Below are 57500 nucleotides of genomic sequence, written 5' to 3' on the forward strand. Positions count from 1 at the left end.
GGAAAGTTTTGTTTTGTGTTTACCTCATAGTTAAAGTTGTTGCACGTCCGCCGGTTCCTGCCTCAAAATGAACAAGTTTGAGCCACTTGTACATCCAGGAAGTGTTCAGGAAAAGCAAAACAACAGCGAAAAAACTCGACACAGAGGAACATTAACACCTCACTGCCAACTAGCGTTTCGGAAGTGTTAATGCAGACCAACAGAGACAGCAAGCAGAAGTATAAATGCACAGCTACGCGTGTTGCATGCGTCGTGGGTTACGCCAGTCACTTGACGCAGAAGTATAAACCAGGCTTAAGGCAGTGGTTCTCAATTCCCAGCCCAATTCACCTGTACCACATGTCTTTGTACTTATGGGGGAAACTGGAGCACCTGGAGGAAACCCACACGAACTCAGGGAGAACATGCAAACTCCATACAGAAATGCTGACTGGCCCAGCCAAGGCTCGAACCAGTGACCTTCTTGCTGTACCCACTGCACCACCACATCGCCTCCATTTTATATTTAATATTTTGAATCGTACTATATAGGGACACAGACAGTCCAAATATGATTTCCTTTGAGGTAAATGAAGTCTGCTTTCGCATTAATGTCTCGTGGAAATGGCAGAATTGTGATATAGACTAAATGCGATTGGCAATAGTTTCTGGATGCAGACTTTATGATGCAAGCTGAGATTGCATCACTCAGCAATGCAATGTCAGACACAATGCACTCAAATGGAGCGAGTCACAGTGAGGAGTAGGGTTAGGGGTGGGGTTAGGTGAGCCTATTAAAAAGCATTGGATGCAGCCCTAGATTGCACTGTACCAGGTCTGCATCCAGACCCCATTCGCAATTGGCTGTCTTTGAGACGTAGGAGGAGCTACTCTAATTTCCACCCTGCCTTTCTGTTTTCATTGAGATTAAATCAAACACTGAATTTTAAAAAAGCACTTCACTTTTAATTTTAACTGACCAAAGTACAAATAAAGGATGACTTCACTGACTAAACATATTGGGCAGTATCATACACCCGGCGCAGTGTGGCGCAAGGGGCGGCGCAATGGTCTTTTGGTAGTTTCAGCTTGGCACAAGAGTGGTTTTGAGGCGTTGCGCTACGCTGTTTAAATAGCAAATGCATTAGCGCTCATATGTGCGCCCATAGGCGTTCTGCTCTAAAAAGGAAGGTGTTCTGAGGCGGACCGCTGGCGCGTTGCTATTTTGAGAAACTATAATAGATTTTTCATTAGACCAAAACTAACCAGATCTAAACTCCAGCGCAGAGTTGCGCCTCGCTTACGCACTGCTTAATACACACAAGAGCAATAGGCAAACATCTTTACATATGAAAAAATTTAATATTAAGGATATATATAGGATATAATAAGAATAGATATAGAATATAAATATAAAGGATTAAAATATTACAAAACATATTATTTTATAGCCTACATAAATATAAAAAATCACTGTTTTTATGTCTTCATCTCGGGAGGCTTTTTCTGTTCATTCATAACAATTAACTTTTGTATAATTTTATTATTATTAGCAGTATTATTTATTATATCCATATTTATATTTGTTTTATTAAAAACAAGCTTAGATTTGCCCACCTGTCAGGTTTTAGACCATATGGGGCACAGCATGTGTTTTAGGATATAACTCAGGTTTTTGAACACACTTCGTTATTATTGTTCATTTATTCGTTTGCTGGAAATTAGAACTGATTTTAGAAATAGTTTTGAAACGAATATTTGCGCTTAACAAACAAAATTAATTATTTATAGACTAATTGATGTCTGTGCGTAAAGGTTTCCCTATCCAAGAGCGAAAGTGAAAGTGATCCATTATCTCTCATTCTCACGCAGTAGATGCTCTGTTTAACAGATTTCTGTAAAAAAAAACTGTTAACTGTTTCCTTGTGAAATGCTCATTTTTTCCACTTAGACTTACTTTGTGTCCTGTAAATAGCGAATGCGCTCTTGGCTCGACGCAGCTGGCTCTTAAAGGGAATGGGAGATGAGACTCTAATTGGTTTATTCTCAAAACACACCTATAACTCATTAAGAAATTAAACTCAACCCTTTTAGACCATGCGCCATGGGGCAAAGCAGGTTTTCCCGTACTTAAATTAGCAAAAACGCGTTCTGAAACCTTGAAAGCGTTTGCGCCCTGCGTTTTGCGCTCTGCGCATGGACCGTCAAAATAAAGCCCATTGTATCCCCCCACCCACCCCCCACCAAAAAATAAATAAAAATTGGGACAGACACATTTGAACACTTACACAGGCTACAGTATGCAATGATTTGAATTTGAATTCAAATGTAATGACGTGGCATGCAGAGGTTTAGCTTTCTTTTGACCCCAAACATGAAATATTCAGCCCGTCTTCTTTTCCTTTTTACTGCCACAAAGAAATGTTGCACGCTGTATTCCCTTGTTACAAAAATACAGACTGTTGCTTGGATACAGGGGTCAACTTACCTTCAGGTTCATTATATCTCACTGCTTACAGTCACATAACAAGCACAGTCTCCATTCACAATACCAAAGACTTTTGACGAGTGGGTTATTATTTCACAGCTTGGAAAATCGAGCACATGCATACATCAAAAGTACCAAGACTGTAAGCTATATCTATAAAACGTTGTCATAAAACAAGTGATTATATTGTACTGTTTTGTGGAAAGTACATCGGCAACTACAGTAAATAAAGAGTGGATGACTTGTTAAACCAAAGACAAGATATAAGACTATATGAGATTTCTGAATAATCATAGCCTAGTCATAGCCTAATTATAGTTTGGAAAAGTGTACTTCTTACCACATGTTTGAGGTCTATCTCCTATTTTAAAGAGCCCCTATTATGGGTTTTTGATAATGACCTTCCATGTAGTGTGTAACAGCTCTGAATAAAGTGAAATACCTTGCTTATGCTTAAATATGAAGGTGGACAGTGTTTAAAACTATTGATTCATCTGTAAAAGAGTTTACTCAGAGTGCATCAAATGAATCGTCTTGATAACGAGTCTTTGGCCGTTTCGGCGTGATATAGATATGAAACCTAAGCCTCGCCCAATGGTTGCGTACGCAAACCCGGAAAAATTGAAGCCTGAAACATTGATTTTAACATATAAAGCTGTTCATGGTTCTACTACCGATTACATTTGTGATTTGATCATACCTGTCAACATTTGGATGTGAAAATAAGGGATATGCCCACCATAATAAGGGCCCCCTCCCCCCCAATGAACATTACTAAATAAATTTCATTGTAAATAAACAGTTAAATGGTCAGTAATATGTATTTTTTATTATTATTATTTACAAATTAAAAAATTTATAGTATAGCAGCAAATACATTATCAAACAGTTCAACACAATCTCACGGCAATTTGTAACTTTTTCATTTAGTGGCTAATTCGTACAAATTCGTACGATCTAATTCGTACATTTTAGTACGATTTGCGTATCCCCCAATGACGGTTGGGTTTAGGGGTGGGGTTAGGTGCCACGCCTCCTTTTTAAAATCGTACATTTTCTTACGACTGAACTCGACTGTACGAATTTGTACGAATTAGCCACTAAACGGCCAAAACGTAAAATACTTACGTTTTCTCGTGAGATCAGGCTGAACAGTTCAGCTTCTTAAAATTACTACCTGTTATAATGAAATAGAATCAAGCTATCAAATCTCATTAGCCATTTCTTCATATAACTTACACATTACGTAACACATTACGTATTACGTATAACTTACGTATAACTTACACATTCTGATTAAAGAGCAACAAATGAATCTCTTATTTATTTAGATTTTTTTTGTTTGATTGCATTAAATAACAGGTGTCACTTTAAAAATGCGCACATCTAATATTATAATGAAAGCATTCGACTGCTTTCCTAACTTTTATGCTCATTTAAGATGAAATTAGTTATGTTAAAAAAAAAAAAAAACACCAAGATCGACAACTTTAGATCTTATTATTAGTAATTATGTGTGTATGTCTGTTTAAACACGCACCCAAAACCCAGACTTTGACTCCGCTTCAAATCATGAGTACAGAATCCGTTTGGGAAACAGCGTCTGTTTATCAGTATGGAGCGCGTCAGCTGACAGTCATGCACCATTATATGACTGTTTAAAGGATTGCATAGAAGTGTTACCGGCACCTGTAATAAAAATGAAAGGCAGTCGCACCGTTTTTATATTTATTTCAAAGTGTTTTCGTGCCTAAACAAAGTGAAAGCACAGAACAGACTCACATTTAAGAACAAGTGGTGGCCCCTTGTGGTTCGGCAGTATGGGTTGTGTATAGGGAGGATTGAGTCTTTAATGTTACTTGCCACCCTTAAAAAAAAGACTGAAAATACAGGAGAAATACGGGAAATACCTTTACGTGATGATAGCATGATAGAACTGTAAAATACCAGAGAATTCTGGGAAAAACAGGAGGGTTGACAAGTATAGATTTGATATCCATTTTCTCTGCCTCAATCACTCTCTTCTTCGGGTCTTACACTGTTTCAGCCTCATTGTAAACTCCAGAACCACCATGGGAGGTAGGGCATTCTCTTGCCATGCACCCAAACTATGGAATCGTTTTAGTATGGAGTGAGTGATGTCATTGTGACAGGTCGGGTTAGGGGTGGGGTTAGGTGAGCGCATTAAAAAGCAATGGATGCATCTCAGATTGCTCTGCACCAGACCCCTCTCACTATACTAAACTAAACTAAACAAGTTGACTCTCGATAGGTGATTTTGTATTAGATTTTCATGAACAATTCCAGAATGGAAATCCGAGACCAAACGCCGTTCTTTCAACACCAGCTTTCTGATTTAAATGAATGCATGCTTAAAATCTCAGAAGAAAAAAAAATGTCTATAATTAGCATAAAGGCTTCAAGGATCACTGCGCCACACCACATTGTCAACACATCTGGTCCACAGCTTGGCCGAGAACATGGTTTATGTTGAAAATGCAGTCTGTGTGTATATCTTAGTTGGACGTGTTCATGGAGTAATGACAGATTCTTGCCGGGTGCAGCTTTACTGTGATATAGTGCTTTAAAAGAGATCATTGAATAGAGTCTCTGGATCCGATTATAAATGCCCGTTGTTGATTTGGAGATGCTTGAAAAGCCTAGAAATGTCTCTGCTTCATATATTCACCACAATGTCTCACTTGGTTGTTAAATAGAACCCATTGTAATTGATAAGTCATTCGAAGCTAAAACCCTTCTCCCATTCCCCATTCGGGAGCATATGGAAATAGCTGGGTCTAAACCTTCTGGAAACAGTATTGGAGAATCAAGCAATGGGTCTGCCAAAATTGAATTTCTTCAAATATGGTCAAAAAACCTTAGAGAACAGACTGAAATCTGAGGAAAGGTTTTCGCTTTGCACTTCATTCTTGGCCTAGAATCACATTGCATAAGTCATAAATGATCATTAGATGGAGAGTTTCTCAAGCTCGAGGAGAAACCCAGACAGCCTCTGTGATCCCTTTGGTATCCTCAGCAGAGTTCAGACCTATTTTAAGGACTAGAATGATTCTTATTCGATGTCTGAGTCAGAAATCTGGCAATATTGAATACGCGTTTGGAAACAATGTTCCTCCAAGGGCTTCAAATTCCTGGGATGTGACACTGAGAGGAAGAAGGATGTCTTTCTCAGGCCTCAGTAAATTTAACTGTAGTGACAGGCATTTGGCTGAAGGTTTGTATGAAAGTTGAATGAAACTCTGAATGCAATATATTCCAAAACAATACTTTAAACCAATTGGGTTGGCATAATCGGGACATTTTAACATTGCATGTAGTTCATGTTATATAGTATGGCATTACCTCATGGTTTGGACTATGAAATAAAAGACACTTAGCATTCCTTATGACTGCTGACTGCTAAATATAACAGAAACCAGATATATAAGATAAAAATATAATACTACAGAAAATATATACTACACACATCACCTTTAAAGGCAGAAAAAACAAAGAATGTTTTACCGTACACTGTAAAAAATATGTAAAATTTACAGTAATGTACTGGAAATTTTGGTTGCCGGTAAGACTAAATTTACAAGCGCACTGAAAAGTTTTAATACCAATTTTCTGTAAAATTTACAGTAACTTACTGCCAATTTTGGTTTCCAGTTAGACTAAATTTACAAGCACACTGAAAATTTATAATACCAATTTACTGTAAAATTTACAGTAACTTACTGGCAATTTTGGTTTCCAGTTAGACTAAATTTACAAGCACACTGAAAATTTATAATACCAATTTACTGTAAAATTTACAGTAACTTACTGGCAATTTTGGTTTCCAGTTAGACTAAATTTACAAGCACAGTGGAAATAATAATTTTAATTTACTGTAAAATTTACAGTAACTTACTGGTGATTTTGGTTGCCAGAGTAAATTAGTTACAATGGTCCCTCTTTATATTAAGTGTCCTTAACTACTATGTTCTACCATCAAAAAAATAAATACAATGTACTTACTGTGTTTATAATGTATTTGAGAACACTTGTAGTGTTTTTGAGTTGGGATTGGGGTTGGGTTATGGACAGGTTTGGTGGCATGTGTAGGTTTAAGGGTGGGTTAAGGTGTAAGGGAGTGTCAACAGTGTATTTACAAATGCAATTACAAAAGTTAGTTACAGATGTAATTACATTCATGTATTTAATCAAGCATGTGCACAGTAAATAGATGTATTTACACAATAAGTACATTGTAACAAACTATTAATTCCTGTGTAAGTACGTATTCATTAAGGCCACAATATAAAGTGGGACCGTTACAAATTGTGGTAAAATGTACTGTAACTTACAGTCATTTTTGGTTGCCAGTAAGATCTTAAATTTACAAGCACACTGTAATTTAATCAATACAATTTACTGTAATATTTATAGTAACTCACTGGAGATTTTGTTTTCCAGTAAGTCTGTAAATTTACAAGCACAGTGTAAATTAATAATTGCAATTTACAGTAAAATGTTAAGTAACTTCCTGGTCATTTGGATTTCAGTAAGACTGTAAATTTGGATGCACAGTGTAAATTACAGTTACAATTTAAAATACATTTACAGTAACTTACTGGCAATTTTGGTTGCCAGTAAGATTTTAAATTTACAAGCACACTGTAATTTAATTATTACAATTTACTGTCAAATTTAGTGTAACTTGCAGGCAATTTCGGTTGCCAGCTTGGGTAAATGTGCAGGCACAGTGTAAATTAATCAATACAATTTACTGTAAAATTTACAGTAACTTACTGGAAATTTAGGTTTCCAGTAAGACTGTACATTTGGAAGCACGGTGTAAATTACAGTTACAATTTATGATAAAATTTACAATAACTTACTGGCAACCAAAATTGCCAGTAAGACTGTACATTTACAAGTGCACCATAAATTAATAATTATAATTACTGCAAAAGTTACAGTAACTTGCAGGCAATTTTGGTTGCCAGTAAGACTTTTACAAGCGCACAATAAATTAATTGTTACTATTGTAATGTGAAAATACAGCACAATTATAATTATTTACTTACAGTGCGCTTGACTTACTGGCAACCAAAACTGACATTACAGTAAGTTACTGTCAATTTTACAGTATTTTTTTCACAGTGTATAATTGCAGTACCTATTAAATACCTTCATATCAACAAATATTTAAGGAAGTGCAATTTTTATTTAATTGCTCAGTGGCATACATGTGAATGTGTTAAACAAAATGATAATATCTTACAATAAAAAAAAACAGTTTTAAAACCTTGTCAGTACAGTTATTAAAATGATGAACAATTTCACTTTAACATAAGCTTCACTGAGTAAAGGTTACATATATTAGGTGCTCAGCACCTAGTTTGCATGTAAAAAAAAAAATACAAAAGCGCACACAAAAGAAGATAATAAATGGACAATTTGTAAGAAATAAAAAAGAAAATTTAACCCTAAACTACCAGATTTGTCATGACTGTTAGCGATATTTGCAAATTAAACAGTATTTAACTGTTTTATGCACTGTATTTTACCGTAGGACAATTATGCAGTGTGTTGCTGTATTTTAAAATTGCATTGGGAAAGTTAGAAAGTAAAGACATACAAAACTGTAAATACATACAGTATACAGCAAGATAAATGGAGCTGTAAATGTAAATACAGTATTTTTTCAGTAATTGATTTATAGTAAGTTACTAGAGAATTGCTGCCAGTGAGTTACTGTATATTCTACAGGAAATTGTTACTCTATGGTCAAATAAACCTCTCTATGAGGATCCACTTTAATAAGAAATCTCAAAACTACAGATTTAGATCTATCTTATACTAGAAATCTGATGTTTCTAGGGGGTTTGACTGAAAGACTTCTGTCATGGGAAAAGGGTGACTTTTAGTGGACTGAAATGGAAAGGTCACTAAACAATGCCAACATTTATTTCTATACAAACAGCTGGCCAAAAAAGTACGACACTGATCTTATCATGATCCGTCTGATTAGCATGTTTTCTGCTTCTATAGGCAGAAATAAAAATCATTACAATAAAATATCCCTGCAAAATATTGATTTTAATATTGATTAATGATAATTTGATTTTCAAAACATCCTCTAGTGGTTTAAACGTGTAATGTAACGTTTTCACATTTTTGATAGTAGTGGTATTTTGCATTTTGATGATATTGTTGACCTCATTCTTCATGTCTTTTTGGCTCAAGACTTTGGTCTCATTCGGTCGCTCTGATTTTTGACGTTAAAATTAGCTTGTTATATTGCTTGATGTTGAGATGCATGTCTTTTCTTATTATATTATCCTTCTTTTAATGTCTAGTCATGAACACACTTGTTTGTAAAGCAAGCAGTTAGACTGTTTTCAGCCATTTCTTATTCCTAGTCATTTCTTCCATAGGTGACTGAATCGGACGTTTTAAAACAATCGCGAAAACGAGATCACTTCCACATTGAAGAATAAGGTCAACACACTCAAATGAAAATACTGTTTGTCTACACCGTCTGAACAATATAATTAGTCGTATGACCATTGTAACTTGTATACCTTTGTCCCTCAGCTTCATTGTACATGAGAAATGTTTTTGAAGAATATGCCGTCTTCTCTAGATTCCTGCATGACCTTTCTGTGTCAGTCTAGACCCGCCAACACATTATAATTTCAACCAGCTCTTAGTTCTTAAGCGTTTTGGGGATGATTTTCCTGAGGGTGGGCTTCTGCTCCTGGGTGGTGTCCTGTTGTGGATGGGGCAACACTGGCTCAGTTTCATGGAGCTGTTTGAAGCTCTGAACGGGCTCTTTGGTCTCTCGTTTGGCCTGCCTCAAGAGACGCTTCATATTCTTGACTTTGTCCCTCAGGTGGTTGTTGGCCTTCTCCAGGATCTTCACCTTCTGAGAAAGGTTTTTGACTTTCTCTTCCTCCTCAAACAAGGCCTTCTGTATGTTGGAGCACCATAGCTGAAGGAATTGAATTGGAACAGGAAGTCAGTAGATGTTAGCACATCATAAATAACGCAACTTATAAAAACAGTCTAAGGGTGCTTTCACACCAGCCTTATTTAGTTCGATTGAATCGCACTAGAGTTTGTTTCCCCTTTTGGTACGGTTCGTTTGGGCAGGTGAGAAAGCAGCAATCGTACTGGAGAGCGCACCAAAAGCGGACCAACTAAGCATACCGAGACCTGCTTGAAGAGGTGGTCTCGGTACGCTTTTAAACGAACCCTGGAGCGGTTCGTTTGTGGTGAGAATATGATCCGTACTAAAACAGATCCAACCGCAAAAAGTACTGCGCGTTTTGGACTAATTCAGCTGCCTTAGGCTGATGCGCTGTGCATTATGGGATATGGAGGAAAAATATTCGTTGACAGCGCTTTACCAACAGAGAGAGAGAGGGGAAAACATTACCTGATGGATCGTTGGTAATTTTCCACAAGATGACCATGTCGCAGTTTAGCTAAATTAATTAATGCCTCCTCCTGAAGTGATGAGCGATGCATTAAACCCTGTTTTCCAGCCGCGGCCGCGCTTCATTCTCGTAATGTATAGTTTGTCTAAAGCAGGGATACAATCAGCCAGCGCAGTCGTCCCTCCAGAGAAAAAGGTTTTGTTTACCTGCGGGAGTTCACTGACATTTTCCCACACGTGAATTCTGACCAATCAATAAGCAGTTTAGGAAATATGTTCAACAACATCTGGCCAATGAGAGATGTGGATTCTGTCAGATGACTGCATTTTGGTTCGTTTCAACTGGTTCGGACCAAAGCCAGCAGTGTGGTGTTAAAACGACCCAAAGACGGCAGAAAATGCAACAATGTATCATTTACTGCGCTTGGTCCGGACCAAATTAAGCGAACTACAGATGTGAAAGCACCCTAAGGCACGCCTCGGAAGAAGATGGAGTAACAGTTTTGTGGCCTCATAATCCTTTTTAGACTTTCAAGTTCCATAAAGTTGGTCACAAATGTACCAAAATGAGTTCTCTATTTGAGCAACCCCTGTTTCTGATATTTCAGCCCTTTTATACAGTATATTCTGTCATTTGTTTGTAGGGAACTATCTATTTAAATCTGGGATTTTGTGACATGCATGTTCCCCAAACAAACTACAGAATATACTGTACGCCTAAAATATATTTAAGGCCTAAAATATGGGCTTAAATATCCGAGTTCAGAGACAGAGGTTACTCAAATAGAGAAGAGCTGATTTTGGTACATTTCTAACCAACATCATGGAACATTAATGTGTAAAAAGAATTATAGGACTCCTTTAAATTGCCACAAAATGACCAAAAAGTTAACATTTTCTTTTAATTTCACTTATAGGTCGTTCAAAATATAGGCGCCTTTCTGTTTTCAGTATAACATTAAAGAAGATGTTTAGCTTAATCTGTGGTCTATGGGGATTGTTATTATGGAATTATTATTATGGTCTTTTGAGATTAAACATAAAGGCATACAAACAAATCCAAATCAATCCCCATGGCTCCTGATTGACAGACTGAGGTCCTGTGAACTAAAACAAGCACTATGTGAACCAAACTATATATCCCATCATCTCCTGCAGTTACACACCGGTTTCAGGTCACCTCTTGATTGTACACACATAAGCCACTAGGACTCATTACATGAAAAAAACACTCCACTTACACAGACGTTTTGGGCAGGGAGTGTTCTCTAACAACCCCACTGAGCTGGATTAAGAGGTATCAGAATTGTGACAAAAATGTCACTTAAATTAATCGAAATGTCATCATAATTCAAAATCTGATTGCAAAAAGCACTTGTATGAGATCCTGGTTTTTATGTAACATATTAACGCAAGTATCATAAGCGAATTATTTTCATAAATTCAATGTTATGTAATATGTTGATATTAAGTGACTAGCATTATAAATATTATTTTAAAGAAATGTTTCATTACTGATTGATGACTGAACTACAAACAATTCAATGATTCATTATGTAATTTGGTTGCAGTTTCATATTAAAATCCATCCATCCATCCATCCTTTACTATCTATCTATCTATCTATCTATCTATCTATCTATCTATCTATCTATCTATCTATCTATCTATCTATCTATCTATCTATCTATCTATCTATCTATCTGGTTTGTTAGTGGATTACCCAAGGCACAAGTTGTAAAGGCTCCAACCTTTTGCATTTGCATTTTAAGACACTCATTTGCATTTAACGTGACTTTTACCCAAAATAAAAGTCATTTATACTAAGGTATTATAAATGATCTGTGGGGTATTTTGAGCTGACACATTCCGGGGACCCATGAGATTTACATGTAAAAAGTGAAAGGACCTTAAAGTTAAATAAGTATGACGTAGTTAGAAAACTTGATTAATCCGGCTGCGTTTTAATCAAGCTCTGATTAACAAGTGGAAATCGAAGCAGCTGAAACTCATCAGATAGCATTTGTTGTTCTTGTTACGTAATGGCAAGTTCACAATCCTTTAGAAAGCGAAGAATTTACTGCTCGCCTCTCACATGTGTTCCTCGAGTCCTGAATGTATATCGGCAAATGAATCACAGCTGTAAGTGTGTTTTCCGTAAGGCTGGATTTCCCGAGTAGCTCTAATCATCATGCTTGCACCTGAACCCATGTGTAGGTCAGATGGGATTGAAGAGTTATGAGATGTGTAAACATGTTAAGACTGGCATCAATGTGCAATATATTTAGGAAACTATAGCCTGAGGTCATTCAAATGTAAAGCTTGCATTTGAGGCGATACAATTTATAAGTAGACATGATGGGCTGTATAATCATTTGTTTAAACAATCTTTTCTCTACTTGATTGTTAATTGACGAAGACAGGGTTGATTTCCATTGGCTGCTACTTTCAATTGCTTAATGATGATTTTGAGGACTTATAGATGAAGAAGTTTGTATTGTATGGAGTCAGATTAGTCTCAAAAATAATATATTTACGAAAAAAAATCATTCATGCAGAGCACAATTCAGTTTAAGAATCCAATTTGTAAATTCAAAACACAATTCATAAATAGAACACCTAACTCACAACTAAAAATCGTAAATTTTTCACCAAATTAATTGGATTTGTGTATATTAGAATTGGATTTGAGTATTTTTTAATTGTTTTTGTAACATCAAAGGTTCTGGCAACCAAGTTGAGGATCCATTAATTAATTAATTAATTCATTCATTCATTCATTTTCTTTTCGGCTTAGTCCCTTTAATAATCTAGGGTTGCCACAGCGGAATGAACCGCCAACCGATCTAGCATATGTTTTACATAGCAGATGCCCTTCCAGCTGCAACCCAGAGGAAACCCACGCCAACACAGGGAGAACATGCAAACTCCACACAAAAATGCCAACTGACACAGCCGAGTCTTGAACCAGCGACCTTCTTGCGGTGACCTTCACTGCGCCACTGCGCTGCTCATCAGCTCTGAATTAATAAATTGGAATTGTGTATTTTTCTGTATTGTGTTTTGAACTTATGAATTGGTTTTGTAAATGTGAAAAGTGATCTAGCTCCACATGGGAAGGTTATATTTGATTAAAGTGTGTTAGGGCAAATACATTTTTTACATAATAACAAATTGAACAGATACATTGTTTATATCAAGAACTATTATATTCTAACACTTTAGATTAGGTTACAATTCATGCTATTAACTACTGGCTTATTACCTGTCTATTATTAGTATATTAACTGTTCATTAGTAGTTATAAAGTATGATCTTATCGTGCAACCCCAATCCTACCCAAAACCTAAACCCAACTTCTACCTTACTCACAATTAATAAACAGATAATTAGTAGCTTAATAACCCAGTAGTGTTAGTTAATGATTTGTTAATAGCTTGAATTGTGACCTGAGTGCATTTTGATTTAATGGCAAATTTAACTAGTTAAACTCTGCTGTTATTTTGGGATTTCCACCTGGATTTTGCCTACCAAAATTTAAAAGCTTCCCAAATCCACATGCAGAGGTGTAAATGCAAGAATTTGGTATCATTATAAAGAAAACTCTTTGAATTTTCATAAAACCCTATTGAAAGTGTTTAAAATAACTGTATTTGATGTCTGTTTTATAATAAACACCTTAAAAAAGAGGCGCTTTTTGTATTTTTTTTTATTTTTATAAACTTAAATTTGAAAGTGCACCTTTTAGGTTGTGTGTGGTCTAGGGTGCTGTAATTAATTTTGATGGTTCCTGCACATGTCTGTAATCATAAGAAAAAAAAAATGTCTCCACCATAATCTATGCAAAAGTTATTGTATTCCAACTGATGAGAGGTGCTGTAGAAGCCACAGGGATCGATCATTGTTTTCATATTTCACTATTCTTTTGTTTGATCAAACATAATTCACTGTGTTTGGACCACGTCAGACATATAAAAGGATTACTTATGCACATCACCTCAAAAACAGAGGAGAAATGGCCCTGAAGCACACAGCATAAGGTAAGAGATGACAGCTGTCTGTGCTATCTGGGGCTGCTTATTGATCATAAATGTATTGTTTTCACTTCTGCGCCATGGAAACACCGCGATTCATTCAGCAACTGTTTGATATGTGAATATAATTCAGTAAAAAGAATGATAGAACCGTATGAGCACCGCCCAGAGCTTTCATTTGAGCTATAACTTGTACATGTGTCATATGAAAAATATGATACCAATGTAAAATACCTATAGCTCGGGTATCCAAAATACTGTGCATTTAAATGTAAATAACCTTTTTACAGTAAAACAAAAACCAAAGTGATGCATATATGCATAAAATATAGCTTCTACACTTTCAAACGAAACCACTTATGGGGGTCGGGTGCAGTGCTAGCTCTTTAAATCTTAAAGCGAAAGTCGATGACGTCCCGGACCCGGTACCATGGTTAAACTTCATGAAAAATATAATCAGTTGCAGTATAAACAGCGGTTTTGCATCTCTGTTTTGTGTCTTTTGGTTTTAGTTATGGCATCAGAAAAACACTTGCAAGTATGCGTCAGTTATATAACTCAAATCAATATTTGGTCCTAATGCAAATAAGAACATCGAATCCTGCTTAGTACTTTCAAATAGGCACTAAACTAGTTGTCTTTAAAGATTAAGGTCAATTAACTTCTTAAGTAAATATAAAATATGAAGTCACCCACAATCCCAATGTGGAGTTGCAACTTAGGTCTGAGAGCCTATGATTTTGAGCTGAAACGTACCGCCAGCATTCATAAGAAGCATGTCCTAGATGAAGACTAAAGAAGAGGAATGTTAATATCCCAGCAGTCGTTTCTCTTAATTCTCTCGAGACTTGAACCAAGACATAAACCGCACTTAATAGGGAACACCAACTCACAGCAAAATATAGGCTTGAAAATAGCAGCTGGTTTGGACTCTCTTAAGAAGCCGTCTACTTATTCGAGCAGGATTTCTGAGGCAGAGGATGTTTAGGCCCTGAAATGTTGATTTTTTTGTGTGTGTTCAGCATGTGATAGCCACAAAAGCTTCTGCTAGAGCGTCTCATCCATTTTCAGAAGCCAAGACAACCACAAGCAGGCATGCAAAAGACTCGAACAAGCAATACTGCAATTCCTCTATGCCGCGTCTGCCTCCCTGAAATAGTTTCCATCAGCATGCATACACACAAACACACGACAGGCAATTGTGGGGATGGATTGGAAACGAGTCTCTCTAATGAACACTACATTATTTAATTCAACAATAAAAAGCGAACACTTACAAAAACGCATCAAAAACTAGTAAAAATGGAGACTGGCTATTATAAGCAATGGTGTAAAGCACAGGTGTCAAACTCAGTTCCAAAAGGGAACTTGAGTTCCCACAGTTTAGCTCTGCACAGTTTAGTTCCAACCCTAATTAAATACACCTGATCAAACTAATTAAATACACCTGATCAAACTAATTGAGTCCTTCAGGCTTGTTTGAAACCTACAGGTAAGTGTGTTGGAGCAGGGTTGGAACTAAACTGTGCAGGGCTTCGGCCCTCCAGGAATTGAGTTTGACACCCCTGGTGTAAAGCAAGGGTCTCAAACTCAAAATGGCGAGGGGCCATTTTAGTAGTGATGGGAAGTTCGGATCATTTTACTGACTCAGATCTTTGAGTCTCGTTCTTCAAGATGAACGAATCTTTTTTCGAGTCATTTTGTTCACTTGGTTCAATTTGCCAAAATATTATTAAAATGTTACGAATTGCTTCCAAACACATCTACAACTAGCCCAAAAGGTTGATTGCACGACAAATAAGTCATAAGTAGAATATAACAAGGAGAAAATACTGATTCAATGTTTACCTTTTGTCTATGAAGGCATTTTGTCTCTTTGCTCAGCTCAACTCTTCATGTCTTCAAATATCAGGGGTTAATTCACGTTACACTGACAGTCACATATAATCTTAATCAATGCACAGTCTAAGCCGATAGGAGACATGATCGTTAGTTCATCACATGACAGAATGACTCAAACCCGAGGACTCAAGAGATGAATGGATCAATTCTTTTTCCGGCTCTAAACGCGTATGATTGGCCAGTGAGGAACGAGTGACTCAGACCCGATAGAGGACTCAAGAGATGAACGAATCAATTCTTTTTCCGGCTCTAACTGCATATGATTGGCTCGTGGTGAACGAGTGACTCAGACCCGATAGAGGACTTGAGAGGTGAGTGGATCAATTTTTTTTCCGGCTCTAAACCAATGACTGTAAAAAATATGGACGACGCGACAGCCCCTTTTCCCATTGAACGCCTTGAGGACAAAACGCCTGCTTGACGGGCACAAACTGTCGCAAAAGACTGCTGAAATTGGAGCCTTGACATGCGCAGAAGGACTGTCTGATGGAGCCAGAGGAGGAGCCGCGAAAATGAGCAGAGTCGAGCTTCCAATCAAACGCTTTATGTAAAATCAACCACGCCCCCCGAACTTCTCAGCATGCGTTTGCTGTCATATCAACACAAATGGATGTAATAACGTTAACAAATATGAGGGTTTTATATATTTAATCGCGCCAGCTCCGGGCCGCAGCGCACATATCCATGCGGCAGCGCCGGCTCGCTCGGCCGCCGCGTCTGGCTCGATTGACTCGGGCTGGAATCGGACGGGCAGTGAGTTCAGGCATCCGGAGTAGGTCCAGCAGAGGTAGTCAGTCTGAGCTCTGAGGGGTAAGTCTCCGGCAGGCGAGAATCTAGCCGGAACTGGCCCGAGTGTATTTTGCTATCTGGGTGGTTAGGCGTGTATCAGCAAACTAATAACTCCCGAAAAAAGCCCTGACCTTAGGGAATAAACAGTGTTCCACCAGATCATGTATGTCAGAAACTATAGTTTACTGCTGAACTCATTTTGTCATGGTAAAATAACACAGAAATCGAAAAATAACACTTCAGTCTCCTGCCGAAGCTCAGACGCACTGCTTTGAGAAACTGTCAATCACAGCTGTCAATTACGATGACACGCCCAGCATTAAATTACTGATAAAAACAAACTGTTTACAAAAATGAAGATCTGCACCTATTTCAGCACAATACTCAGTGCCTTAATCCACCAGAACCATCTTTCGGGACATTTTATTGCAAGTGTTATACATTTTTTTATTTGGGCTCAAGTCTCCTTCATTAACACGGAGGAGGCGGGCTTTATGACTTGTACTGCAGCCAGCCCCCAGGGGGCGATCTAACGGCCGAGACCTTCACTCAAACGCAGGCTTGCGGCACACTTGCTCTAAACGCATATGATTGGCTTCTGTCAATGTGATAAAGACTTGAAATTAACGATATCACCTGCACAAATGTGCGCACGCGCGAATGAACGAATCACTCCCTGAGAGGACTCGCAGTTCCCGAGTCATATTGAAGATTCGTTCAAAAAGTACGAATCGTTCATGAACGACCCATCACTACATTTTAGTGACTGACAATTGATAGGAGGGCCGTTTTAACATTTAAGCACAAGAAAAAAGGGGAAACCTGACATAATTAATGCATGTTAGTACAACAGACATGATGTTTATATTTCAAGCATTACCTGACACCAGTGATAATGCAAATCAGTGTGTTTATCGTGTCAAAATGCAACGTATGTCCGATGCTGGACATTGATGTCGGCCTGACGTTGGGTTCTGACATTAATCGATTTTCATTTACAAACAAAATGCAACTTCCCACAACGTTGGGGTACAACGTCAATCTGATGTCCTGTGCCTGTTGGGACACATTAAAGAAAAGACTACTAATTTCTGTGAACTACATGACTCTCTCACACGCACACAGACACACACACTAACCCCCATAGGTCACGTTAACCAAATATTTTCCGTCATTGAAGGATTTTTTTCAGCAGTGACTGAAAAATCAGAAGGTGATCCATCATTTTGATGGATTATGCTCATAGATATATACACTAGATATCGCATAGGGACCCTAAGTATGCGTCAATAGCGCCGCCACATTGGTACAGTGCTCCGAGTACAAATGTCATTCAACCGCACTAGTCAAGACAGTGTTATTACGTGAAGATGCGGGACTTTATTGCTGTCTACGGGTGTTGTAACGAGCAAACAAAGAAAACAAAGCACAAAGGCAGAACATTTCATAGGTAATATTAAGTTTTTTTTCTGTTTTTGGATGTTCTAAACTTTTGTGCTAATCAGGTAACGTTATTGATAAAAATACAGTCACTTACTGCATTCACCAAACGGCAAAGCAGCTCCAACTCGCACTAAACACTCGGCTTATGCTAGTTTTGTTGAATAAAATCAGCAAACAATGCAAAAGAAATATGACAACGAGATGCTGCGCTGCCAGAAACTTTTTTGTCGGCCATGAACGAGTCATTCATAACGGGGATTCATTCACAAACGAGTCGCTCACTCCGTCAGAATGAGAAGTGAAAGCAGGAGAGGAGCTGTGTTTCAGGACATGATTAGATTAAATTTAACAGGGAGGGTGAATCGTACATTTCTGTACACACAAACACAAGCTTTGTCAGGAATCCCTGTGCGATCACTGATCCATCAATGTAGAAAAGTTATGTAAAATTATAATTTTCGTAATTAGAAAAAAAAATTACATAATAACATCCAGGAAAACTCCCGATCATAGATATATGTGTATATCTCTGGCTTTGGATGGCCACAGTCCTCCACTGTACCTTGGTCCCGCATTCATTTCAAAGGAGCGCTACCCTGTAGCAAGATGGCGGCGATATTGATGCATTCCGTCCAATAGTAAACAATAGGCCAGGCAACATCTAAAGTATATATCTATGGATTATGCTGAGGGTGATCTATTGTAATTTGTAGCTAATTGTAATTCCCACTCTTGTCCAGCTGATGGCGATTGTCCTTGTTTTGTCTACTCTTTGTCACCACTACGTATTGCAAAAATGTCACAGCAGCTGTGAGAAGTTTCTTTAAACGGCCAAATACTTGTGATAATAATAATGGTGAAAGTTTGGTACGAGCCAACCAAGCGGCAGCAGGCAGGTCAGGTGCTTTTGAGTATGTTGTGAGCACTACCGAATGCAGAGGGGTGCAGAAGCAGCGCGTGCTGTAGTATTTTTTCCCGGTGAAACAAGTGCTTGCAGGAACGGGAAATCCCACATTAAGAGAATCCAGCAAACTTAGTTCTGATCACGACCTTAGGAGAAATGTTTCCTAACTACAAAACGCTGGCTGAAGTGGCGCTAGACTAGTTCCGATCTTTTGTCACGAGAAATTGACTTTCCGAGGCAAAGACACAGAATTTAATGACAACTGCCTCTGCATCTGTCTCCCTTGATGAGTTTGATTAAGCACAGGTAAGCACCCAGTTCAGGTCGACGCAGGCGGAAGATGGGAGTTAAGGTAGATAGGAGTTATTGTTCATTTGTCAAATAAATAAATAAATGAGTAATTTAGCCTTTATGCTCGTCGTGCAAGTTCATTATTAAAATATGAATTAAAAAAAAAACTATTAGAAAATATGCTAATTAAATAACAATCAGTAATAGGTTATGACGGAATTTTTACAACCCTCTCCATCAAAATGACGGACAATGAGAAAGTCTAACGCGACCTCTGCTAACCCCTAACCCCTAATCAATTAAACAGCTATCGTTATGGGGATTTCCAATTGACATAATGATTTTATACTGTAAAAACTGTATATTGTATCCCCCCCAAACCTCAGCCCTCACAGGAAACAATTTCACATTTTCAAAATACTTCATTCTGGGGGATTTTTGAGCTTTTTTTCCGAATGGGGATCAATTAATGTCCACACAAGGTCAAAAGATACTGGTGTTGCTATACTTATGGGGTCATTTGTTCCCCACAGAGCAAGGGATGCAAAACACACACACACCCACACCAAACTATGGCATAGAAAAGGTGTATTAGTCAAAATGTTGATCCCAATCTGAATTTTTTTTTTCAATCGAAAGCTTTGGAGGCAGGTTGTAAATATGATCGACACAGAGTGAAGTCAGGTATTTTTTTTTATTTCAGACACAAATTTCAGACTCCTATGCAAGGACCTTTATTCAATTATTTTCTAACGATGAACGCAGTATGGTTTAGAGTGAAGATTAAATCGCTTCACAGCCTTAAAACTAACTATTATTACTATTGTTGGAATTCATTAAAAGTAGCTCACCCGATTATCCTCCTGGAGCTCCCAGTCTGGGGTGTAAGTGTGAACCTGCGTGCCCGCTGTGCAGTTAGAAAACTGGAATAAGCTGGCAAACATGCGATGGTTCTCCGGCGTGTCAGGAAATATGGGGTCCTGGAAGTTAACTCCGTGAGGTATGATGCTGTAGTTTTCATCCATCCTGAGGAGAAATGAAACATTACTATGACAAGTAATCATTGTACTATATGTGGATGCTCTTGCATCTGGGAAAATACAAACTCTTGGAGTTACACTTAATTTAACCATGTCCTTGTTGCAGCGTAAATATACACTTTTGTGCTTATCCCTGGACGCTCCTAAACTGTTTTTGTTTAAGAAATCTGTGAAATTGTTACCAATATTGCTTAATCATCTACAGTTTCAGCCTATTACAATGTTCATACAAAGAAAGGAAGAGCACTAAAAAGTTTGCTACAGCAGAAAATCACACAGTTCTTGTGTATTTTTGTTTCTCCTGTGTGGCCCCAACGCTGTACTACTCCATCGCCTCTTGGGACACTTAATGTCAATGACCCATATATTTTTACACAGCGAAGCAGCCAAGGAGAAGAGAGGTACTAATAAAGGGTACGCTGGGACAGCTCTGTTTGTGTTCTTTGCATGTGTGTTTGCATTAGAGAGCCTTTGTATTTTTCCTGAAACATTAGGCAGGCAAATTACTGTATGCTTAAGGAATACTCAGCTTAATGTGAAAACAATGTATGTGAAAACAATAATGTAAAGGCAACTTATTGTGTTTTTTAGTATTTTTGAATCCAATCAGCCATTTGCTGGGCCTGGCAGAAGCACTTTTAACTTAGCTTAGCATAGATCAGTGAATCGTAGACCATTAGCAGCTTGCTCACAAAATGACCAAAGATTTTAGAAATTGTCCTATTCAAAGTTTGACTCTTCTGCAGTTGCATTGTGTACTCAGTCTCAGAGATTTACCATTTTTGAATCTAGCATTTTTAGCTTAGCTTAGCATAGATCATTGAATCAGATTAGACCATTAGCATCTTACTCGAAAATGACAAAAGTGATTATTTTACTACTTAAAGTTTGACTCTTTGCACCCTGTACTCAGACTCAAAATTTTAACATTTTTTTTTAATTCTAGCACTTTTAGCTTAGCATAGATCACTAAATCAGATTAGACCATTAGCCTCTCCCTCATTAATGATGAAAGAGCATCTTGCTCACAAAATGACCAAAGATTTTAGATAATTGTCCTATTTAAAGCTTGACTCTTCTGAAGTTACATCCTGTACTCAGACTCAGTTTTACCATTTTTGAATTTAGCTCTTTTAGCTTAGCTTAGCATAGATCATTGAATCAGATTAGACCATTAGCATCGTACTCATAAATGATCAAACATATTATTGTACTATTTAAAGCTCGACTCTTCTGCAGTTACATCCTATACTCAGACTCAGATTTTTACCATTTTTGAATCTAGCATGTTTAGCTTAGCTTAGCATAGATCATTGAATTAGGTTAAACAATTAGCATTTTACTCATACATTACCAAAGAGATCACTTTATTATTTAAAGTTTGACTCTTCTGCAGTTGCATTGTGTGCTCAGACTCAGAGATTTACCATTTTTGAATCTAGCATTTTTAGCTTAGCTTAGCATAGATCATTGAATCAGATTAGACCATTAGCATCTCACTCGTAAATGACCAAAGTGATTATTTTACTATTTAAAGTTAGACTCTTCTGCCATTGCATCCTGTACTCAGACTCAGAAGAATTTTACCATTTTTGAATCTAGCACTTTGAGCTTAGCTTAGCATAGATCACTGAATCAGATTAGACCATTAGCATCTCACTCATAAAATGACCAAAGTGATTATTTTACCATTTAAAGTTTGACTCTTCTGCAGTTACATCCTGTACTCAGACTCAGTTTTACCATTTTTGAATTTAGCTCTTTTAGCTTAGCTTAGCATAGATCATTGATTCAGATTAGACCATTAGCATCGTACTCATAAATGATCAAACATATTATTGTACTATTTAAAGCTCGACTCTTCTGCAGTTACATCCTATACTCAGACTCAGAGTTTTACCATTTTTGAATCTAGCATGTTTAGCTTAGCTTAGCATAGATCATTGAATTAGGTTAAACAATTAGCATTTTACTCATACATTACCAAAGAGATCACTTTATTATTTAAAGTTTGACTCTTCTGCAGTTGCATTGTGTGCTCAGACTCAGAGATTTACCATTTTTGAATCTAGCATTTTTAGCTTAGCTTAGCATAGATCATTGAATCAGATTAGACCATTAGCATCTCACTCGTAAATGACCAAAGTGATTATTTTACTATTTAAAGTTAGACTCTTCTGCCATTGCATCCTGTACTCAGACTCAGAAGAATTTTACCATTTTTGAATCTAGCACTTTGAGCTTAGCTTAGCATAGATCACTGAATCAGATTAGACCATTAGCATCTCACTCATAAAATGACCAAAGTGATTATTTTACCATTTAAAGTTTGACTCTTCTGCAGTTACATCCTGTACTCAGACTCAGAGTTTTACTATCTTTGCATCTAGCACTTTTAGCTTAGCATTTATCATTGAATAACCCTGCTGAAAAATCCAGCTCAAACCAGCCTAGCATGGTTGGCTGGTTTTAGCTGGTCGACCAGCCTGGTTTTAGAGGGGTTTTGGCCACTTTCAGGCTGGTTTCCAGCCATTTCCAGCCTGGTTTTAGCTGGACAGGATGGGAGATGACCAGCTAAAACCAGCTTGACCAGCCTAGCCAGGCTGGGAGCCCAGCCAAAACCAGCTATGTCCAGCTTAAACCATAGTCAAGCTGGTTTTAGATGGTTTTAGCTGGTCCCTTTCCATCCTGACCAGCTAAGACCAGGTTGGAAATGGCTGGAAACCACCACCCTAGGCTGGTTTAAGCTGGATTTTTCAGCAGGGACAATTAGACCATTTGCCTTTCCCTCATAAAATGACCAAACATTTTAGTTAATTTTCCTATTTAAAGCTTGACTCGTCTGCAGTTACACCCAGTACTGAGATTCAGAGTTTTACCATCTTTGAATCTAGCACTTTTAGCTTAGCTTAGCATAGACCATTGAATCGGATTAGACCATTAGCATCTCGCTCATAAGTAACCAAAGAGATCACTTTACTATTTAAAGTTTGACTCTTCTGTAGTTACATTGTGTACTAAGAGTGTCAGAAAAGTATTTTCAAGGCCGATATGGCTGGGAACTATACTGTCCTTTCCTTCTGACATAATAAAGAAACTTTGCTGCAATATCACAGCTGAAGCAGGAGAAATAATATAACACAATTATTATTTTAAGACCATATCTACCAAAACATAGCAACTTTTTATTCTCCAACAGTCTTATTACACAATGTAACTACAAAAGAGTCAAACTTTAAATAGAAAAGTGATCTCTTTGGTTAGATGCTAATGGTCTAAACCAGGGGTGGCCAGCCCTGTTCCTGGAGAGCCACCTTCCTGCAGATTTCAGTTGCAACCCATAATCAACACACCTGCCTGTAATTATCACATGGTGTTCAGGTCCTAATTAATTGGTTCAGGTGTGTTTGATATGGGTAGCAACTGAAGTCTGCAGGAAGGAGGCTCTCCAGGAACAGGATTGGCCACCCCTGGTCTAATCTGATTCAATGATCTATGCTAAGCTAAGCTAAAAGTGCTGGATAGTAAAAATGGTAAATCTCAACTGTTTAACTCCAGGCAAGATGTAAAACAAGCCTGTTTCCAAAAAATAAAATAAAATGGAGTGTTCCTTTAAAGCAAAACAGTGAAGAGTGAAACAATATATAACTTCAATAAGAAGTTAATTATACACACATAGCTTAGGGAGGTCTATCCTTTGCTCTTTGTTCTTTTTCTTGTGTCCGTAACTGTGTGAGTGAAGTATGCATTACTGGTGATTGGCATCCAAAGCTGCTCTTTGACTGCTCTCTTGCTGTTTCGGCCTGCAGTCTTTCACATTTTTCACACTTCAGCACACACATACACACACCTCACAGCGGCAAGGAAATGAAGAAAGTCTGTTATCAAAGTTTCAAGGGTGGCTTTAAAAACACGGACACAAAAACCATGGTTACATTGGCACAACGTTGGGGAATGAGACCGTCTGTTTGTAGTCCTTGAAGGCATTAAAATGCGAGCGTAATGGTTTGCAGCACTCGCTGTGTAATCATTAACAATGCATATTTTTTCAATACTCGTCATTTGGGAACAGGAAATCACAGTTAATCCAAACAAATGACATGCATGTTAGAAAGCCAGACGAGGCACTTTCTGCATCTATCATCTACCATCACTTTCTGTTTCGCTATATATATATATATTTATGGTTATGAATTACATTATGGCACTTTAATCTCTGCTCTGTCGACTTTTTATGTAGAAAATTCAACTCTAGAGTTAAACATAGTTCTTTTATTGACATTTTAGAAGTTTGAAATAATATAATGTTCAAGAAATATAGAGAGAAATAAGTCAGTAAAATAACAGACAATGTACTGGCAGTTTATTACAATTTTTTTTGTATATTATAGAATAATATACTACACCAACCCACACAATACACTACCTGACCAAAGTCTTGTTGCCTATCCAAGTTTTAGGAACAACACATAATACAGTAACTTGACTTCTAGTGGATCATTTGGTATCAGAAGTGGCTTATATGAAAGACAAAGGCCTCTAGATTATGCTTATTTTATCAAAATAAAATCTGAGCATGCCTTAATTTTTAATGATTGAATTAGGACAGTAAGGTCTGACTTTGCTTAGACAAAAGTCTTGTCACTTAACGGAAATAATGTCCAGTATAGAATATAAAGTCCTGCTGCAGTGGAGACAGAATGAATATTGTGTCTGACTCCATCATGAGCTTGGAGGACTGCATCCATACATCTCTGACATGACTCAAATCACTGATTAATAAAGTCATCTGGAATGGCGAAGAAAGCGTTCCTGCAGGACTCCCAGAGTTCATCAAGATTCTTTGGATTCATCTTCAATGCCCCCTTCATCTTACCCCAGACATGCTCAATAATATTTATGTCTGGTGACGGGGCTGGCCAATCCTGGAGCACCTTGACCTTCTTTGCTTTCAGGAGCTTTGATGTGGAGGTTGAAGTATGAGAAGGAGCGCTATCCTGCTGAAGAATTTGCCCTCTCCTGTGGTTAATAATGTAATGGGCGGCACAAATCTCTTGATTCCTCAGTCTGTTGATGTTGCCATCCACTCTGCAGATCTCTTACATGCCCCTATACTGAATGGAACCCCAAACCATGATTTTTCCTTCCCCAAACTTGACTGATTTCTATGAGAATCTTGGGTCCATGCTGGTTCCAGTAGGTCTTCTGCAGGATTTGTGATGATTGGGATGCAGTTCAACAGATGATTGATCAGGAAAATCGATCTTCTGTCACTTTTCAAGTCATTATTTGTTGTTCTTACAACTGGGATCGACGACAAGACTTCTGTCAGGTATTGTAAACTATAAAAAATGTTAATAAAAGTCACTTTTTAAAAACTTTTTAACATTTGAAGTTGTTGGAAGATAGATAAAGGTCCCACAAAACAATTCAAAAGCATAAACAAATTGGGAAAAATAAAAACATGAATCACAAAATATGGAAAACTGCTAATTTATGGATATTTTTTTACAGTGTATATTTCTGCATCTTTTGAATGAGAGTTTTTCCTTTTTTCTTTAAATCCTTGGTGCTATATGATCATACCTACTGTATAAAATCAGATGTAAGCTTTGTAAGCTTTGTTCATATGTTTGTTGGCCCTGAATCACCGTCGCTCTCAATGTGGGAAATGGGTTTGAGGTGAACAGTTTTCCACCTGGCTCCTATAGCCGTTTTCCCTGACGGAAACATTGGCTTTGGACGCTGACAGCAGAGAGTCCCTCCATCTGGATATAATTCAGACTTTTTAGTGGGGCATCAGAAGCTCAGGGGCTTTTACAAAACCTGTGCTCAGTGCCAGACTTAAAGCTTCTAGACCCAACTCAAGTTCCAGAATCCTCTGATGGATTTCAGTTGAGCTCCAGAATCATTGTGAAGGCTGTTTCAGTTTCAGTAAAATTATTCTGCCACTGAAAAAGCTCAGATGATGGTGTCAAGGTTTTGGAAGTTTGTGATTTGCTAATTGACAACATTAGAGTTAACTGGAGGCACAACTGTAGAATAGTATTTAAGGAAAACCTCAAACACACTGCTTCCTTCTGTGACAACATGGGAAAATCAACAAGCCAGAATCAACAACAAAGCCAGATTACAATTTGCTAAATTACACTGGGAAAAAGATTAATTTTTGTTTGGCCATAATGACCAGTATTACATTTGGAGGACAAAGGGGTTAGCTTACAAGCCTAGGAACACCTTCACACCTGGGGCTGTTTTGCTGCAGGAGGGACTGGTCCACTTCACAGCATAGAGGGCATCATGAAGAAAGAACATTATGTAGAAATACTGAAGCAAAATCTCAAGACATCAGCCAGGAAACTAAAACTTGGCCACAAATGGGTCTTCCAAAAAGTTCATGACCCTAAGCATACTGCCAAATTAGGTAAAATGTGTTTTAAAGACCACAGAGTGAATGTTTTGGAGTGGCCATCACAAAGCCCTGACCTCAATCCTATAGAAAATTTGTGGGCAGTTGAAAAAGCTTGTGCGAGCAAGCCAACAAGTCTGACTCAGTTACATCAATTCTGCCTGTAGGAATGGGCCACAATTCCTGCAAACTATTGTGAGAAGCTTGTGGAAGGATACCCAAAACATTTGACCAAAGTTATACAGTTTAAAAGCAAAGCTAAAAAATACCAAGGAAATGTATGTAAACTTTTGACTGTCTAGAAATTAATGAAAATGTCTTAAATCTTAATCTCATTTAGCAAATGTAAATCATTTAGGTAATCCTAAAGGACCTAAAATAGTAAACGTTTAGTATGATTTAACACCAGACATTTATTTAAAAAAATGGTTATGTTCCTTTTTTTAGAGTGTAAACTTCTGGTTTTAACTGTATAGCTATACCGAGAGCTACATTTTTCTCCATTAAATTGGTTTTGGATTGAATCCATTTAGCATTCGACTTTCCAACATTTTAAGAGAGGCACAAGTTTATTAGACTTCTAAGTTTATTAAACCTTTAATGTTGATTTTTCCTGTTCAACATTTCTAAAAATAAACAGACACTATGCTTATGAAAATACCAGAAAAAATACTAATTTCTGCATGTTCCTTTTACTCGTATAATGCATATAATGGCTCTATATATTGGCTAAAAGCACAACAGTATAATAAGATCCGTTTTTAAAGAAAACTCTGCTGAAAAATAATAAAGAAACATATTAGATTTGTAGTAGTTTAATTGGTTGTAACGGGCATCACGGTGGCTCAGTGACTAGCACTGTGGCCTCACAGCAAGAAGGTTGCTAGTTCGAGTCCTGGCTGGGCTTGAGGTTTTGCATGTTCTCCCTGTGTTGGTGTGGGTTTCCTCCGGGTGCTCCGGTTTCCCCCACAAGTCCAAAAGACATGTGCCATATATGAATTGGGTATATGTGTGTGAATGTATGCGTGTATGGGTGTTTCCCAGTACTGGGTTGTGGCTGGAAGGACATCTGTTGCTTAAAATAAATGCTGGAATAGTTGGCGGTTCATTTTGCTCTGGCGGCCCCTAATGAATAAGAGACTAAGCTAAAGGAAAATGGATAAATGGTTAACTGTTGTATAAATGCATTATCACACTCGTAGCAGTGCGATATGGCTGTATATCGTCACTGATGGGACACTATCAGGCCTGTGGCCTCGAGCCAACGCACGCCTCCTATCGCACTGCTACAAGTGTAATTTTGTTAATTTCATCTATTAGAAATGTCAACAAAAGTCACTTTTTAGATGTTTTCAAGGTTAAAAGCTGTTGGAAGAAAGATCTAGGTCCCATAATGTAGTTCAAAAATACAAATAAATGGGAAAAAATTAAAACATGATTCACAAAATATGGAAAACAGCAAATTTAGAGACATTTTTTAACGTGCAAACATCTCTCTACACTGTACTTCCACCCCAGATAAAAATTCCTCCATAATGTTAACAAATAGCCAATCCTATATATTTCCTCAAATGGTTCCTTCTAGACATCCTGCAAATTTCATCTTCAGGATGTAACCTCCATGAATCACTGGCCACCCTCTATTAAAAAAGAAAGTCTCTCAAGGAAACCTGAACGCCTGCATGTAGTACCACATTGCATTAATTATCGTTTCCATGCAGAGTGGCTCCAGTTTCTCAGGCTTTTGATGGTTTGACTGGTAAGAACTGTCTTGGCAAACTGGAACCAGCTGTCTGATTGGTTCATGCCTCAGACTCATGACATATGGGACATTAAAAGGCAGAGCAGAAACTGAGGCAAAGTCCAACTACTCAACAAGTTTTTTCCCCCCTCTTTGTGTCTGCTCCAGAATTGCGGACTCTTGTTTGGAGCATTTGGCAGGAAATATGAAAGTTGCAAAGGATTGAGCTGATTCAGCATCCATAACATGGAGTAAAGGGCAAATAAAGCCCTGATGGTCTTCCAGATGAGTTCCCAAAGAAAAAATAATTGTACTTTTGTGATTATTATCCTTATGCAAAACACTAAGTTGTTTATTTTACAGTTGTAACACTAAAAGAAAGCAGACTGTCATGAAGGCTTCTCACAATTGAAGTGAAATAAGTCTACAATATGTCAACAAAGCGCCACAAAAAGTGCTGTTATTGCATTCAAATGGTTTATTCTTTTATTACTCATAAGAGTAGTTGAACTCAAGTCAATATACTCAAAGTCAGCTCTCAAGACGTAAAGGGATAGTTCCTGCAAAAATGAAAATTTACTTACTATTTACTCAACGGTTCAAAACACAGTTATTTAGCTTACCCCAGTGGAAGATTGCCCAGTGGCAAAAGTCTGTGAATATAACCAGCTTCTAATAGTAAAAGTGTATTTATTCTATTGTTTATCACACTTAATAAAAAACAGTCAGTAGAAACCCTCAGATTGACATTCTCACTTTGTACGTATCATCAGAAAAGGAAAGCCCCGCCCATTAGTGACAATCTCACTAGTTAAGCCTTTAAATGTCACTTTAAGCTGTATAGAAGTGTCTTGAAAAATATCTAGTCAAATATTATTTACTGTCATCATGGCAGAGATAAAATAAATCAGTTATTAAATAAGAAATGAGTTATTAAAACTATTATGTTTAGAAATGTGCTGATTTTTTTTTCTTTCCATTAAAGAGAAATTGGGAAAAAAATAAACAGGGGGGCTAATAGTTCTGACTTCAACTGTACATGACGAGCTATTTAGACAAACTGGTTGTGGCGGGAAAGCCCTCCACATGGAGGTAAGTGGTTACCCGGTAAGCGCCAAAAAGAACGGCGTCATACTGCCCCGTAGCTATCGCTTAAAAAATGAAATACAGCCATACGTACCTCCGGCTACATAATTCGTGGTCTCCAGAAACGTTTGCGGGACTACACTTTCAGAATGAGCCTGTGCTGACATTAAGGTAGCGTTCAGAAAAACAAAATACCAGCAACGAAACTCGACCCAGGAACATAAAATCCTTTAGTGAGTATTTACAATACATGAAACAAAACTAAACACAACAAAAACATGCACGTTCACTGTCAGACATTTCAACATATAGATAAAAGAAACTAGCTAAAAGTGTGTTATAGCTCAAATTAAATTGTAAACTAAACCCACAAGACCAAAGGTGCCCAACAGTTCTCACAGGCCTGCAGGTTTTCTCTGTATATCTGTCAAATAAGTTTCAGCTGTTTCACGAGGCCAGCAAACAAGATTGCTTTAATAAAACAGGTCATATTGTCTGCTCGGTTTACATTCAGGCTGAATGTGTAAAGTGCTGCCTATCACAGTAAACCACTTGGCCAGAAAAGTGCTGAGTCTGACGTATTCAACATGAGGGAGTTCAACATCCTCCAGTTTAACTGATTGGACCATAGGGTGAGACAGGAAATACGAGCAATAAAAAAAAGGACAGTTGTCAAGAGATTCAAACCTTACACTGTACCAAATACTGTACTCTACAATCGCTATTGTTTTCCATCCAAAATGGCCTGCACTTAATCTGTTCGCTACCTCATCCTTTGTAAACTCATCTGCCAAAGTGATTTCATTCCTGTTATAAACACAGAAACAAGGACGAGCCAGCGCTAATTAAGTCTGACAAATGTTTTTGTCATTATGCACAGGATTCATGATCTAATGATACGCAAAGTTAGATGCTTTCCTCTTATTGAGTGAAGTTTATTTATAAACTAATTTCGAGAGGATCACATGCTTATGATTGCTTGCAGGCGGCCTTACATTATTCAATTTATGATTCACCAATCAGACGATTCCTAAGCCACTATAAATACCCTAAGTTCCATATAACAGCCATCTTTGTTTTGAAGAATCCCCCCTTCCACCCCTACTCCTCCTCCTTTCCTAGATGGGTGGCATGGTTAGCACTGTTGCTTCAAAGCAAGAACGTCACAAGTTCTAGTCCTTACAAAGCCAGTCGACATTTCTGTGTGGAGTTTTCACATTCTCCCCATGCTCACATGAGTTTCCCCCCAGGTTCCTCCCACCGTCCAAAAACATGCAACTTAAATTAATTAACTAATCCAAATCAGCACCATAGGCATGCTCTGAGTAAGTGGTTATCTCTTAAGAGCAATCACTATCTGTTCATTAGCTACAGCAGGTGAGTTCTCGAGATCTACCTGAGCTCAAACTCCCCTCTAGGCTTGCAAACAGGAGGGAGCCCCGGGCTTGAGGATCTTATGAGCGCAGGGCTCATTATGGGGTATTGTGTGAAAAATGTTGAGGAAATAAATCAATTAATCCATTTTGGAATAAGACTGTAACATAAAAATGTGAAAAAAGAGAAGCGCTATGAATACTTTCCGGATGCGCTGTATAAATTTCCTCACCAAATGTGCCTAAAAAACTTGCTTGTATAAATCATGATCAAGATTCCTGACACTTAGGAAAATTGTGTTTGATAAAATGATGCACCTGTAAAAAACGAACGATTTGCTTTGAACGATTTAAAGCTGCAGTGTAAATTTTCGCACTTATTTTATTTGATTTTTTTTCTGTGTGCTTTTGGACATTTACTGACACCTGTAGGCATGGATGTTTAAAGGTAGTTCAGTCACTGTTGTTTATCATTTGTTTAGTCTGTGACCTTGGAGCTGCAGATTGTTGTGGTTTGTTTGTGCTTTTATTTGGGAATTTATAGCCCAACTCTAATTGTGTTTGGACTGGATTGCAGAAATGCTGATGCAAAGCCTTTCTAAAGTAGCATGGGTTTACAATTTTACTTAAAAAAGAGCCAAATGCAAGTAAAAATCAATGTTGATGAGCATTTTTGGTCACACTTTATTTTGAGGATCCGTTTGTTGAATTAAGTTACCTTGCATTTACATGTCAACTAATTCTCATTAGATTATAAGTAGATTGTTAGATTTGGGGTTGGGGTTAGTGTAAGTTGACATGTACTAGCAAAGTCTCTTATGAGAGTTAAATGACTGTGATGTCTTGTAAGTTAAATGTCTGTTGAAGGAGCAGTATCAACAGATATTAATTAGACTGTCTACTAATACTCAAATGGACCATCAAAATAAAGTGTTACCGTACCGTAGTTGGACAGTAAGTCTTTGATAATAGGCCTGCCTGTTAAAGCCCTGTGTTTAGCATGATAAGTCAGCATTGTAAATAAATGTAATGTGTAATGTGATGCGATGTGCATTTCAGTGATCTGTTCACACGAGCAGCTCATATAACAGTGTTTTCAGTGACTTAAAGTAGGTTATAACATACACATCATGACATGTTTCTTATAAGGTTTATAAAAGTATTGTCAAAAAAAAAAAAATAATTAAAAGCGTTCAGAAGATGTTTATTCTTTTGTTGGTCGCCAAAATAAAAGCTCTATAGTTCACTGTTTAAGCTCCAAGACAATCATCCATTATTTTGATTGTTTCGTAATTGTAAAATAATAATAATAATAATAATAATAATAACAATAATAATCATTAAATAAATTAATTAAATAATTAAATAAAAGAATAAAAATTTTAAATTGATGCTTCCTTTTGTAAAATATTTATAATTTTAAATAAATAAATAAATAAATGCATTTCCCAAATTTGTTCTGTTTGCTTAGTAATCATATAATGAATATGCAATGAATTGATAGTTTTGTTAATTGATTAATTGATAGTATGTTAATTCAGGGCGGCATAGTGTCTCAGTGGTTAGCACTGTCGCCTCACAGCAAGAAGGTCGCTCTGGCAGTCCTGCAAGAACGCTTTCTTTGCCATTCCAGATGACTTTATTAATAAGTGATTTGATGGAGTCAGACACAATATTCATTCTGTTTCCACTGCAGCAGGACTTTATATTCTATACTGGACATTATTTCTGTTAAGTAACACGACTTTAGACTAAGCAAAGTCAGACCTTATTGTCCTAATCAAATAATTAAAAATCAAGGCTTGATCATATTTTATTTGAGTAAATTAAGCATAATCTAGAAGCCTTTGCCTTTCATATAAGCCACTGATACCAAATGATCAACTAGAAGATGAGTTATTATTTGCTGTTCCTAAAACCTGGATAGGCGACAAGACTTTTGTCAGGTCCTTCAAAATATGGACCATATTGCAATATTATCAATCTTTTGCAAGAAATGACAAGTCATATGATCTCGGCATGATGGCAGTGCCCATGAGGGGGCGACACTCAATGCAAACTAAGGTAAAGTTGGTTTTATATTCGCACATTTGTTCATTTTTGAACAGTGACAACTTGTGACACGGCCTCTATATTGTTTATTATGCCAGCTTGAACATTCAGTCTGAAATCGCATGTAAATATGACTTCTAAACAACATTAGGACTATTTAGCTGACTGTAAACAATGCTACACTTTGAGAGTCGTTGGCTGCTTATATGACTTTATTCATTCATCAATTTTCTTTTCGGCTTAGTCCCTTTATTAATCGGTATAAACCCAATTATTAATCGAGTATAAACCCAACTTAACCTCACATTACATGAGGTGCCCATGAGGGGGCGACCCTCAATGTAAAAGAATCTTCATCTTTTCATTTTTGATTTCCTTTCATAAGCCATAAAGTTATTCTTTAACCCCCTTATTTAATGCACAAAATGACAAACTGCACCTTTAAAGGTCAGGTGAAGTGCTCTGAAATGTGCATTTTAATCATGTTTGACGTAATCTCAACTGAAAAAAAAAAGTGAGGGCGGGACATAGTGTAGCTCCTCCCCTTTAAAAACAGCCAATAGTGTTGTATTATCACCACTCTGCCAGTGAGAGTGGTTGAGCCCAAGCACATCAAATGTGATGCGTCTTGAAGGGGGCGGGGCATGTTAGACAATAGAAAGCATTTGATTGGCCAGAAGATTTGATGAGAAACTGAAGTATGAGGTGACATTCATTCATTTTCTTGTCGACTTAGTCACTTTATGCCCTTCCAGCCGCAACCCATATCTGGGAAATGAGATGACATCAAAACAATAATTGACTCATTTAGGCACAAGTGACAAACTGCTACCTTTTGGATGTTTATATCTTCTAAATGTGTATTTTGTCACTGTTTTGGAGCACACTGGCTAATATATATATATATATATATATATATATATATATATATATATATATATATATATATATATATATATATATATATATATATATATATATATATATATATATATCCTACAAAAATACTAACATCTTAAACTTAATTATAATTTCATGCGACCTTTGAATCTTACCTCAGAAAGAAATAGTAGGAGTTATTCTCCATGACGCTGTATGAGTAGCAGGGGAAATACCCCAGCCCGCTGACGTTGAACCTGGATCCGGCGGGCACCTCCAGCATGCTGCCCCACGCCTGGTCGCACAGCAGCTCGATCTCCGCGGAGAAGAACAGATCCGTGTCGTACTGCCACGGGAGGAAATTATAAACGCTGTAAGACTCCTTATGGAGGGCGAGCACTTTGGCAAACACGATGATCTCCGCCAGCTCTGCGCGGCACGCTTCCGTCTGAGGTCTCCAGTCGTGGGGCAGCTGGCATGCCCATGATGCGCTGAGGAAAATCACTAAAATTAACGCCACTGAAGTACCCATGACGCGCAGCTTTGCAAACAGCCTCTAGCAAATGCAACTCCACTCTGATAAACCTCTAAAAGTGATTCATCCAGCTCGAACGCACAGCCTTCACCTTGTAGAAGTTGTAGATTTCCAAGATAGCTAAGTGTTGGTCTTATCTGCAATGCATGTCTGTGGATTTAGTCTGATCTATAGGTCTTGTTGCTCTGCATTCTTCCCCCGTGCGCTCTGTGCATTACGCGCAGCGGTTTGTGGAGAGACTTCAGTGACGCTCAGCTCTTTTTTACAGACCTGCAGGAGAAAACAATCGCGATTGCATTATTTCTTCCAGTCCATTTTCGATTGCAAGTTATTATTTGTTAATATAACTAAAATACCAGAGGACTACACTATGATTTTTTCACTTTTGTGCATTGAAAAAAAGGAATCATTGGGTTTAGAATGTTTTTTAAGGTTAGTGGTTGCAAATAATTTAAATGGGCTGATTTTAAACAAACAAATTAAGCTGAACATTACTCAATATGATTTGTTTGTTTAAATTCAACTCATATGAATTAATTGCAACCACTTACCTTAAGAAAATATGTAAATCTAATCATTTTTGTTTCAGTGTGGGAAGCATTTTATTCACGAACATTCAACTCAAATTCACAGCCTTCTTGTAATTGAAATTGATGTATTTTTTTAAATGTCTTAGACTGATTAAAACAAAGAAAGTGATAGATTCTTGAAATATTATAATGATTTTTTTAAATATCACTGATGCATAAGTTTTTTGTGGTATTTATTTATTTTATTTATTCACTTTTACTGTCATATATATATATATATATATATATATATATATATATATATATATATATATATATATATATATAAATATATATATATATATATATATATATATATATATATATATATATATATATATATATATATATATATATATATATATATGATCTTTATATCTTGCTCTGTTAAATAACTATTATTATTGTTACCATCAGTGTCATTTCCATGTGTAGGCTTGATATCTGTATGTTTTTGATTGAAAAATCAATAAAAAAAGAAAGAAAACTTCCATCTCGCCTGAATAAAGCAGACTCAGAGAAAACAATCCTGCTGAAAAATCCAGCTTAAACCAGCCTAGGATAGTTGGCTGGTTTTAGCTGGTCGACCAGCGGGTTTTGGCCACCTCCAGGCTAGTTTCCAGCCATTTCTGTTTGTTTTAATCCACGCAAACACAGGGAGAACATGCAAACTCCACACAGAAAAGCCAACTGACCCAGCCGAGGCTCGAACCAGCGACCTTCTTGCTGTGAGGCGACAGCACTGCCTACTGCACCACTGCGTTGCAAACATGTAATCAATCATATTAATTTATATTAGATTCATTTTAAAATGCTTCCAGACTAAACACATACGCAATTTCACATCTTTAGTTCATTTGGATTTCACGCTTGCTGTGATGAAACAACGACAGACAGATATGGTAAAAGCTATCAAATAAATTAAAATGTAGCCATTTTCAGATTATCCTGCTTTGAAAATAATCATCAACACGTGGATGATTAAGAGGTGTCACTTTCAGAATCTACAGTATTGGTGAAAGACGGCATAACACACATATTTTGTTTCCACAAAGATTTGACTTTTTTTTCATCATATAAATATTGTTAGATGTAAATAAAAAAACAAATGTAAAACACATTCATATGACTTAAAAATGCCTGTAAAAATTACATTGTTTTGCATCATTCATCTTATCATCATTAGAGATGTAAAAGATCTTTAGAAAAAGCTTTAGAAATGACGTCATACATTTTTTCATATTGGTAAATCTCAGTTGTTTTATTTCTTATTTAATGAATGAATTAAAATACAGAAAACATTTAATAGAAACGAATATGTTAATTTTATCTCTGGGGCAGCACGGTGGCACAGGGGGTTGGGCTCTCACCTTCCAGAAAGATGGGTGATGGTTCGAGCCTCGGCTGGGTCGGTTGGCATTTCTGTATATGGAGTTTGAATGTTCTCCATGTGTTCGTGTGGGTTTCCTTCGGGTGCTCCGGACATGTCCAAAGACATGTGCTATAGGTGAATTGAGTTAGCTAAATTGTCCGTAGTGTATGTGTGTGAATGGAAGTGCATGGGTGTTTCCCAGTGATGGGTTGCAGCTGAAAGGGCATCCGCTGTGTAAAACATATGCTGGATAAGTTGGCGGTTCATTCCGCTGTGGCAATCCCAGATTAATAAAGGGATTAAAAAAATGAATGAATTAATTTTATCTCTGCACAATGTAGCTTTTGAGGATGTTTTGGTCTACTTCACTTTGTCAGACTGGCCATATTTAAATGATTTCTTGATTGTGAACAGGTGTGGCAGTAATCAGGCCTCGGTGTGGCTAGAGAAATTGAACTCAGGTGTGATAAACCTAACCCAAGCTAATTCTGAAAACGTAGCCCTATATGCATTTCTGGAGAGCACCAATATGTTCCAGGAGCTATGTTTTTTGCAGTTTTTGCAAATCCACCAGAGGGCGCTGTGTATGCTTTTTAAGATCGACTGACCCACTCTCCCCCTTTCCTAAACCCAACCAATAGTGTTTTAAAAAGCACCGATTGACCAGCGCCCATCACTTCCCTAAACCCAACCAACAGTGTTTTTTCAAAAGCAATCAAGAAAAAGAAAAGCCCTCGCCTAATTTTTGACATTTTCAAATTTTTGCCACATTCTCACCCAGTGGTTGACTTATTTTATTTTTTTCCCTTTTGTTTTTGTCTTATCTGGGGTCTGTTCTTCGTACGAGGATTACTCAGTTAGCTGGATTTGTTTATTGACGATTTGACACGATTCAGGATCGTTTCGTTCTTCAAATCTGATCCGAGAGTTGTTGTCATAGCATTCTGGTGGCTCAAACCTGGTCGGGAGCAAGCTCAATTCATATAAACAGGACCACATTAGGTCAGTTCAAGCAAAGAAAATACTGAAAGTTCTGATGTTTTCTTACAGTAGTAGTTATATACACTTGGGAAAATAGTAGCTATTTTTATTTTTAACTATATATATATATATATATATATATATATATATATATATATATATATATATATATATATATATATATATATATATATATATATATATATAACTTTGCAATCTGCACCCCCGAAATGAAAGTACAAAGACTGCCACCTGGTGGTGCAAAGAGAAAACATATTGATATGTACTTTTTAGATTGCTTTAGTACAATTTGTGTATGATAATAGACTTGCACAATATGTGCCTTTTTTTAAAAGCAATAATACATTTATGTAGTTATAAACATGTTTGGACAGCTAATATGAATGTGATTTGATGCTTCACAAAAGTTGCAGACAACTTTACCAATATCAAAATGCTTTTGTAAACAACCAGTTATGCTTTACACCCATTAAAAAAACAGCTACTATAATACTACTATGGCTACTACAATAAGGAAAATCCGCTCTAACTGTAAAACTAAATAAACTGCTCTTGACACACAAGGCCACAAAAAGATATAAAGTTATTGCGTGTCATATTTAACAAGCCGTTTACTACAAATTTGATGTAATTTAGCTCACATGGATAATTGAATATTAATCAGATGATGTCATTATGCTGTGCCGTCAGCCAATCGCTGCATTGCTGATCATGATTTCGAGGATCAATAGATCTGTCCTTTACAACACAAGCAGTGATCTCAGATCAGCTCATCCAGACATTTTAATCTGATCCAGGATCTGCCAAATCATCTTAGATTATTTAAGCGAGGTACGAAGAACGGACCCCTGCTTTCTGGAACCGTTTTTTACCAGACTCAAACCCTGTCGTAGTGGTCAACTCCTCTCTGTGTCTCAAGTCTGCATGTCGACATACATGGCGAGCTACTGGACAAACTGGTAACAGCGGCAAAGCCGTCCACATGGAGGTAATCGGTCAGCTGGTAAGTGTAAAAAGTCCATACCGCCCTATAGCGTTCATTTGAATCTGATCTGCAGAAATCTACTCTATATAGGGCTTCGTTTTTAAGAATGAGTCCATGTTGGATAAACCAGAGTTAAGTTATATTTAAACACATTTTCACACATGGCTGGTGAGTTTTGTATTTTGTTTTTCCTTAATGATAAAAACCTTTATTTTTATGATGTGCTTACTTTGTTTTTTTGACTAATCATTACATTTGATTGATGATCTGAAACATAAAGAAATCAGTAAGGGGGTAAACACTTTTTCACACTGTATTTATTTACGGTGTATTGTCTGTAATCAAGTCCCACAATGAAAAGCATTTTCTGCTTTTAAGATTTTTTTACCAACCCCAAAAAGGCTGTCTAAAGTCATTAACAAGCGCACATGTTTTGCTAAGGGTGAGTAATAGCTGTGTTCCAACACACTTTAGCCCTTTGTTTACGTGCCGAAATAAGGATAATAAACCGTTTGCTCATGCACGAGGTTAAGGGTTAAGAATAAACATCTCAAAGCCGACAGGTTAGTGCGCCCTCAAGCAAATCATTATTGCATGACATGTAATGGCGCGCAGAACATTAATCACTCTACGGGACAGCACAAACCCGGAGGAACTGCATTTCTGAGTTCCCCTATTGCAGGCTTATTGAGGTAGTGCTTGCAGCAACTCTGTGAGGAGGAGGAGATGCTTTTAGGTGTCATAAAAATGACATGTTTCTGAAATCGTCTTCATACTTCAGAATCCATGAGCTGAAGGGGCTGTCTCAAAATCTAGGAGAAGGCTTTCTGTGGAGTTCATCTTTATTTCTATAGCACTTTTACAATGTAGATTGTGTCAAAGCAGATTAACATAGAAGATTATAATGAGTTGAAACTGTGTCAGTCCAGTTTTCAGAGTTGAAGTTGAGTTTAGTTCAAAGTTTTTAATTTTCACTGCTGAAAGTCCAAACAATGAAGAGCAAATCCACGAATGTGCAAGTCCTGAACCATGCAAAGCCAGTGGAGACAGCGACGAGGAACAAACTTCACCAATTGACGAAAGTGAAGGAAAAAAAAAAACCTTGAGAGAAACACTGCAACAAATGCTTTTCTTACTTAGAATTTTGGTCTGGTTTCTAGTCCAAATATCTAAAAGTTCTTAAATCAAGAAGCATTTTCCAGACAAGCAGAACATATTGTTTTGTTTTAAGAAATAATATGCCAAAATTAAGTAGGTTTTTCCCTAAAAGAAGCAAAATAATCTGCCAAAGGGCGGGGCCAGACCGACTCTGCGGACGTTTTTTGCTATTTCTGCAGAGAATTTTTGTAAAAATCTGCGGATTTCTGCAGAATTATTTTGGGAGTATTCAGTGGAGTATCATAACCAAAACCTTAATAAATTAAATAAAAAGTAATAAATTACTGAATAAAATCTGAATAAATTCAGATTTATACATTTACTCAAGTAAATAAACAGAATTAATAACAGGCAAAAAATCTGCAGAAATATGCGGAATTCTGTGGAAAATCTGCGGAAGTCTGTGGAAAATCTGCAGAATTCTGCGCGCGCAGATTCCGTGTGGCCCTACCAATGGGGCAAGCAAAATAATATTGTTTTTCCTTTCAACATAAGATTATTTTGCTTACCCCTTGCTTATTTTGTCTTTCTATTTTTGTTTGAGGAACATTGTTTATAAACATTTCAATTATTTTCTTACGCATTTATTAGCAAACTGGCGATCCTAGGCCCATCTTTGCTCCTAAAGGACTAGACCTTTCGTGAGGTGGTTTTTAATTGGCAAACAATATAAATATGACATGCATAAACATTAGCTGAGCAGCTTACTTTTTTAAGGCAACGTCAAGAGGCGTGCAGTTTCTGTTTGTGTCGTCAATCTGGCAACCTGGATTGCTTCAAGTCTTCAGAAAAGAGACAGAATGATAAACAAACCCTCTCCAATCTTTTGAATTTGGACCGCAATGCCTCAGTCCTACATACTGCACCTTTAAATTATGATTGATAACTAGTTTTAAAATGCACCTTTGAGGCATGATTTTGTTTTACTCTCAAGTTAATGCACTTGAACTAATCTTTTTAGATGCTGAGAAACATATATATATATATATATATATATATATATATATATATATATATATATATATATATATATATATATATATATATATATATATATTATTATATATATATATATATATATATATATATATATATATATATATATATATTATGAGATGTTTTTGTTAGCTAGCTTACTTACCAGTTTGACTGAAAAAAATGGAAAGAAATCAGTGTGCTAAAAATGAAAGACTGAACTCAAAGCCTATGCCAAATAAAAGTTTTTGGATAATCCACTGATAACTGATAAAATCTGATAAAATCGTTTGTTCATCTCCAATCCAGTCTGTGGTAGCTTTAAAGAGAATTAGATTTCTGAATCTCAGATCAAATGCACAAAATAGACATCTACGCTGGACCAAAATACTCAGACTTTGATCATTAGATCAAGCTGGAAGTATCCACACTGCTGTCAGGCTTTTATTTCTGCACAGTCTGACTTCGTACCAAGTCATTTGCACAACATTTCAGCACATTTGCTTTCAGTTGCGAAGAGATCTAATTCAGCAATGACTCACAGCAATATAAGATAGTGAGGATAGTGTAAAAATAAGTTTATCCTGTGCTTTACTGCCATCTTTAGGTGTGTCACTATTATGCCAACTTTTTTTAAATATCAAAAATTAAAGCAGTAACACAACGTATTACATTTATACCAACTGAATTTTTATTAACTTATATGATTTGATTTATTAATTTAATTTTGTTCTTCAAATTAACAGCAGATGTCTTCCAGATGGATCAACGTCTACAGGTTTTTAAAGCTTATTTGTATTAATGCATATTTGATCCTCCGGTACACTTTAATGCATCATTTATTTAGTTTTCTACTTAAAATGACATTTTTACTATAATTTACAGATTACATCCACAAGAAACTCCACACTGATTATTATTATTCATTCATTCATTTTCTTGTCGGCTTAGTCCATTAATTAATCCGGGGTCGCCACAGCGGAATGAACCACCAACTTATCCAGCAAGTTTTTACGCAGCGGATGCCCTTCTAGCCGCAACCCATCTCTGAGAAACATCCACACACACACTCATACACTACGGACAATTTAGCCTTCCCAATTCACCTGTACCGCATGTCTTTGGACTGTGTGGGAAACCGGAGCACCCGGAGGAAACCCGCGCGAAGGCAGGGAGAACATGCAAACTCCACATAGAAACACCAACTGAGCCGAGGTTCGAACCAGAGACCTTCTTGCTGTGAGGCGACAGCACTACTTACTGCGCCACTGCCTCGCCGATTATTATTATTGTTTATTTTATTTTTTTAACAAAAAGTTAGAACAATAGAATATATAATTAAAAATAATTCGAAGTTTGTTGGTTGTTTAAGGATTACAGTGCAGACACAACACACTAATTAAATTGAGTTGAATTAAAAAAGTGCAGTATACAATCTTCAACATTGTTGTCACACTTGCATTAGAAAATCATAATAACAAATGCATTTTAAAAACAAATGCAATTAATGTTTATGTAGAAAATGCAAAGCTAGAAAACAGATTTATCTCGGACCAAAAAAACTTCTGTAATAGTTTTAATGTAAATTATAGTAGTCAACATTTGAAGCAGATCAAACACGTTTATCATAGTTGTCCTAAAGCCAAATTGTACATTAAAAATACATATATAAATATTAAATCTGATCTTTATTTTGTATTTTCTATTGGATTCAGCTCAGGTGATTGGCTGGGCCATTCTACAGCTTGATTTTCTTTCTCTGAAAGAATTGGGGAGTCTCCTTGGCTGTGTTTTGGATCATTGTCTTGCTGAAATGTCCACCCTGGTTTCATCTTCATCCTCCTGCAAATGTAGATGTTGGACTGAAGCAGCTATATATTATTAAATTACAATGTAAATTATTATACATGTATATATAATTAATAATTAATTAACAATAATGAAGGGCAGATGGTTGCTGATTATCTACTGAGAGATTTCAGTTTCTGTCTGAGCTTTCGCTGTCTTTCTACCTCCCTTTCTTCATGTGTTCAATGCTGTAATTTTTTCCTGTGTCATTTCATTTTAATACTCATAACTTAATTTGTAAACTAATTAGATCTGTTTTCTTTTCATATGGATTTCTTTGGTGCTGTCAACATCTGGTGAAAATTTCAAGTCATCAGCACTTTTAGAAATATTTTTTTCTGAGAAGATGCATTGGGCAAATTTGGGCAATTGACTTCAAATGTTGATTAGCTATTGTGGTTTCAATGGAAACTGTAATGGTCCATAAGAATCCTTTCTATTAGTGTCAAGTTAAAAACAATACATCCTAATGTAATGTCTAAAAACACACTATAGCTAAGGAATTAAAATGTAGCTTACTGGTTGTGCTTTTTTCCAACAGAGCTTTGCATTTGTAAGTAGCTTAATGTTTCCCTAAATAAAAACGTGCTTTTATTTCAGGTTTTGTGTTGTTTCTTATACTAAATTGACTTTACAATGTCAGACAATTGTTTCATAACTAACTTTTGATGTGTTTATTTTCTCACCCACAGTGGCCCACATCTGCCCATGCTCAATTTTCCATTTCAGCCTGTCGTTCTTTAGCGTTTCAGTGTATTCTGGCAGAGGAAGGCGAGTGTACAGAAACTGTTTGTATTGTTCTCTTACTGTGGGGCTCCAGGGTGTCCCATTTCCTCTTGAAATTCGTTCATATGGCGTCGGCTTGCCCTCCTGCCGTCTGGCTGCTCAAATCCCCGAAGTTTTCTGTGTCCCACGGTATATTTGACACCTCCGCGTGTGTTCATGGCTGGCATCTCCGCCACACACAGCGGTGTCAGGTGTGCTGATTGATTCTCTCAGGTGAAAAACAAGCTTTACCTGTCAACATCCTTAAACATTCCTGCGATGAAGGTAGGAGATGAAAGTGTCCTTGTTTGTCCCGTGGAGCAGTGGAGATATTAAAACTTTTTGTGTTTGTTTTCTATGCTCCGTGTCTGTGCAGTGTTGTAGTTATGAGTTACAGCCAGCAGGTGGCGGCAAAAACCATTAGAAGACCGTCTGAAGGGAATCAACCAAGGGGAAAGTTTCAATGTGATTTTGGGTTATCATGTTAAGCAGGGGCGCCTGCAGGATTTTATTCCTGGGTACACACAAATCCAGCAAAAAAAAAAAAAAAATGCAAATATATGACAGAAGATTGTTAAACATTTAGTAAAGAATTAATTAAATCCTTACTTTCCACTGACCAAAAATCATCCACCCGTACAGTTGAGTAGTGGACGGGCTCAAACAAAAAAATTAATTGTATATTTTTCTTGGAAAAAATTCTTTTTAAAACGAATATTTTATATATATATATATATATATATATATATATATATATATATATATATATATATATATATATATATATATATATATATATATATATATTGTCTCTTTGTTTAAATATTTTTCTTGGTCAGTTATAATCTAAATAAAAATAGACGAACGAATAACATTTGAGGTGAACAGCTATGCTTCAAAAATGCCAAATCACAAACTGGATTGTCAAATAAAATAGGCCAAACAATATAACCTAAATAAAATTAAAGTGAAATATTCAGTTTTAGAGAAGCCTAAATTAAACTGTTTTCCATGTTGCGCCGGTCAATTACAATTTAATCAAATAATTTTAATAAGCAGGAAAGGCGTTTTGCAATATTCGCAAGTTATCGCAACAGTACTGAACATGTTCCGACATTACCTCTTTGGAAAAAACTCGGTTTGAAGGATGAGAAAACAATGCAATCTCACGGCAGTTTGAGAAAACTTAGAAACTCGTAGTGAGAAACACCTTTACTTATTCTCATTCTTTATTGCTTTGTCAATATATCATAGTGTATACTGTTTAGTAATCCATTTAAATTATGTAATAAAAAAATAAAAAAATAAAAATAAAAATTAATTAATTCCCGCCCTCTCATGGCAGATATGCACAGTATGCACAGTACGGCTGCAGGCGCCACTGATGGTAAGGATGGCTCTTTTAAAAGTTTCTGGCTTTATTATAAACTTTATTCTATTAGTGTGTAAATTTCATTCATATTCCTTCAGCTTAGTCCCTTTATTCATCAGGGGTTGCCACAGCTGAATGAACCGCCAACTTATCCATCATATGTTTTACACAATGGATACCCCTCCAGCTGCAACCCAGTACTGGGAAACATCCATACACACTCATCTTCATGGTTGCTGGAATAAGAGATTAAAATGCATATAAAAGTGATTTCTAAGTCTAAAAATACAAAATCAATTAAAACGGTTAATATATGCTCCTCCTTACATTTTTGCATGTGTTTCTACCTTTAAAAACGTTTACCATCAATGTTTAATTGCACCACCTTGCAAGCATTTACTTTATTATCATCTTATCTGGTTACCCATAATATCTAAATTCCATTAAATATGATCAGTTTCCTCAATATAAAAAAGTAAAGAAAAAAAAAAATTACAAAAGAGAAAAAAAATATTTGGAAATATTTTATAAAATGTTTTTAAGATTTGAAGAACCTAATAATTACATACGAGCCTCGACTCAGTTGGCATTTCTGTGTGGAGTTTGCATGTTCTCCTTGCGTTCGCGTGGGTTTCCTCCGGGTGCTCCGGTTTCCCACACATTCCAAAGACATGCGGTACAGGTGAATTGGGTAGGCTAAATTGTCCGTAGTGTATGAGTGTGTGTGTGAATGCATGTGTGGATGTTTCCCAGAGATGGGTTGTGGCTGGAAGGGCATCCGCTGCATAAAAAAACTTGCTGGGTAAGTTGGCGGTTCATTCCGCTGTGGCGACCCCGGATTAATAAAGGGACTAAGCCGACAAAAAAATGATTGAATGAATTATTACTTAATAAAATAATGGAGATTTCTGAAAGCAGAAGCAGAAAATGTCATATTTCTAATATAGTTCATTTTTATTGGCATTACAATATGACATATACAATCATTTGCACTAAGAAATCAAGATGACACTTTTAGGAAAAGAAATCTGGTAAAAATAGATATCATTGATGATTTTATAGCGTAAATTGAATCCAGTATGATTAATAAAACAGGCTGTGTGTGTGTGTTGTGATATGCAGACATAACCAGTAACACAGGTCTAGGATGATGGTTTTAGACGACTGTGTGTTGGAAGTTTGAAAGAATGGCAAATGAAAGTAGTTCTTCATACAAAACAATTTTTGAGACTCTTGAAACGCAGCAGTGCAGTATGGCTGTTTATCATTACTGGTGGGAGAAGCCATATCGCACTGCTACTCATGTGATATTGCTCTTTATATATATTCTTGGACTTAAAATATATATTATGTTATATTTATGTAGACCAGGGGTGGCCAACCCTGTTCCTGGAGAGCCTCCTTCCTGCAGATTTCAGTTGCAACCCATATCATATGGGTAGCAACTGAAATCTGCAGGAATGAGGCTCTCCGGGAACAGGGTTGGCCACCCCTGATCTAGACCAGGGTTTTTCAAAGTCTAAGACAGTGGGCCTCCCTTTTAACACAACTTATCCATTGGCGCCCCCCTCCTCCCAGACACGCACACACACACACACACACACACACACATATATATATATATATATATATATATATATATATATATATATATATATACTGTGTGTGTGTGTGTGTGTGTGTATATGTAATTATATATACTGTGTGTGTATATATGTATATATGTATATATATATATATATATATATATATATATATATATATATATATATGTATGTATATATATATATATATATATATATATATATATATATATATATATATATATATATATATATATATATATATATATACAGTATATATATACAGTATATATAAAGACACAGACAGATGTCAGACTGTTAACTCACGTTTATCATCATTTGCATGAAAGTGCAATTATTTACAGAGTCATAACAACTATTTTAATATAACGTTTTTAAAACTAGGATGATGGTTCAATATGAATAGAACAGATCCAAGAACTGTCCATCCCAGTCAAAACAGTCGAAGTTTAGCGGGTCTCATGCTGTCATTAGTCAAAATATCTTGACAAACCACACATAAAGGTCATGGTTCATCAGCTGGTCCTGTCGTAAATCCTAAACTCAAATACTGATCATCATATCGTCGTCTTTTGGGTTTAAGCCCTGAACTTGAAGGCTTTGAATCGGGGGGTCTCAGAAACCGATCCATTTTATTAGCAGGCATATACCTGTAATGGCGGGCTTGCCAAACAGAAGCGAATTCACAGCTATGGCCTTCTGGGTAAAAAAGGTTTTCTTATATTTGATGTATTATTTTTTTTTATTTGTTTAATTAAAATGTTTAAATATAATAAAAAATACATATAATAATTAAACTTAATAATTATATTTTTATTATATAATATCTTTTCCCGCGCCTCCCCTGACATGCTCTGGCGCTCCCCAGGTGAGGTGCGCCTCACACTTTGAAAACCCCTGATCTAGACTGATGAACACAAATCCAGCATATTATAATCTTTTGGAAATAGTAGTCAAGTTTGAGCCAAAAAACAAAGAAACCAAAATAGCAAAAATTTGAAGTGGGAATCTGAAAGAAAGAAAGAAATTTGTGTGTAATTTGTTAATGAAAAATAATTCATTAATTCATCAATAAAGCTTCTAGATTGTGTTTTAATTTCTTACAGTGTATTTAAATGTCAATGTAATGCATTTTACAATTGTCGTTGTATTACTTTCATGGTAGCATGCTATAAAACACATCTTTTTTGGTTATGTAGCAGATATTTCTCTGTATGTACAGCATTAGCCACCAGGTGAAAGAAAACTCTGTAATTTGTAACGTTGTAACACTAAGGTACCTCTGATATGAGTGAGTTTCATTCATTATACAGTAATTTTGTATCTAAATACTGTCCTCTAGATTGAATAATGTCAGTTTAGCACCATGACTATAGTGTCATCATAATATGTCAAGGCTTTCAGCAGCATTCTTTGAAAAGCACCAAAGTTCACCACATCTATATTAGAATTAGATGAGAAACTGTCCCACTTTATATTGCGTGGCCCTAACTAAGGTGAAAAAAATCTATTTATATTAAACTGCGAAAAGTCTAAATTTAGTCCTCCAGTAAAATGTAATTTATTTTACAAAATATTTCCCAAGTGTAATTTAACAGAGAGAACATGTTTAAGCATAGTCGTTTTAATAGCTAATTTAAAACAACCTTTATTTAGATTTTGCCATCATGGGGCTAATAATATTGACCTCATAATGAAGGTTAAAGTTGGCGCCAGTGGTGTGTTGGTTAGTGCGTCGACACATGCACTTCGGTGCACATGGCGACCCGAGTCATTGTTGCCAACTATTTTCAACGAAAAGGCGCAAAGCTCTGCCCGAAAAGTCGCTAGATTATGTCATACGTTAATTTGCATATTACTGACGTACCATTTCTGTTTAACAGCCTGAGCATATGGTTAATAAAGGGGTATTTATATTTGCACTACGCTTTATATATGCATGTCAATTTAACAAAATTTATTGCTGTTTGAATACAGTATATCATTATACATGTGTGAATTTGCAATCTCTCAGATGTAATAAACTCAGACAAGTTCCGAAACTCTTACTTAAAATATCTGTGATTGTGAAAAAGAAAAGAATAAACGGTCAAATTAAATTGTTAATATGACTAAATTCAATTAAATTCAGCTTTATTTGTATAGCGCTTTTACAACGTAGATTGTGTCAAAGCAGCTTCACATAAATGGTCATAGTAACTGGATCAGGGTAGTTCAGTTTTTAGTGTTTAAGTTTAGCTCAGTTAAGTGTGGTTTGAAATCATTACTGAGAGTCCAAACACTGAAGAGCAAATTCATTGATGCGTAGCTCTACAGATCTTGAACCATGCAAGCCAGTGGCGACAGCGGAGAGGGAAAAAAAAAACTTCACCAATACCTCACCAAATGAGAAGGAAAAAGAGAAGCAGATCAGTTTGACTGTACAAGGGAAATACCTTCACGCTGCCAGATAATCATTTGACGTCGGTACGTAGAGAGGTGATCTGCTCTCGGGCTGCAGGTGGGAGAGGCTGCTGCACGAGGACTGGAGCGCCAGTCACTGCTCTGAGGCGGGGGAGGGGCCGGCGGCATCATCTGCAGCTCGTTGAGGAGAGTAGGGACGGTACAGACAAAAAGTCAAAACAAGTCGCTAGATTTGTCGCTAGTCGCTTTTTTTGAAAAATTGTCGCTAGGGGGTCTGAAAAGTCGCTAAATCTAGCGAGAAAGTCGCTAAGTTGGCAACACCGACCCGAGTTCGATTCCCGGCTCGTGGTCCTATGTCGATTTTTCCCCTCTCTCTGCTCCCCACACTTTCCTGTCAATACTCTCTACTGGCCTATCAAAATTAAAGGTGAAAACCCAGAAAAAAACAATTATAAAAAAAAAGATTTTAAAAATATTATAAACTGCTTTTATTCCAGTCAAAAAATAAATAAAAATAAAACTTTCTTCAGAAAAAAATATAGAAAATAGAAATGAAATTATAGAAAATACCGTGAACATTATTGAAAAAAAAAAAAATATATATATATATATATACATACATACATATATATATATATATACATATATATATATATATATATATATATATATATATATATATATATATATACATATATATATATATATATATATATATATATATATACATATATATATATATATATATATATATATATATATATATATATATATACATATATATATATATATATATATATATACATATATATATATATATATATATATATATATATATATATATATATATACATATATATATATATACATATATATATACATATATATATATATACATATATATATATATATATATATATATACATATATATATATATATATATATATATATATATATATATATATATATATACATATATATATATATATATATATATATACATATATATATATATATATATATATATATATACATATATATATATATATATATATATATATATATATATATATATATATATATATATATATATATATATATATATATATATATATATATGTATATATATATATATATATATATATATGTATATATATATATATATATATATATATATATATATATATATATATATATATATATATATATATGTAATAATTATATAATTATTATATAATAATTATAGAAATATATATAATATATAAAATATATAATAATTATGGAAAATACTGTGAACATGTAATTGCTCTGTTAAACATCACTCGTGACGTAATTGTAAAATAATTAAAATTTCACTGGAGGGTGAATAATTTTGACTAACTTTATAAGTGCATCATAGTTAAGGCCACTTAATATACAATACATGGGACTTGAGAACCCTATCCATCTCAGACTCGATTATCAATTTCAGTGTGACTTTCTACGCGAAATTCAGAATCCAAAAACACTTCAGGACTACTCTCTGATTTAATACATTTCAGTCTATCATATTATTATTACAGTATCTGACTTTATTCCATGCTGGAGCTCCTGCGCTTGTATCCAACGGAGGCCTTGAGTTTCCTCCAGGCTTTTCTCTTTTTTTCCAGTCCTGAATCCTGGAGCCGCGGTGCTACATACCTGAACCCTCTCCCTGCGGCCCACCATCAGGCCTCTGAAAGAAAAGAAGTTCAATGAAGCCCCCAATGGATAGATTGAGTTACAGTCCACTTTACATGCTGGATATACAGTACATCCTTTCAGGCAGCCGACATTGGTCATTTGTAAATGAAGTCACTGTATATTGTGGTGTTTTCCCATTTATACTGTAGTAAAGGAAAGCTACTTCTGTTAAAGTTGACAATAATATGTGCAGTATGTATTTACCAAAACATATGCAGGTTAATGAATGCTTTATTCAGCCATTTTCGTTTGTGTCAGCTTTGGATTTTTGACTGTTTGGCATCATCTTGTGACTGAATAACGCACAGGTTACTCCATCAGCTGTTTTAATTTCTCTTAGTTTTACGTTTAATTAAAGACATGATGAACTATTATATCTCAAAACAATGTTTTGTCTTTAATTTCTATGTTTTGTGGCAAGAAACCATATAATAAGCAGGACAAAAGTACATCCAGGATGGTTGTTTTAGCAGAATAAAGCGCTTAAGCTTTATATAACAGTCTGGCTTTATTCTGTGACAACAAGGTCCTGGATGTACCGTAGCTACTCTATCTCTAACATATAGTATAGATGACATAAACAGTGTATCATTTCATACTAGGCTGAGCTCTGTTGTTCATTTTGTGGTGTCGAAAAATACATTGTTTACGGTAACACTATTAAATACGTATCAGATAACTTTTTAATATTTATCAAATGTTACTGTATGTTTTTGTTGCGCACATTTTTCATTAATTGTTTTGAAAAAAAAGGCCTGCTTAAAAAATTATTAGAGGTCATTTTAAGTGTTTATACTTTGTAACTGTGCTTCAAATAACATAATAATGGGCGAGGCAGTGGCGCAGTAGGTAGTGCTGTCGGCTCAAAGCAAGAAGGTCGCTGGAGTCGCTGGGTCGAACCTCGGCTCAGTTGGTATTTCTGTGTGGAGTTTGCATGTTCTCCCTGCCTTCGCGTGGGTTTCCTCCGGGCGTATGAATATGTGTGTGGATGTTTCCCAGAGATGGGTTGCGCCTGGAAGGGCATCCGCTGCGTAAAAACTTGCTGGATAAGTTGGCGGTTCATTCTGCTGTGGCGACCCCGGATTAATAAAGGGACTAAGCCGACAAGAAAATGAATGAATGAATGAATGCTTACTGGTCAGGTATACAGACATCCCAAGTTAGGAAAAGTCATTTCTGGGGGATACAGAGTTGTTTGCGGGAGGTAGTGGGATAGTGGGTGTTTGAAGGGGGGGAGGGGGGTTGCGAGCGACGCGACATAACGTTACCTGAAGAGCTACGAGGGATGCGGTGGAGAGAGGGCTGTGCAACGTATTTAAGGACCGGGCAGGAAGCGCGCGATTTCCGGGAGATTATCATTCATTTGCAGGCATCCGGAAGTGTCTATGCATTTGAGGGATACTCCCGCAACTTCCGGGAGACTTGGGATGTCTGGGTATAGGCCAAGGGATGTATGTTTTTAATATTGATTTATTTGCATAATCATATTGATTGCATTGATGGGATTAGATCAACACTGGTTGTAGCATTTGTCAGTTTTTAGAAATTTCTAACACGATGAAACTATAAAACTAACTTTTAACTATAAAAATGTTGGCTTTCACAAAGTCAACTGAAGAAATTATGTTAAATCATTAGTTTTTTAGATTGAACTCAAAACAATTAGGTTGTCCAAAAGGAACTCAAGAATTTTGTCGTTTAGCTCATTTGAACTCAAATGCAAATGTCATTTTTGAGGATACTTTCCAGTTCAACAGTATTACAATCACAATATACTGCGATTAAGAAGTAATTTATCTAGTTATCCAACATAAACTGTTAACAATTTTTGTAAACGACACAGCATTAAACTGAAATATGAACTGTGTTTTACTGCACCACAGTTAAGCGGTATGTTACTGTATTTTAAAGTGGCATTGTGAAAAATACTGTATATTTTACAGTAAAGATATGCCAAACTGTCAATATATGGTGCTGTAAATGTAAATTACGAAAAAATATAAAAAAAAAACAGTATTTTTGCTGTAATTGATTTACGTGTTAATGTAGATTCTACCGGAAATTGTCAGCAATGTAGCATCCATGAAACAAAACATAAATTGGTAATATAACAACAAATTAAATCTGTATAAATGCGGTATCTTACCGTTTGCACTCCTCCTTGAGATCCCCCATTGAAGAACATCTTTGAGTTGTCCTGCTCCTGAGCAAAAATATGTATAAAAAAAAAAATCAGTTTGTCTCACTTCACCATTACTGTAGAAAATATCTGTAAATTAGCAGTTTTCTGTGTGATTAATAATTTATTTTTTATTTTTCCCTGTTTATTTATGCTTTTGAATTGCATTATGAGACCTTGATCTTTCAACAACTTTTAACCTTGAAAAGATGGAAAAAGTGAGTTTTATGAACATTTTTAATAGTTTAAAGTGATTTATTCTCTGAGTTAGTCTTGTATGTTACGCTATATTATGTCAAACTACTAAATTTTTTAAAATAAAAGTCACTTTGTTAAACTGTAGAGTTGAATTTTTAGCATCAACAGTGAACTTACGTAATCTGAGTTTGCCTCTGGTATTTCTTCAGCCTCACTGTCTTCAGAACTACAACCTCCATGTTGACATCTCGCCGCTCGCTTCTCTCTGCCAGACTGCAGAAAGTCCAGTGCTGAAGACTTACGTAGACGTGCTAAACAAACAAACGAACCGGAAATGAACAGTTTATGAAAACAAGAGAACTTGGAGATTGAGTTGAATAATTATAATTACAAAATTCATGCTTAGACTTCATTAACTACACTCAAAGTTGTGTGGAACCCAGCATTTTTTTTTAACAGTGTACCACTTACAGTGGTTTATGGTGTAATTCTAAATATAATTACAAATTTAATTACATATGTATTGACTTGCAATTAGTTTTTTTTTTTTTTAAGTACATACTTTATTTTTTAATGTTCAGGCTTTTAACAAACTATTAACTAAGACTTTCAGCTTAACGTATTACTACTTAGCTGCTTATATAAAGTTGGTAATAGGTCGGAATAGGGGTGTAAATAATAATTCTACTTTATAAGTGCTAATATACAGCTAATATCTAAATAACAGACAGGTAATAAGACATGAGAAATGCTGTTTATTAATAATTAAACTAAAGTAACCACATTAATAATAATAATAATAATAATAATAACAAATAATAATATTTAGTTAATATGACTTAAAATAAAGTATAACTAAAAACATTTAGTTTAGAATAACATGCTTTAGTTGTTTTGGATGAAAATCAGGGTTGCTGCACCAAATATTTATTTTGAAGTTAAAATGTCTAAATTTCATTATGAAAATTATTATTAATAAATAATAATAATAATAATAATAAAATACAATTTCAGAAAATTTAAGAAATCAAAATTTTTTTTGCTGGAATAATGATAATTTTAAATTATAACAACTAATGAAAAGTTGTTATTTTGACCAGCTGTGAAAGAATCGTTCTCAAATAAAAATAAATGTCATAATTTTACTCAATTTCAAGAGGTGCTCTCTTAATTTTATCTATAGATGTTTATATATAAAGAAAACTATAAACCTAAAATATAAATCTACACCGAGCTACTGTAAAACTGCACTATAAACCAGACATTTCATATAAAACACACATCAACACTATACTCAAATGTGAATAGTAAGTCCAGTACATTTTAAGTTTTGTCCAGATGTTTATATATAAACTAACATGATAAAAAACAGTATTATACCATTATTTAAACAAAGTAATGTTTGCCTACCCGCCTCAGAGATGTAGATCACAAACAGCAGGACGAGCAGTGTGAGTATGACCTGTCCTCGTGGCCCCATGGCTCATCTTAGCTCTGAGCTCACAGTCCTGCTGCTTTGTACTTTACCTGACCATCAGGCTCCTCCCACTTCAGCATCTCATTCTCAGAGGGGTGTGACCTCCAGTACCTGCCAAACCAAACACTATCAGAGGGATGTGGCTTCCAGTATATCCACCAAGCCCCTCCTTCTGCAGCATTTCAGTGCTCAGAGAGGCTTGGCCTCCTTGTATAGCCCCTCCTATTGCAGCATCTACCTGTTAAGAGGGGTGTGGCCTCCAGTATCTGCCAAACCCAATAATATCAGAGGGGTGTGTCCTCCAGTATATCCAAAGCCCCTCCCACTACAGCCTCTATCTTTTCAGGGGGGTGTGGCCTTCAGTATCTGCCAAGCACACCACTCTCAGGGGGGCGCGGCCTCTAGCATGTGCCCAGCACCTCCCACTGCAGCATCAATCTTCTCAGTGTGGCCTCCAGTAACTGCCAAACTCAACGCAATTAGAGGGGCGTGGCCTATACCATGTGCCAAGCCCCTCCCACTGCAGCATTTATCTTCTCAGAGGGGCGTGGCCTTCAGTAACTGCCAAACCCAACACTATCAGAGGGGCATGGCCTCCAGTATACCCACAAAGCTCCTTCCACTGCAGCATTTTTTTTCATCAGAGGGACGTGGCCTTCAGTATCTGCCAAGCATAGCACTCTCAGTGGGGTGTGGCCTCTACTATGTGCCAAGCTCCACCTACTACAGCATTTATCTTCTCAAAGGGGTGTGGCCTCCAGCATCCACTAGAGGGAACTGGACCAAAGCAGGAATGTACATTTACATAAACTGAAGCGGAGTTTAGCCAACACTGGGCAAACTACTGCATATCTTAAGATGTTATCAGAAACTATGAGAGGTAAACACTGGTCGCATGCCAAGCCAGCAGGAGACGGACAAAAAGCAGCTTTCCCTCGAAGATTTCTTACAGAATGTTGTGTTACTTGAGGTCTTTTAGTTCATTTAAGATGTTGTGAGCTGTTCGGTTTAATGAAATACTTTTTAAATTATGTTAATGGACACAACAGGATATTTTAGTTTTTTACTCTTTTGTTTTTCTATATACTTTGCGGTTTAATATCCATTTGAACAACTTATTACTCCATATGTGAAATCCACGCATTGCTATTTTGTCTTAAAAAAATCCTTTTTAAAGGATCTCTTCAATCAAGATTTACTAGAGCAAAATTACGTAACATGTTAAGTCTTCATTTCTGGAAACACTGATTTAAATTACGTCTTATACTTAAAAAAAGGTGGAGGAAATCTAGCGGTGGCTACAGAAAAACAAAAATCTTTGAAAACACTATATTCACTTTGGCTTAATTTCTTGTCTTATGAGGGGTCGTCACAGTAGACTCAAAACAGCAAACTTCTTGCAGTGTTGCAAGCATGCTCACCACTTAGCACCCTTCCTTTAGAAACATTTATCAAACAGCAATACTTAAAGGGCACCTCTCATACAAAATAAACCTTTGAAAGCAGTTTGGACAGAAATTTATTTAGATATAATGTGTTTGCAGTTATATTGGAGTGATATATATATATATATATATATATATATATATATATATATATATATATATATATATATATATATATATATATATATATATATATATATATATATACAGGGCTAGGGTCCAAATCCCAGTGATTTTAGGACCCACCACAATGTGACGTAGCAGTGCGTTTTTTGTTAGCTTGTTTGTGTGCATGCCGTTTATGTTTCTTTTTATTTATAAATTCATAAGAAAATTCCGCAAAATTGTTGTAAACAATTTTTATGTGTTGAATTTAAACTAGGAATAATTACATTTAGTAATGTTCAACTTTATATATATATATATCTATATATATATATATATATATATATATATATATATATATATATATATATATATATATATATATAATTCTTTAGAACAACTGGAATGGCAAATATAAAATATTTTTTATACACTCACCGGCCACTTTATTAGGTACACCTTACTGATACCCGGTTGGACCCCCTTTTGCGTTCAGAACCGCCTTAATCCTTAATAGCATAGATTCAACAAGCTACTGTAAATATTCCTCAGAGATTTCCATATTGACATGATAGCATCACACAGTTGCTGCTGATTTGTCGGCTGCACAATTTCTGACCCTACCATCCGAATTTCGCAGCAGAAATAACATTTTTCCAACCGTCTATTGTCCAATTTTGTTGAGCCTGTGTGAATTGTAGCTTCCATTTCCTGTTCTTAGCTGAAAGGAGTGGTACTCGGTGTGGTCTTCTGCTGCTGTAGCCCATCTACCTCAAGGTTCAGTGTGTTGTGCGATCAGAGATGCTCTTCACTTGTAAATTGGCTGATTAGAAATTTGCGTTAACAAGCAGCTGAACAGATGTACCTAATAAAGTGGCCAGTGAGTGTATGTGTTCATATCTGTTTAGGACTGCACTTGAATAACATTACAGCCGATTACAGCTGAGCTTTGGGTCAGTAACATCTTTCTTTCTTTCTGATTTCTTGAAGTTTTTAACTCCATCAGACGTGTGTGTTGGCCTGGTCTGCACTGGAACCCAGTGTTCATGTTCAGTCCGTTGTGTTACCTGTTCCTCAGGTGTGCCATCGCTCAGTTCAGGTTCACAACTGCCTCACGTCAAACAATTTAGCCCTTGTTTACCAGAGCACAACAAATCGGATCCCGAAGATTCTTAAGGATTAAACAGATTAGAGGTGGATAGCGTGTTTTTGTGGACAAAGGGTCTTGTGATTCGGGATATAGTGTTACCTGTCCCTCTAATTAAGAAGCTATCGAGAAGCTGGATGGAAGGCAAGATGGAGAATTTCCATCAGTTGAAAAAAAGGAAAGAAATCTTCACCGAAGAGCCATTAAAGTGATAACCCCGAGCCCTGTGACCTCCTGTAGCATCACACAACTTTACTTCTAGAGCATCTGCTTTAGGAACACACACACACACTCTGTTCTCATCTGTTTTGCTACAGGTTTGTGAAATTCCACAAGCAGGGAACGTCTGGACTCCTGGACCATACAGACATGGAGCTGGCAGGATCTAAATACGCCCGAGCTGAACTTGATAGCTTATTGTTCACTTGCTGGTGCATGGAGATGGATCAAATGGTTGTTTTTGCAGCTGGGTTGTTCTATATACTTAAAAAAGACCATCTCAATTTGAGAAACAAATTATTTAAAGAGGACCTAATATGCAAAAAGCACAACATTATAATTACAGAGATATGACATTGTAATTACATTGTTAAACCATCGTAATTACATTGGTTCATGATTGTAAATACAATACATAGTTATAACATTGCTATAACATCATTATTACATTGGTTTAACATTGTAAATACACTACATAGTTATAACATTGTAATTACATTGTTAAAATACCGTAAATACATTGTTTTAACATTATAATTACATTACATTATTTTAACACCGTAATTACATTGTTAGG

General features: G+C 36.2%; 1 protein-coding gene across 2 annotated transcripts; it reads right to left on the reverse strand.

The window, feature by feature from the left end:
• Nucleotides 1-7661: 7661 nt before the first annotated feature.
• Nucleotides 7662-34609, reverse strand: ccdc3b (coiled-coil domain containing 3b). Of its 2 annotated transcripts, XM_073915876.1 has the most exons (4): nucleotides 34320-34609; nucleotides 34019-34126; nucleotides 20114-20288; nucleotides 7662-9452 (listed from the first exon to the last, which is right to left on the reverse strand). In XM_073915876.1, exons 1-4 carry the CDS (start codon nucleotides 34325-34327, stop codon nucleotides 9168-9170), a joined length of 576 nt encoding a protein of 191 aa, XP_073771977.1. In that variant the 5' UTR covers nucleotides 34328-34609; the 3' UTR covers nucleotides 7662-9167.
• Nucleotides 34610-57500: the final 22891 nt, after the last annotated feature.

This window comes from Danio rerio, chromosome 11, assembly GCF_049306965.1.
Source record: "Danio rerio strain Tuebingen ecotype United States chromosome 11, GRCz12tu, whole genome shotgun sequence".
In the NCBI taxonomy this organism is placed as follows: Eukaryota; Metazoa; Chordata; class Actinopteri; order Cypriniformes; family Danionidae; genus Danio; species Danio rerio.

Bases quoted from the DNA above. Each gene is read 5' to 3' on its own strand.
- ccdc3b (XM_073915876.1), bottom strand. The intron at 20,289-34,018 runs GTAAGATTCAAA...ATTTCTCCTCAG, and splicing joins TCCTACTATTTCTTTCTGAG to GATGGATGAAAACTACAGCA. The intron at 9,453-20,113 runs GTGAGCTACTTT...CAATTCCTTCAG, and splicing joins AGCTCCAGGAGGATAATCGG to CTATGGTGCTCCAACATACA.